This window comes from Thamnophis elegans, unplaced genomic scaffold (genome assembly GCF_009769535.1).
Source record: "Thamnophis elegans isolate rThaEle1 unplaced genomic scaffold, rThaEle1.pri scaffold_126_arrow_ctg1, whole genome shotgun sequence".
NCBI classification, from domain to species: domain Eukaryota; kingdom Metazoa; phylum Chordata; class Lepidosauria; order Squamata; family Colubridae; genus Thamnophis; species Thamnophis elegans.
This window is the reverse complement of record NW_022473596.1, coordinates 13,769-84,303: the sequence shown is the minus strand read 5'-3', so window position 1 is coordinate 84,303 and position 70,535 is coordinate 13,769. Positions and strand designations below refer to the sequence as shown.

Sequence of the window (70,535 nt, the reverse complement as noted above, 5' to 3'; positions counted from 1 at the left end):
TGGTCACATGGGCGGCAAGCCACTCCCATCCGGTCACATGGGCAGCAAGCCATTCCCATCCGGTCACATGGGCAGCAAGCCACTCCCATCCGGTCACATGGGCAGCAAGCCACTCCCATTTTGTCACATGGGCAGCAAGCCACTCCCACAAAGGAGGCCACACCCACAGAGTAGGTTCAAACAATTTTTGAAACCCCACCACTGCCCAACATGCATAAGCTTTGAATCTATGATATACTCCCGAGTTTGCTTACCCAATCACTAAACTGATTCAGCCCCTGCCAATAGGAGTGTTTTCCTTCATCAGCCTCACGGTTGTGCTTCTCAATCATCTGCCGATTCTTCTCCCATATGGCTCTCCGTGCGGGCTCTTCCTCCTAAGGGAGCCAAGAAGAGACGGGCTAAATTCTCTCCTATCTCAAAGCATCGTTTGTGGGTGGAAGAACAGCTTAAAATCTTAGCTTCTCAAAATGGATCTGGTTTATTCGGTTTTTATCCCACCTTTTATTTTTAAAAGTAACTCAAGGCGGTCAACATACACAATACTCCTTTCTCCCAATAGTGGTGAGGTTTTTGTTCAGCAGGAGAGTAGAAGGCCTCCGAGTACCTATCGAGCGTTTTCCCCAGCTCTGATACTCTTCCCCGTGTAAGAGTACCAACGTCTACATATTCTCTAGGTTGGAACATGGATTGAAACAGAATTGTAAGATCCTGAGCAAAGCCCGCAATAATCTAGAAAAAGATGCAGGGAAATAGAAGACAGTCCTTCAGAAAGGAAGTTTGCGCCTTCAAAGATCAAGTTTACACCACATCTCTTTTTTTGTGCCATTGGAACTTTCTTTTAAAAAGCAAAAAAGGAGGAGGAGGAGGAGGAGGAGGAGGAGGAGGAGAGGAGGAGGAGGAGGAGGAGAAAGACGGAGAAGGAGAAGAACCTTAGAAGCATTGAAACTTAGAATTACTGAAAGATAAATTAGACGTTCATTTCTTTGAGAACAAAGCAAACTCACTTCGGTGTATACTCTCTCATGGATCTCCTTCCAATTTCTCCAGGCTTCTTCCACGGCCGGATCCTGCGCTACGCAAAACACTTTCAGGTGAACCATCCAAGTAAGCAACATCACCCAGCTCGAGAGCATTGTTGTCTTCTAGAAAAAGCAAAGAAAGCTCTTTGTTACCTGCTTCAAATCAGCCAAATCCCCCCCCCCCCCCGATATCACCAGGTAAAATCCCTGCCATGAAATTGGCACCTTTCTCGGTGTCTCCTAAGTCCTACAGTCCGTTTCCAAAACCCTTTTCTAATTTCCCGGACAAACAAGTATATTTAGCTTTATCCTTCAGCCCCGTTGCTGTAACAGCATCCACAAAGAGACTTTTTTGAGTTGTGAAATCTGCCCGCTAACCTTGAACTCTTGCTCTGCGTTTGAAAGGGCCCGTCTTAATGAGACTCCCGGAGAGTTTCCCGAGAGCCTTTATGCGCCCTCCTTCAACCTATCTGCCAGGATAAAGCGCATGCAATTTAGGACAGTTGCATGCCCTGTTCGTGGCTGTTTGTTTCACCAACTTTGATCTTCTTCTGAGGATGGGAACATCAGGAGGGCGTGAGAGCAGCCAATTGTTAGTCTCCGCTAGCCAGCTGAAAATCCTCCTCCCCATTACTCCGGGATATTTGTTGGAATTTGGGACGGGGAAGTGAGGGGGAAGGAAAACACAGCTTTCCCTGCTCCCTCCTGGTTCACATCACAAAAAAAAAAATATGAATGGACTGGCCAGGAATCTTGTTTTTCTTCCCCTGCGCCACTCCTGTGAGTTATGCGTTACTCTCAGACAGAAACTGCAGCCAGGAGAATTGGCAGGGAAAAGATACACTAGGAGCGATGGGAAACCGAGATACTCGGTCAGAGGATAGATAGCACGTGTGACAGAAGGGGAGCCTGAATAAATAAACTTCTCGCAGTGAAGAATTCAGAGGAAGTTTGAAGCACTCCTGTTGCTGCTGAGGGACGGGGGGTGGGTGGGGGGGTGGCAGTGCAGATCTTTGGATGAAGCCCCATCCTGGGGGTGGGTGGGAGAAGGAGGGAGGGAATGAGAGAAAGAGGAGGGGGGAAGAGAAACAACAATAACAGTTGGAAGGGATCTTAGAGGTTGTGTAGCCCAATGCCCTGTTCAAACAGGAGACTGCCATTTCAAACAAGTGGCTGTCCAATCTTTGTCTTAAAACCACCCCCAGTGATAGAGCTTCTGGTGGCAGGCTGTCCCACTGGTTAATTATCCTCACTGTCAGGAAGTTTCTCCTTAATTCCAGGTTGCTCGTCTCCTTAGTTAGTTTCCATCCCTTGCTTCTTGTCCTGCCCTCAGGTGCTTTGGAGAATAGTTTGACTCCCTCTTCTTTGGGGAAGTCCCTGAGATACTGGAAGGCTGCTATCATGTCTCCCCTAGTCCTTCTTTTCATTAAACTAGACATACCCAGTTCCTGCAAGCGTTCTTCATATGTTTTAGTCTCCAGTCCCCTAATCATCTTTATTGCTCTTTCAATACAATAGCAGAGTTGGAAGGGACCTTGGAGGTCTTCTAGTCCAACCCCCTGCCTAGGCAGGAAACCCTATACCGTTTCAGACAAATGGCTATGCAACATCTTCTTAAATACTTTCAGTGTTGGGGCATTCACAACTTCTGGAGGCAAATTGTTCCACTGATTAATTGTTCTCACTGTCAGGAAATTTCTCCTCAGTTCTAAGTTGCTTCTCTCCTTGATTAGTTTCCACCCATTGCTTCTTGTTCTGCCTTCAGGTGCTTTGGAGAATAGTTTGATTCCCTCTTCTTTGTGGCAACCCCTGAGATATTGGAAGACTGCTATCGTGTCTTCCCTAGTCCTTCTTTTCATTAAACTAGACACACCCAGTTCCTGCAACCGTTCTTCATAGTTTTTAGCCTCCAGTCCCCTAATCATCTTTGTTGCTCTTCTCTGCTCTTTCTAAAGTCTCAACATCTTCTTTTTTTAATATTGTGGTGACTAAAAGTGGATCCAGTATTCCAAGTATGGTCTTTACCAAAGCATTACAAAGTGGCACTAACACTTTGTGTGATCTTCATTGGATATATGTAGCCCAATAAGTGTCAAAAAATGTCTCGGATGGCTCATCATTAATCAGTGCTGATTTGGGCAGTAAGAGAATGTGGGGGTCTCTATATCCAGGTCTCCAAACCTATTCATATTCAGCAGTGGTGGGTTTCAAAACTTTTTAGAACCTCTTCTGTAGGTGTGGCCTGCTTTGTGGGAGTGGCTTGCCAGCAATGTGACTGGGTGGGCGTGGCCAACTTGTAAAATGTGGTGAAACTCACTTAACAACGCTCTTGCTTAGCAACCAGAATGTTGGCTCAGAAACTCTGGCATTTGAAGCACGCAAGTCTTAAAGCTGTCAAGTTACAAGACCCTTGCACTCCTAACCCTTTAGAAGAAAAAAACCCCCAGGGGTGTTCAAACTTGACAGCTTTAAGACTTGTGGACTTCAAATCCAGAATTCCTCCTCCAGTCATGTTGGCTCAGGAACTCTGGCATTGAAGTGTGCAAGTCTTAAAGCTGTCAAGTTACAAGACCCTCGCACCCCTAACCCTTTAGAAGAAAAAAACCCAGGGGTGTTCAAACTTGACAGCTTTAAAACTTGTGGACTTCAACTCCCAGAATTCCTCCTCCAGTCATGTTGGCTCAGGAACTCTGGCACTGAAGTGTGCAAGTCTTAAAGCTGTCAAGTTACAAGACCCTCACACCCCTAACCCTTTAGGAAAAAAACCCAGGGGTGTTCAAACTTGACAGCTTTAAGACTTGTGGACTTCAAATCCAGAATTCCTCCTCCAGTCATGTTGGCTCAGGAACTCTGGCACTGAAGCACGCAAGTCTTAAAACTGTCAAGTTACAAGACCTTCGCACCCCTGACCCTTTAGAAAAAAAAAAAAACCCAGGGGTGTTCAAACTTGACAGCTTTAAGACTTGTGGACTTCAACTCCCAGAATTCCTCCTCTCGGTCTTCATCTTGATGATGTACAGAAGGGGAGGGTGGAGAGGGAGCTGGAACCGGTTCTAAACGGCACGGTAGATTTGTGGAACCTCTTCTAGAGAAGAGCTTAGAACTGGGAGGAATCCACCCCTGATATTCAGTGACCTAGCTTTGAAAGGCCGGGGAGAGGGGGGCAGTCCAATTACAGCAGCTGCAAGCACTTGAGTGGGGTGGAGTGTAAATTCCTTGGAGAAGTAGGAGAATGCATCATTCTAGCTTCACAGTGCAGTCTTCCCAGTACCAATTAGTTATTAATGAGATTAATTTTAAGCATACACGCCACTTTTTCACAGCTTAAGTTTTTGGTTCACATGGAACAGCTGATTTGTATTTGTGTTTATTTGTATGCCGCCCCTTTCCCTGGGGGGACTCAGGGCGGCTCACAATCCAAATGATGAAATCAAGGCCTGGTGACCTCATGGGAATATCCCTGCCAGATCATTTCCGGGCAGTGTTCTCTCTCACATGGTGGTCAACCAAAATCACCTTGGAAGCCCACAAATAAAAGATTATGGTACATGTTGCCTCCTCCTGTTGCCTTGATGGTACCAGTGGTGGGATTCAGCCGGTTCGCACCTATTTGAGAGAACCAGTTGGTAACTTTCTAAGTAGTTCAGAGAACCGATTGTTGGAAGAAATCTCGTTTTGATTTTTTTCCCACTTTGCAGGGCTAATCCTGTAAGGAAGGCAGGAAGGAAACATTCTGGTGTTGTTTCTAGCCTAATCCTTATTGCCCTGATTACAGAAACTGCCTCTCCGGTTAACCCTTATTACCATTGTAACAACTAAGGCGAAGTGCCCATCGACCTGAGTGACATTGACTTGGCCACGCCCACATGATCACATGATCACTGAGCCCCGCCTACCCAGCAGGTCATTAGGGCAGAACACTGGTTGGTAAATTATTTGAATACCAACACTGGATGGTACCCATTCCTGTTTTCCAAATTTATTGCCATTTGTAGTTCTAGAACTGGTGTACTAAAATAAGGAGTAGCATAGGTGGAAAGGACTCTAGAGGTCTTCTAGTCTAACCCGTTGCTTACACAGTACAGCCTAAATCATTTCAGATAAATGGTTGTAATCTTCTTCTTTAAAACTTCCAGTGTTGGAGCATCTAAAACCTCTGGAGACAAGCTGTTCCACTGATTAATTGTTCTTCATAAATTTCTCCTTAGCTCTAGGTTGCTTCTCTGCTTGATTAGTTTCCACCCATTGCTTCTTGTCCTGCCCTCGGGTGCTTTGGAGAATAGCTTGACTCCCTCTTCTTAGTGGCAACCCCTGAGATATTGGAACACTGCTCTCATATCACTCCTTTTCATTAAACTACTCTTAAAGGCCTTCTCAACTGGTAGTGAACACCACATACTGTGGCATCGTCTTCCACAGATTGATGGCCTGCTTCATGGAGAAATACACTACATTTTCTTTCTGGTTTCTATCTTATTTCTTGTGAAAATTGCCAGTATAGTTTTCCATTAGTAAACAAGGCACCACCCCCTCAGAGGACCTCCTCTGCGATCCTACAGTCACTCAACTCCCTCAAGAAACTTGTATGAAGGTCACCAGAAGCTTTTTGGAAATCCAAGGATACAATTGTCAACAGTCGCTTCCATCCCATAATTTTTTGATTCTGTAGGAAGTTATCACCCAGCCCTCTGCCAGAAAAAAATGAAATATCCTAGGAAATATTGGAAAGGCAGAATATTTCTCTGGATGTGAAAAGGAAGAAACATGTTTTAAAAGACAGAATAGCTCCCTGTAGCTTCCTGCCCATCCCCACTTTGTCAATGGGCCATTAAGAAGGCCAAGCTAGTCCACTTTACATAATAAAGACTTCTCCGCTTCAGCTCCGGAGTGATGGGATTAAGGCATGATAATATTGGCCCTTTACCCAACTCGCCACATGACATCTGAGAACTCAACCAAACCTGGATTCAAAACGCAGCCTAGAGAGTTGCCCCTGCATGGCTCCATGGGAGCATGACAACCAATCAGAATATAAGCTCAAGATCAAAGGCCAGAGAGGGCATAAAACCAGGGACTCAGCTTCTCTTCTCTTCTTCTCCACCAACAATGAAGCATGTGATCACCTTTTCTGTTCAGGGCTCAAGCCATGTGGCCCTGTCCACCATTAAAACCATCTTTCCAAGCAGCCTCCATGTCTCCAGTGTCTTTTTCCCCACTTGGAGCTGAACCCAGAAGGACGTTTCTTCCAACAATACCTTGAAAGAACTCAGATCGATGTGGTTGGATCGATCTTGGTGACTCTTTTTTACTTTTTCCCAACTGGTTAAAGAACTGGCTGCTCATCCTCAACTGCCACTTTTTCCAAACCAGGAGATCAGCTGCCTGAGATGAGAGAGTTGACAACTAAAAGAGAAGACCTGGCTTTTAACTTTGAGTTCAGAGACTTAACATCTTCAAAAGGGTTGGCTCGACCCTTTCAGGAAAAGGAAATTAACCCTGCAGATCTAGCCATCTTCCAAAGCCATTTTCAAGTCCTACTATATTACAACCAATAACTGGTTCTCTTCCTGGCTAGTGAAGTTGACAGATATATTTAGAACACGGAACATAGAATCCTAGAGCTAGAGGGAACCTCGGAGGTCTTCTAGTCCAACCCCCTGCTCAAGGCAGGAGACTTACACTATCTCCACGGCTGTCCAATCTCTTCTTGAAAGCCTCATTTAATGGAGCCCCCACAGCTCCAGGAGGCAAGCCATTCCACTGATTGAACATCTATGGAGATTCTCAGTCATCCAGATCATGGGTGTTGCAAAGGCATTCGGAGACTTCAACTCGTCCAGAATGCAGCCGCGCGAGCGATTGTGGGTGCACCTCGGTACACCCACGTTACACCTATCCTCCGCGAGCTGCACTGGCTACCGATTGGTCTCCGGATACGCTTCAAGGTGCTAGTCGTCACTTATAAAGCCCTTCATAGTATTGGACCTGGGTACTTGAGAGACCGCCTGCTGCCAATTACCTCCCAAAGACCCATTAGATCTCACAGGGTTGGCCTCCTCCGGGTTCTGTCTACCAGCCAATGCCATCTGGCTACTACCCAGGGGAGGGCCTTCTCTGTGGCAGCTCCGGCCCTTTGGAATGAACTCCCTGCAGAGATTCGGACCCTCACCTCTCTCCAGGCCTTCCGAAAAGCCGTTAAAACCTGGCTGTGTCGGCAGGCCTGGGGTTGATGAGTTCCCTTCCCCTCTCGATTGTGTGTCTGTTGGTTATTTTAAAGGTTTGTATTTGTAGTTCTTATGTTTCCCTTCCCCTCTTGGGTTTGTGAGCCGCCCTGAGTCCTGTTGGGAATAGGGCGGCATATAAATAAAACGAAACCTGAAACCTGAAACCTAAAGGTGCTTTTTCAAAAGGCATGTGGGCTTTGTTGAAGGCGTTTCGCTTCTCTGAGAAGCTCCTTCAATTCTGACTGATGATGGGGGGGGGGGGGACGGATGGAAGGATTATTTCTGACTGGATGAACTAATGAACCAATAGGAAGTAATCCATCCCACCATCTAGTCAGAACCCCAAAAAAATTTCTTGGATGAGAAGTAAAATGTCTTCATCAAGAAAAAGCATAGTCCAGTTGCTTTTTTTAAAATAAAATAAAAAAACACCTTTTGAAAATTCCACTTATTAATTGTTCTCATGTATAGCCAAGGCTGTGGTTTTCCCAGTTGCAATGGATGGCTGTGAAGGTTGGACCATAAGGAAGGCTGAGTGCCAAAGAATGGAGGCCTTTGAACTCTGGTGCTGGAGAAGAAGACTCCTGCTCTGAGTCCCTTGGACTGCAAGGCCATCCAACCAGTCAGTCCTAGAGGAGATCAACCCTGATGGCTCTTTAGAAGATCCTAAATCCTGAAGAGGAAACTCAAGGACTTTGGCCACCGAATGAGAAGGAAGGACTCCCTGGAGAAGAGCCTCATGCTGGGAACGATGGAGGGCAAAAGAAGAAGGGGACGACAGAGAATGAGGGGGCTGGATGGAGTCACCGAAGCAGTCGGTGTGAGCTTCAATGGACTCCAGAGGATGGTAGAGGACAGGAAGGCCTGGAGGAACATTGTCCATGGGGTCGCGATGGGTTGGACACGACTTCGCAACTAACAACAACAAAATGGTTCTCATGTCAGGAAATGTCTTCTTTCTTCTAGTTGGATCACTAGAAAAATTCTACCCGTTATTTCTTATCCCGCCCCCACATGCTTTGGAGGAATAAAACAATCCCCTCTTCTCCGTGAGAACTTCTCAAGTCCTGGAAGACAGTTATCATCTCCCTCTAAATCTTCTCTTTGATAAGCTAGACATACCCAGTTCTCTCAGCCCCTCATCATACGATTCCATCTCCAATCTCCTTTTTTATACTGGGAGTGAGACCAAAACTGGATGCATTATTCCATGTATGGTCTCACCAGTGCAGTATAAAGCGGTACTATCACTTCCTGTGACCTTGATGCTATCCCTCTGTTCATGTAGACCAGAATTTTTATTATTTTTTTGGCAACTGGACAGCACATTGGGGCAGGCTTCCACATCTGGAAACAGAACGCCATTCTCCAGCAGCATGTAAAATAGAGGCAATTCAGATTTGCAGAGAGGATAACAAAAGCTGTGCTTGTTTCACTGTCTGCTTTGAGATCTCGGAGGTGCAGCAATCCACTTTAAAATTAATCTCAGATGTGCCTTGTTTTCCTTTGCTGATGATGAAAGAAACGTCCTTCTGGCTTCAGCTCCAAGTGGGGAAAAAGACACTGAAGACATGGAGGCTGCTTGGAAAGATGGTTTAATGGTGGACAGGACCACGTGGCTTGAATCCTGAACAGAAAAGGGGATCACAGGTTTCAATGTTGGTGGAGAAGAAGAGAAGGGCTGAGGGAGGGGCTTGCTAGGCTTTTTATAACCTGTTCAGTCCCACCTCTCTGTTTCCTGTTCCTGTGTAAGAAATGTATTCTGATTGGTTGTCAGACTCCCATGGGGCCATGCAGGGGCAACTCTCTCGGCTGCGTTTTGAATCCAGGTTTGGTTGAGTTCTCAGATGCCATGTGGTCAGTTCAGTAAAGGGCCAATATTATCATCCCTTTACTCCCATCCCACCCCCTGGGGCTGCAGTGGAGAAGTCTTTATTATGTAAAAGGGACTAGCTTGGCCTTCTTAATGGCCCATTAACAGTGGGGATGGGCAGGAAGCTACAGGCAACTATTCTGCCTTTTAAAACATGTTTCTTTCTTTTCATATCCAGAGAAATATTCTGCCTTTTCAATATTTCCTAGGATATTTCATTTTTCTGGGAGAGGGCTGGATGATAACTTCCCACACTGAGAACACAAAGGTGCTCCGGATTGCCAGTATCAAAATGTGGCCTTTTCTTGAAATGGCTGTAATAACAGAATCTTGCAAGTCTGATTGTGCAGTGGGTTGGACTAGAAGACCTCCAAGGTCCCCGCCGACTCTGTTATTCTGCATTCCACTTGTCTTCCTCCCCCTTCTTATATTGCAAAGAGCTGATAACCCAGCATTGCCCCGGTATGTATTTATAAGGGGGGGGGGGGGAATATCCAGACCAAACAATTTCTAACGTTGGATTTTCTATTTTACCAGAAGCAACCCTCTTGTGGAGTATCATGAAGCTGTTATCATGGCAATGCCACTGTGCTGTACAGCAGAAGCCATTTTAAGGCACAACAGGCTGTACCTTAACAAAACACACACCCTGAGGAGCTTTAGGGGTGTCTTACCCCCAGAGTATTTTTTTCCCAGAGAGTAAGTCATCCATGTACCAAGTTTATAGATGAATAAAGCAAGTTTGAGCCACTTCCAAATATTATCTCACTGCTCTGGACTTTAAAAATAAAAATAGCATGGATATGTGTTCTGACCCCCCCCCCCCCCATCCAACCGGTGAGTCATGCCAACACAAGCTTACTGTTAGCCACGCTTTATTCACAGTAATTACTCACAGACAAGACATTGGCAGCAACCCAGACTCCCACAGATAAGAGATACACATGAGCTTATCCAACCTAGTATAACAGTTGTGTCCTGCAAAAGGTCTCCTCCCAAAGTCTCTTCTTATATACTCTCTTGGGAGGAGCCAAATCACAACTACCTGGGCCTGATTATCTCCTATGAGTCTGTCTCCGTAATTGCTGCCTCCGCTTCTCCGCCCTTCTCTGCCGGGCATCCGGGATCAACTCCCTTTGCTCCTCCCCACTGCTCCAGTGCCTGACATCAGGGACAAACTCCCTTTGGCTTTCACCGCTGCTCCATGCCTCAGGCGCCTCCTGGTGGCCAACCAGCCTCTCTGGTCCCTACTCGGAGTCTGAACCCTGCCCAGGGTCCTCCACATCTTCCAGAGCTGACTCATAGGGTCTCTCGCTATCGGAGTCCGTCGGCAGCTCCAACAGCTCCTGCTGAGCCACAACAGATATGTTACTGTGTGTTCTGACCCCCCTCGTCCCACACCAACACACACTCTGAGCCAAAGATGAGTTACGGCATTTAATTAACAGACAGACAGGTCCTTGGCAGCAAACCGGCACAGACAAGCTTGGGCAGCGACATTAGTTCCTGTGTTGACTTCTGCAAGAGAGACGTGTGCACAAGCAGTCCTTTTATAGTCTGGAGAGGAGCCTAATGACCACCAGCTGAGTGCAATTACCTCCTGTAACTGCGCAACTGTTCCTGACGCCTATTAGCTCTTCGATGGCGTGCATCCAGGAACAACTCACTGCTGGCGTCTGGCTCACACTCCCTTGTCTCCTTCCCACTGGTCCAAGGCTCAGGCGCCTCCTGGTGGCCAACCAGCCTCTCTGCGCCCTGCTCTGAGTCAGAACCCTGTCCAGGGTCCTCCACATCTTCCAGAGCCAACTCATAGGGCCCCTCACTGTCGGAGTCTGGTGGCAGCTCCAACGGCTCCTGCTGGGCCACAACACTGTGCTAAGAAGTACTTACGTTGCAGAGCAAATTTGTACTTTACAATCCCCCTTTCTCTTCTACACTGTAGTACAACAATGTTGAACTTAGTCCATCTGTCGACCGAGATAATAAAACCAACATGGGCCTCCAAACGCAGGTAGTCCTCGACTTACAGCCACAATTGAGCCCCAAATTTCTGTGGCTGAGACATTTGTTAAGTGACTTTTGCCCTATTTTATGATCTTTTCTTGCCAAAACTGTTAAATGAATCACTCCAAGGGTTAGGTTAGCCACACAGTTGTTAAGTGAATCTGGCTTCCCGCGTTGACTTTGCTTGTCAGAAAGTCACAAAAAAGAGGATCGCGTGACCCCGGGACACTGTCATAAATAGGAGTCAGTGGCCAAGGTGGCTGAATTTGGATCATCTGACCATGTGGATGTTGCAACGATCACTTTTTTCAGTGCCGTCGTAACTTTGAACCGTCACTAAGTGAACTGTTGTAAATCAAGGACTATACCAGCAATTATTTGTAAGAGTGAGGATACTCGCACAAAGCAACATTCCCAAGCTTAAGGAGCCGCTACCAGCATTAAATACGAACTCCGTCTACAAGAATAGAAAGACTCAGATTACAGATGATTGAATGCCAGATAGGTTTCAAATGACTTTGCAGTTGGATATAGACCGAGCCAAGATAAGGTAAATATTGGTATTGTGTTTCCGGAAAATATGCACATGTGGTTTCTTGTCTCTACTGTATTAATCTGCCTAATGCTGCGTAGCCGTAACTAAGCAAACACAGGCTTATACAAATACTGCTTTTTGACAAGTGTGAGAAATGGCTAGGAGAGTACAATAGAAATAGAATAACAGAGTTGGAAGTAAGTAAGTAAAATCTTTATTACGGTCAAAGACCAGCAACACACATTAGTTTTTGCACCATACTAAAAAAATACTAACATTAAAATATAATTAAAAAGTATTGACATTAAAAGTGGATCATAACATAATGGTCCAAAGATTGTTAGAGGTATGTCCAGATAATTGGTACAGGATGGTGCTATATTTCTGTAGCCAATTTTTTCCTTATGGACATTGCAGCAGCACAGAACTTTGCCACTGCATATGTGGTAACCGGGTTAGTGTCCTGGAGGAGGAAGCATAGATAAAAATGGTCTGCGCTCCCTGGCAATCTCTCTAATAAGGGGAGAATATGTGCAGACCTACAAGCTCTGTATAGCTCACAGTGTAATAGAACATGTGAATTATCTTCCACTTCTCCTTTACCACATATACAAACCCGTTCTGCTATAGGTGTTCTCTTATACCTGCCCTGGAGGAGTGCTGAAGGAAGAATGTTAAATCTGGCTCTGGAGAAAGCTATTCTTTGTTTTGGGGAGATCAGGTCATTTAGATATCTTGCCGATTCCCACTATGGGAAGTTATCATCCAGTCCTCTCCCAGAAAAATGAAATATCCTAGGAAATATTGAAAAGGCAGAATATTTCTCTGGATGTGAAAAGAAAGAAACATGTTTTAAAAGACAGAATAGTTGCCTGTAGCTTTCTGCCCATCCCCACTTTGTCAATGGGCCATTAAGAAGGCCAAGCTAGTCCACTTTACATAATAAAGAGTTCTCCCCTTCAGCTCCGGAGTGATGGGATTAAGGCATGATAATATTGGCCCTTTACCCAACTCGCCACATGGCATCTGAGAACTCAACCAAACCTGGATTCAAAACGCAGCCTAGAGAGTTGCCCCTGCATGGCTCCATAGGAGTCTGACAACCAATCAGAATATAAGCTCAAGATCAAAGGCCAGAGAGGGCATAAAACCAGGGACTCAGCTTCTCTTCTCTTCTTCTCCACCAACATTGAAGCATGTGATCCCCTTTTCTGTTCAGGGCTCAAGCCATGTGGCCCTGTCCACCATTAAACCATCTTTCCAAGCAGCCTCCATGTCTCCCGTGTCTTTTTCCCCACTTGGAGCCGAACCCAGAAGGACGTTTCTTTCTTCACATATACACAATTAGGGTCCACGGTGCCGAAGGAGACACATTTTTTTCCAGGATTCTGCAGTTCTTGGTCTTTTTCACAAAAACCAATCTGTCTTTTGCTTCGTTTAGGATGAAGTAATAAATGGGCCGAAATCAGGAAAAGCACATCTTAGGCAGTGAAGAGGGAAAGAGACTCACCGTGATCACTCTGGCCTTGGGAAACGAATTAGAAGAAAGCTTCGGATTTCAAGCTCTCTTAGCTTGCAAAGTTCCACAGCTGCACCGTTTACTCACCCGGCTCTCTTAACTCCCTCCGACACTCCTTAGAAAACATGGGCTGGCTAAGGCCATGTGGGTTGGCATAGATGGGCAGGCAGGAAGTTGGGTTTGTACACACACATGCGCATGGGAGGAATAGAGTGAGTCATCCGGGAGTCAACATAGACAGCAATTAATGGGGTGGGTGAGTACTGGAAGCGATCTTGGAGGTCTTCCATTCCAGCCCCCTGCACAAGCAGGAGACCCTATACCCGTGATGGCGAACCTATGACACGCGTGCCAGAGGTGGCATACAGACCCCTCTCTGTGGGTACGCCTACCATGGCCAGCTGCTCTTCCAGGTTCCGTCACATCGTGACCCGTCAAAACCGCGCTCGACTAAACCGCGCCCGATTAAACCGCGTCGCTGACGTCATCAACAGGGCGACCACAGCCAGCGCGGAGAAAGAAGGGCGCTTTAAATAGCGCTTTGAAAGCAAGCCGATTCAACTTAAGGTAAGGGTTAGGTTTAGGGTTAGGTTTAGGGTTAGCTTTAGGGTTAGGGTTAGGGTTAGGGTTAGGTTAAGGGTTAGGGTTAGGGTTAGGGTTAGGGTTAGGGTTAGGGTTAGGGTTAGGGTTAGGGTTAGGGTTAGGGTTAGGGTTAGGGTTAGGGTTAGGGTTAGGGTTAGGGTTAGGGTTAGGGTTAGGGTTAGGGTTAGGTTAAGGGTTAGGGTTAGGGTTAGGGTTAGGGTTAGGGTTAGGTTAAGGGTTAGGGTTAGGGTTAGGTTAAGGGTTAGGATTAGGTTTAGGGTTAGGTTAAGGGTTAGGTTAAGGGTCAGGTTTAGGGTTAGGTTAAGGGTTAGGTTTAGGGTTAGGTTTAGGATTAGGATTAGGTTTAGGATTAGGTTTGGGGGGGTTAGGTTTAGGTTTAGAGGTTAATTTTAGGTTTAGGGTTTACAGCGTGCTTCTGTCTCCGCGCTGTTGTCGCCCTGTTGATGACATCAGCGACGCGGTTTAGTCGGGCGTGGTTTAGTCAAGCGCGGTTTTGTGGTGGAACCCCGTCACATGTATTTGCACCGGCCAGCAGCTCTCTTCCGGGTTCTGGAGCATGCATGCGCGCTGACCAGCTGGTCTTTGCAGAACGCGATGGAACCCAGAAATGCCGCTGGCTGCCATGCACACGCACACTGGCCAGCGGCTCTCTTCCGGGTTCTAGTGTGTCTGTGTGTATACTCCAGTTTCAGCACTCAGTGTCCAAAAGATTAACCAACACTACTCTATACTCTACTCTACTCTATAAGATTGGCTAAGTATTCCATCTCTCAGGCTGGGGGGTGAAATTATACGGCCCTCAGAGAGGGTCCGCAATTTGGGAGTCCTGGATCCACAGCTGACATCATTTGTCGGCTATGACCAGGGGGACCTTTGCCCAGGTTCGCCTGGTGCACCAATTGCGACCCTACCTGGATCGGGAGGCCCTTCAGACAGTCACTCACGCCCTTGTGACCTCAAGACTGGATTATTGTAATGCGCTCTACATGGGGCTGCCCTTGAAGAGTGTTCGAAGACTTCAGTTACTCCAGAACGCAGCCGCGCGAGCAATTGTGGGTGCACCCAGGTACACCCACGTTACACCTATCCTCCGCGAGCTGCACTGGCTACCCATTGGTCTCCGGACCCGCTTCAGGGTGCTGGTCGTCACCTATAAAGCCCTACATGGCATCGGACCTGGCTACCTGAGAGACCGCCTCCTGCCGATTACCTCCCATAGACCGATTAGATCTCACAGGTTAGGTCTTCTCCGGATTCCATCTGCCAGCCAATGTCGGCTGGCGACTCCCCAGGGGAGAGCCTTCTCTGTTGCAGCTCCAGCCCTTTGGAACGACCTCCCCATGGAGATCCGGACACTTACTACCTTCCCGGCCTTCTGCAAAGCCACCAAGTCCTGGCTGCTCCAGCAGGCCGGGGGGCTTGTGAAATATCCAGCCCCATGAAAATTGTGAATGTTGTGTTTTTTTTAAGTGTTGTTTTGTTGATTTATCCCCTTCCCTTGTCTATTGTAAGCCACCTGGAGTCCTTCAGGAGTGGGTGGCATACAAGACCAAATAAACTAAACTAAACTAAACTATACCATTCCAGGCAAATGGCTTTAAAATCTCCAGTGTTGGGGCACACACAACTGCTGAAGGCAAGTTGTTCCACTTATTTTGTCTCATGGTCAGGAAATTTCTCCTTGGTTCTGGGTTGCTCCTCTCCTTGATTAGTTTCCACCCATTGCTTCTTTGTTTTCCAGAGAACCAATCCCCTGCGGCTATGTTGATCAAACAGGTTTCTTATTTTTCATTGGAGTCTTTTAGTTTTTCTTTTTTTTGTCTGTTTAATATGTTTAGCAACTATTTTATCCTGTGCTGCAGAAAAAAGGTCACTCTAAAAATAAAGAATATTGAGAAGGGTCCTTGGCACTCTCTGAGCTTGGTTGTTTTCTTGCAGATGTTTCATAACTGAACTGGGTAACATCATTAGTGATGAAACATCTGCAAGGAAACAACCAACCTCAGTGAACACCGACGAACCCTCATTTCAACCCTGAGCTATAAATATTCTTCTCCTATTGATTGAGAAAGGTTTGTGTACTTTGGTGTAACTCAAGAAAAATTCTGGCTGGTCCGAAAGTAGTGGGTTACCAGAAATTATTACTGTTAGTTTCACTAACCCTTCTAAGTTCCACCCCACTGCTAACCTTGACTGGTCTTATACAGCCTAAATGTTGGAGGTGTGGTTCTCTCGATGCTATATATTATCATATATTGTGGACCTGCCAAAAGGTTAAGGCATTCTGGATAAAAATATGATGGGTTATGCAAAATATTTTTAAAAGAAGGATAAAGTTTACTCCTCAGTTATTTTTACTAGGTATATGTACTGACTTTACAGTGGTAGGGACTAACTTGATTCTGCACCTAATAACTGCAGCAAGACTGTTGGTGGCGCAATACTGGAAGAAGGAAGACTTGCCTACAATCCAAGAATGGACATTGAAAGTCACAAACTTAGCCGAGATGGCTAAAATATCGGCATATCTTAAAGATCACTCAAATGAGAGATATAAACGAGACTGGAAAAAATGGATTGACTATATACAAAATAAATATGGGACCAAGAAATTCCAGTTAGCCTATACTTAAGATCAGGAATGATTTAAACTGTTAAAAGTCAGTTCAGTAAAAAGAAGCTAGGGTCAATGTAGAATGTCATTAATTTCTTTATTTCTTTTTTCTCAATAGATTTTAGACTGTGTTAGTTAAAAATCCATACCGTGTACGGGTTCTGGGAAGTCAGGGGGGGGAAGGAGGAGGGGGGTTGGGGGTAGAGGGAGGGAGGGGCATACAAAAAAATTGTACTTCAATGTTTTAATGATTGACGAATGATGAAATATTTGTGTTTTTTAAAAGAAATAAAACCTTATCTAAATGAAGAAAAATTCTGAGCTTTACTTCTGCGGACTAGTATAATAATACAATAGCAGAATTGGAAGGGACCTTGGAGGTCTTCTAGTCCAACCCCCTGCCTAGGCAGGAAACCCTATACCGTTTCAGACAGATGGCTATCCAACATCTTCTTAAAGACTTCCAGTGTTGGGGCGTTCAAAACTTCTGGAAGGAAATTGTTCCACTGATTAATTGTTCTAACTGCCAGGAAATTTCTCCTCAGTTCTAGGTTGCTTCTCTCCTTGATTAGTTTCCACCCGTTGCTTCTTGTTCTACCCGCTTAGAGAGGGCTGGAAGCCCTATGAAGCGGTATATAAGTCTAACTGCTATTGCTACTGCTATTGCTATTCTGCAATTTTCCTCTCACACATTACCCCCTCCAAGTTAAAGGATCCCAAATTATTTTAGCCTTTTCTCCTGGGGAAGATGTTTGAAGCAACCCCCTCCCTTCCCAGTCATTTAGTCTGACATCTCCCAGGCTTTTGCCAGCAATATAATAAGCCCTGTTCAAACCGGGCAGTCAGAACAGGGCAAGAAACGGCACCCTGCATGGAATGGATTGTGGCTTAATCGTGCCTTAAAAGGGTCTTGGGAAACTAAGCCAGCGGGGAAAGAGTGAGAAAATAACAAGGAAATGATTTGGTTTGGATGCTAATTGTCCCCTGCTCCAGGGAAGTGGATTTTAATGAATGTTTCCTTAAACCTTCCCGCTGTGTGAGGCTGCCATGCTGTGGCTTCAAGCAGACAGAAATGCAGGGTTTGTTTTGTGTGTCTTTCTGCCCCAGTCTCCCAACGGGGATCTAGCAGAATAATTGGATGACAAAGTTGGAAGGGATCTTGGAGGTCTTCTAGTCCAGCCCCTTGCTCGGGAAGGAAATCCTCTCCCATTCCAGACAAATGACTGTCCAATCTTTTCTTAAAGACCTCCAATGTTGGAACACCCCACAACTTCTGGAGGCAAGTAGTTCCACTGGTTAATTGTTCTAACTGTCAGGAAATTTCTCCTTATTTCTAGGTTAGATAGCAATAGCAATAGCAATAGCAGTTAGACTTATATACTGCTTCATAGGGCTTTCAGCCCTCTCTAAGCGGTTTACAGAGTCAGCATATTGCCCCCAACAATCTGGGTCCTCATTTAACCCACCTCGGAAGGATGGAAGGCTGAGTCAACCCTGAGCCGGTGAGATTTGAACCGCTGAACTGCAGATAGCAGTCAGCTGAAGTGGCCTGCAGTACTGCACTCTACCCACTGCGCCACCTTGGCGCAGATATCTCCTTGGTTAGTTTCTATCCATTGTGTCTTCTCCTGCCTTCTGGTGCTTTGAAGAATAGGTTGACTTTGATCCCCTCTTCTTTGGGGCAGCCCCTCAAATATTGGATCCCTTTTGTTATGGCATCCTTAGTTCTTCATTAAACTACCCAGTTCCCGTAACCGTTCTTTATATGTTTTAGCCTCCAGTCTCCTAATCATCTTCGTTGCTCTTCTCTGCGTTCTTTCCAGAGTCTCCGCATCTTTTTTATATCATGGTAATCAAAATATTATGGTAATGTATATAATGTGGAGTTGATATGATAAATAATAATTGGATATGAGAAGGGAAGGTTGGAAATATTTTTGGACCATATACAAAGGTTATTAATCACAATAATTATCACTATTAAAAAATAAAATAAAACTATATACAGTTAAATGTTAACTAATATGGGGAAAATGTTACGATATACGATATAATTACATAAAGAAAGGAGAATGATAATAAACTATATATATGGAAGATGGAATTTTTGGTATTAAATGTTATGGATGTTTAGCTGAAACAGGATATGAGGATTTGATGTTAATAGAGGATTTTACAAACAAGTAAATGAAATGCTAGCATGTGGTTATGGATTAAATCTTTGGCATAGTTAAGGATGAAAGATGTTTAAATAACTGTAGTCAACTAAAAGTGGAGGTATGATGATGTCAATATGGTAAACATTTGAGATATTTGAATTCATATGAATGAATGGAAGAGATGCACCAAAACATGTTGTGACCAGCTGATATACTTTTTTATAATATATACCTGAGTTTTTTTTTTCTTTTTCTCTTTTGTTTTTCCTTTTTTTTTCTCCTGCCTTGTTTTTTGTTTTTTTGTCTTTTTTGTGTTTTGATTTTTTCTTTCCCCTCTGGTGTGGGCATGTGCTGTTTATGTAACAAAATAATAATAATAATAAAATTAATTAAAAAAAATATTATGTTATCATGGTAACCAAAACCAGATGCAGCATTTCAAGTGTGGTCTTAGCAAGACATGATAAAGTACGGTAGGATTAACACTTCGTGTGATCTTGATTCTATCCCTCCAGCTGGGACCTCCTTTCTCCCAGTAACAGGGATCAATTCAAGGTTACAGTAGAGTCTCTGTCAGTCAGAGAACTGTCAGAAACAGGCTCATCAACCTGACAGACCTCCCCAAGATTTCGAAAAAGAGTTAAAAACAGAGCGAAGGCAGATGTTTTATTGCTGTGGATTGTGAAAAGAAAAGCAGCAACACAGTGAATTTTTGTACAGATCCTCGGCTTCACCATGCAAGGAAATTATTAACCAAGCTTATTTATTTATGTATTTATTTATTTATTTATTTATTTATTTATTTAGTAGATTTATAGGCCGCCCAATCAAAAGAAAATAAGTGTCAGCACCTCTCCATTAAATAATTAGGAAAGAAAGACCACGAGACTCCATGTGTGGAAATCAAGTGTACTTTTACTAATTAAAAATGATTAAAGGCATAGCGAAGTGAAATCTGAATATTTAGGCGCGAAAGCGATTGATATATAGAATAGCCCATTCCCCACCCCTTGGCATCACAGATACAGTCCAATCATAATTCTCCCAAGTGTCAGGTGCAAGATAACTTCAAAAGGCATCACGAAGATGGAATGTCGGTGCCGTTAGTCCTGGCGGGAAACTCCCACGCATGCGTAGTCCGATCAACCGGTGAACTCCAGAACCTTCCTCCAGCACAATGAGTAACCCCTCCCAAATACCATGCCCTCCCTCCCCGTTTCATGGCAGCCGAAGCAACAGCAAAGCAGAGGCTGACATCCGGCCGTCCCCCGGAAAAAGGTGGTCAGGCCTGGAAAACAAGAAAACACAAACAAACAGATGAACAACAAAACACAGAAGAGAGAAGGGGGGGGGGGGGGGAAGAAAAAAAATCAAGGCTTGTCAGGATAAGCAGAATAAAACTGTCGAAGCAGCCGGGGGGCACGAACATGGGACTTGTCCACCCATTCCGTATGAGAGGGAGGAAAGTGCTTCCAAGCCACTAAGTACTGGACCCAATTACGCAGCCGGCGAGAGTCCAGTATTTCACGAACTTCAAAATGTTGTTCACCGTCAACTAACAGGGGAGCAGGTGGAGGGTCGACAGGCGGACGTAAAGTAGAAACACGAACAGGCTTAATGAGGTTAACGTGGAACACGGGATGAACACGGTGGAGATGCTTGGGCAGTTGCAAGCGAACGGAAACAGGATTGATGATTTTTAGGATGGGAAATGGACCAACATACTTAGGCTCCAATTTCCTCGATTTCTGTGTGGTTTGAAGGAATTTGGTGGACAAGTAAACCAGGTCACCCTCCCTGTACTGATAAGGTTGCGCACACTTCTTATCCGCTTGTTTTTTATGAGCACGATGCGCAGCATCCAAAGTAGCAAGAGTCAAAGGCCAAACATGGCTCAGGCGTTCGCTCCACTCAGCGACGGAAGAAACTTGCGGTTGGTCACGAGGCAGCTCAGGAATAGGAACAAAATCTTGACCAAAAACAACACGAAAAGGGGCGAAACCAGTGCTGCTATGTACAGAATTATTGTAGGCAACCTCAGCGTGCGGGAGCAAGTCCACCCAATCATCTTGCTGATAATTGATGAAACAACGCAAATATTGTTCTAAAACAGAATTAGTCCTCTCACAAGCCCCATTAGTTATGAGTTATGAGTAGTTTATTTATATGCCGCCCTTTTCCCTGGGGGGACTCAGGGCGGCTTACAACTCGAAAGTGAGGGAAAACAAACATTTAACACATGAGACAGTACATCATTAAAAGCGCAACATTCATACTATTCGGGTGGGTTACAGTCTTTAACCCCAGGCCTGACGGGATAGCCAGATTTTAAGGGCTGTGCGGAAGGTCTGGAGGGTGGTGAGGGTACGAATCTTCACGGGGAGATCGTTCCATAGGGTCGGAGCTGCCACCGAGAAGGCTCTCCTCCACGTGGTTGCCAGTCGACATTGACCGGCAGATGGAACTCAGAGGAGGCCTAATCTATGGGATCTAATTGGTCGAGTGGAGGTGATTGGCAGTAGGCGGTCTCTCAAGTACCCAGATCCACTACCATGAAGGGCTTTGTGGGTGACAAGTAGCACCTTGAAGCGTATCCGGAGATCGACAGGTAGCCAGTGCAGCTCGCGGAGGATAGGTGTTATGTGGGTGAAGCGAGGTGCACCCACAATCGCTCGCGCGGCCGCATTCTGAACTAGCTGAAGTCGCCGAATACTCCTCAAGGGCAGCCCCATGTAGAGCACATTGCAGTACTCCAGCCTAGAGGTCACAAGGGCACGAGTGACTGTTGTGAGAGCCTCCCGGTTCAGGTAAGGGCGCAACTGGTGCACCAGGCGAACCTGGGCAAATGCCCCCCTGGTCACAGCTGACAAATGGTGTTCAAAAGTCAGCTGTGGGTCCAGGAGGACTCCCAAGTTGCGGACCCTGTCTGAGGGGCATAGTGTTTGACCCCCCAGCCTGAGAGATGGAATACTTGCCGAATTAGTGGGAGGGAAACACAACAGCCACTCGGTCTTATCTGGGTTGAGCACAAGCTTGTTAGCCCTCATCCAGTCCCTAACAGCTTCAAGGCCCTGGTTCATCACGTCCACCGCTTCATTGAGTTGGCACGGGGCGGACAGATACAACTGAGTATCGTCCACATACTGGTGGTATTTTATCCCGTGCCGCCGAATTATCTCGCCCAGCGATTTCATGTAGATGTTAAAAAGTAGGGGGGACAAGACCGAACCCTGCGGCACCCCACATGTTAGGGGCCTAGGGGTCGATCTCTGCCCTCCGACTAACACCGACTGCGACCTGTCCGAGAGGTAAGAGGAGAACCACCGCAAAACAGTGCCTCCCACCGCCACCACCCGCAGTCGTCGCAGAAGGATACCATGCTCGATGGTATCGAAAGCCGCTGAGAGGTCAAGGAGAACCAGGATGGAGGTGTGGCCTCCGTCCCTGGCTCTCCAGAGGTCATCGGTCAATGCGACCAAAGCGGTTTCTGTGCCGTAGCCAGGCCTGAAGCCAGACTGGAATGGGTCAAGATAACTAGCTTCCTCCAAAGACCGCTGGAGCTGAAAGGCCACCACCTTCTCAACAACCTTCCCCACAAAGGGGAGGTTGGAGACTGGACGATAGTTGTTAAGAACGGCTGGATCCAAAGATGGTTTCTTCAGGAGGGGTCTCACCACCGCCGCTTTAAGTGCGGGGGGAAAGACCCCCTCCCAAAGGGAGGCGGTAACAACCGCCTGGATCCAGCCCCGTGTCACCTCCCTGCTGTTAGCGACCAGCCAGGAGGGGCACGGGTCCAGTACACATGTGGAGGCACTCACAGCTCTCATGGCCTTGTCCACGTCCTCAGGGGCAACATCCTGAAACTCAACCCAGCGATGGCCTACCAGATTATCCCCTTGTGCCTCGGCTGGATCTGCGGAATTGGAGTCCAAGTCCGACCGAAACCGAGCAACTTTGTCCGCTAGAAACTGGACGTAATCCTCAGCCCTACCCTGCAGAGGATCCCCCGTGTCCCTCCTATTTAGGAGGGAACGGGTTATCCTGAACAGGGCGGCTGGGTGCGACTCAGCGGAGGCAATCAAGGTGGCAATATAAGTTCTTTTCGCCGTCCTGATTGCCCTGATGTATTCCTTGATGCAAGATGTTAGAAGTGCTCGGTTCGATTCGGATTTATTGGATCTCCATAAGTGCTCTAGGCGTCTCTTCCGGCGCTTCCTCTCCCGGAGTTTCTCGGTGAACCAAGGGGGCCTCCTGGATCCACTGCCTCGGAGCGGCCGTAGTGGCGCAATCCGGTTAAGAGACTCCGCCGCTGCCGAGTTCCAGGCAGCAACCAGAGTCTCCGCCGGACTGTGGGCGAGGGTATCAGGAATAACCCCAAGCTCTGTCTGGAACCTCAGAGGGTCCATAAGTCGCCTGGGGCGGAACCACCTGGTCGGTTCCTCCTCCCTACAGTGGGGGTTTGGTCTCCAAAAGTCAAGCCTCAGTAGGCAGTGATCTGACCACGCCAGGGGTATGATCTCACTACCCCTTAGACCAAGATCACAAGTCCACTGCTCCGAGAGAAATACGAGGTCAAGCATGTGACCCGCTGAGTGGGTTGGGCCCCGAATTACTTGGGTCAAGCCCATGGCTGTCATGGAAGCCATGAACTCCTGCACCCCATCAGAGTGTTCACTGAGCGAAGGCAGATTGAAATCCCCCAGAACCATAAGCCTGGGGAACTCAATTGCCAGCTCGGCTACCGACTCGAGGAGCGAGGGGAGGGCTGCTGCAACGCTGTTGGGAGGCAGGTACGTTAACAGCAAACCCACTTGACCCTTGAGGTCCAACTTCACCAGCAGGGACTCACACCCGACAAGCTCCGGAGCAGGGATCCTACGAGGTACTAGGGACTCTCGGATAACAATAGCCACACCCCCACCCCTTCTCTGAGCTCTCGGCTGATGGAGCACCTGAAATCTTTCTGGGCACATCTCTAGGAGGGGGACTCCTCCCTCCGGGCCCAGCCAGGTTTCAGTAATACATGCCAGGTCTGCCCTCTCGTCTAAAATTAAGTCACGGACGAGGGGAGCCTTATGAACTACAGACCTGGCATTTAGCGACAACAGCCTGAGACCAGGGTCCTGATTACTCGCGCCATCTGGCCTTGGAGTGGGACTCATAGGGCCGGAAGGAGGGATCTCTGTAACGTAGCGAGCCCTCCTTCCCCGGTAATGGCCAGCCCTAAAGTCCCCGCCATATCTGCCCCTCCCTGTTACGGCCGTGATGCTCCGGCCCACTCCCGTGTCCATAGTCCCCCCGACCACCCCAATGACCCCTGCATTCCCTGGCAGGTCCTCCGAATCAAACGTACTCATTCGCTCACCCAGGCAGTCCCCACGTAATAATTAAAAAACACAGAAATACAACAATAATGGCAATAAAAAGTGGGGTCATTCTCTCAATTACATACATATCGCATGCACATCCCATACAAAAGAAAGAAAAAGGAGGGAGAGAAGAAGAAAGAAAGGATAGATTGCGCAGCTGTTAAGGTGCGAGTTCAGGCAGAGCCAAATGGCTCTCAGCATTCAAGGTGGTTAAGATAACTGGCGTCCAGCTATGGTCCAGGCAAAGTATACAGGGGAGTAACTCGTATCCCCCTCTTCTGCAGATCTGGAAAGGTCCAAAAAGTCCAGAACAATTGAGAGAAGCAGGGGGCCTTCTTGCACAGGCACTGTCCCAGATAGAGCCCCAGAGGCAATGGCGGATGGTGATGATGATAATAGTCAAAGCCGGGTGGGGCTGTGCCAGCGAGCCTAAAAATCCAGAGGCCGCGGTCAAAGGAGGCCAGATGTTAAAGTGCCACAGCAGGGGGGTGCCAGCGGTTAAGTCCATAAAGATGAAACATAATTGAAGGGGCCAGTTAAGATGGATGGTAAAGATGGTGATCATAGCTAAGTCAAAACTCCCAAGCAACGCAGGGGCGATGTCTTCCAAGAAACTTAGCCACAGCAATCTCCCAATTGCAGCGGCACCCAGGTCTAACAAGCCAGCAGTTTGTTATATCAGATGGACGCTGCTTGAAGTAGATGTTCCAGGGGCAATAACAGGTGGTAAGCAGTCAAACGGGTACGGTTGTTACAGGGCCAGTGCAGGTGGTCGCAGGCCAAGGCAACAAGAGTCAGTGCTGGGTAGGAAACAGGCAAAGACTCCACAGCAGCGAGGGCAGGCAGAGAAGAAAATGTCCAAACACAGAAGCATTAGTCTGAGGATGGTGGGCGGAGCTTAGCCCCTGGGCGGAGCCAATGCGTTTAAGAAATTCCTTCCAGAAAACCGAAGTGAACTGGACACCCCTATCGGAAACAATGCGATCAGGCACCCCATGCAAACGGTAAATGTGGGAAATGAAAAGTTTAGCGAGAGCCTTAGCCGAAGGAATCTTGTGGCACGGGACAAAATGAACTTGTTTTGAAAATAAGTCCGTAACCACCCAAATGACGGTGTGCCCCTGGCTCTCAGGAAGCTCGACAATGAAGTCCATCGAAATTTCTTTCCAAGGGGCGACAGGGCGGGCCACAGATTGAAGCAGGCCCTGTGGTTTTCCAGGTGGCCGTTTAGCGGCTGCACAGACCGGACAACTGGCAACATAAAGTTCAATGTCCTTTTTCAAAGAGGGCCACCAAAATTTTCTCTTCACCAGGGGTAATGTTTTCACGAAGCCAAAGTGACCCGCCAACTTAGAATCGTGAGCTCGTTGTAGGACGACGAGACGAAGAGAGGCGGGGACGTAAAGCTTGGCTCCGATCCACGGTAAATCGTCCCTCATCGTACACTCATCCTGATGCTGCTGGAACCAGTCATCCTGGGGAAGGGCCCGTTTGAGGTCAGAAAGAAAATCTTGAGGCACCTCCACTTTCGAGCGTGCCTGCTGGCGAGTGACCACTGGAGCCGCGAGGCTGGATGTGGGAACGACAGGCTGAACAATACTCAGTTTAGAGCAGTTGTATTGAGGGAGCCTGGACAAAGCGTCAGCCATGAAATTTTTTCCCCCAGGGATGTACTTGAGTGTGAAGTTGAAACGGTTGAAATGTTGGGCCCAGCGCATCTGTTTAGGGGATAGGCGGCGTGGGGTCCTCAAAGCCTGCAAATTTTTGTGGTCAGTCCACACCTCAAAAGGGTGTTTAGCGCCCTCAAGAAAATGGCGCCACGTGGCCAGGGCCCATCGCACTGCAAATGCCTCCTTCTCCCAAACGGCCCAACGCCTTTCAGTGTCTGTGAGCTTGCGGGAGGTGTAAGCGCAAGGTTGCAAAGTACCTTGGTCGTTGGCTTGTAGCAAGACGGCCCCAACAGCGACGTCACTGGCATCGGCTTGAATGACGAAAGGCTTGTCCATGTCGGGATGCTTCAGAACCGGTTCCGCAGCAAAGAGGCGCTTCAACTTCTCGAAAGCAGCTTGACACTCCATGGTCCAATCTAGTGGTTTGCTAGGCTTAGGTTTAGGCCCACCTTTGGACTTCAACAAATTAGTGATAGGAAGCGCAATTTTGGCAAAAGAAGGAATGAACTGACGGTAGAAATTAGCAAAACCCAAAAATTTTTGCAATTGCCTGCGTGTTAGGGGCGCCTCCCACTCAGTGACCGCCTTTACTTTCCCAGTGTCCATCTCAATGCCAGCGGGGAAGATACGATACCCTAGGTAGTCAATCTTCGCCTGGTGAAATTCACACTTGGACAACTTGGCATACAGTTCAGCGGCCCTGAGTTTTTTCAAGACAGTGCGGACCAAAGCGACGTGTTCAGCGTAAGTCTGAGTATAGATAAGGATATCGTCCAAATATACGATAACGCCCTTGTAAAGGTGGTCATGCAAGATCTCATTAATTAATTGCATGAAAACTGCAGGCGCCCCCTGCAGGCCAAAAGGCATCACCTGGAACTTGAAACAGCCGAGGGGGCAGTTGAAAGCAGTCGTCCACTCATCCCCCTTCTTTATGCGGACTCTATAGTATGCTTCTCTGAGGTCCAGTTTAGTGAAAATACGGCCCTTCCCTAATTGGGCTAACATGTCCTTCATTAATGGCAATGGGTAGAGGTTTTGGGCCAAGATCCCATTCAGATTTTTGAAGTTAACACATAGTCTCAGGGAGCCATCTTTCTTCTCCCTGAATAACACAGGGGCGGCTACTTTCGGGCGTGCTGGCTCAGTGAAACCTCTTTCTAAATTTTTATCAATGAATTTCCTCATTTCCTCCATCTCCCTAGGGGACATGGAATATATTTGGGGCTTTGGAAGCTTGACCCCGGGCAAAATGTCGATGAAGCAATCAGTAGGCCTGTGGGGCGGAAGTTTATCTGAAGATTCCTCACTAAAAACTCCTCTCAGGTCCCAATACACTTTTGGAATCTTTTCCTCTCCTTCAATCCTCTCCTGCCCTCTGGAGGCCAAAGCAGAACTGCAGCTAACAGGCTCCGGGGAAACGCCCTTCCCCTCAGGAGGCGTGCTCGTGCGAATGCGTAACCATCCCTCCCTCCAATTTATGCGAGGGTTCCATTTTCGAAGCCAAGGGAGGCCTAAAATGAGGGGCCTGTCCATTCCGGGAGCCACAATAAAAGAGATCAATTCGGTGTGGGAGCCCATTTTCATCTCTAGAGGTTCAGCATAGAAATGGGCTGGGCCACCCCCTGCTATGGACCCATCTATCTGGCAAAAGACAATAGGGGTTTTCAAAGTTTTTAACTTGAGGCCCAATTTCTCCACCATAGCAGGATTGATCATACAGCGGGAACAGCCTGAGTCAAGAAGGGCGGGAAGGTTTTCTGGCACCCCATCGGGCGGAATCTTTAACTCTATTGGGATCAGCATGGGGCCTTTGTTTGAACTCACCCAGCGAGGCGAGGCGTCGTCATCGGAATCCTCAGAGGAGTTGGTAGAGGCGTCAGCTTCTCCCTCCATGTCCTGTGTGAAACGCGGGGGGGGGGGGTGGCATCCTCAGCGAAAGCAGCTTCCCTTTTCTTTTTGTCCGGGGCCTTGTTTGATTTCCCTTCCCTCTTGGCAGGGGGTGGGGGGGGTCGCGGGTAGCTTAGCACGGCACTCCGGAGTGCGGTGGCCTCCCCTCCCGCAACGAAAGCATGTGAACGGCTTGACTTTGCCTGTGGGGCCTCCTTTTCCTTCGCTCCTCACTCGGAAAGGGGGCTTGTGTGTTTGGGGGGGAGATCTTGCTGCTCTTTCTCTCTCTTTTTCTCTCTCTTCTTTTGCACGTTGGAGTCTAATTAAATCAAGCTCAATATCTGCTGCATTTTCATACCAAGCAGTAACGCGCTTAGGAAGGTGGCGATTAACACATTGTTGATAAATGACCTCATTCAAGCCCAAAGCGAACTTATCCAAAAGGGCTTCTTCAGACCATCCTCTCATATAATTACAAAGGTGTTGAAACTCCTGAATGTACTGAGTCACAGGCCTATCTCCCTGTGTGAGGGTCATAAATTTCAGTTTTCCCCGTTTCTCAGTTAGGGGGTCATCAAATCGTCTCTTGAATGCAGTCATAAAAGCATCAAAATTCCTCAGGAGGGGGGAATTGCTTTGATGCAGACCCATCATCCAGTCAGCAGCTTCCTCCTCCAAAGCAAGTAACACCATACGAACTTTCATGGCATCCGATTCTAAATCGGGCCCATAAATTTCCATAAAGTTATAAACTTGCATAATGAAGAGGCCCAGCTTCTTGGGATTTCCATCATACCTTACAGTTAAGGGAGGGACTTTAGCCATTCTGCGTCTTCTGGGGGGGGGGGAAACCCCTGCTCTGGCAGCCCCCCTGGCTGGGGGGGGGTGAAGCTGTCTCTGGGTTAGCTTGCTCCCATTCCCCCTCGGCCTCTTCACCCTCCCCGAATCTTTGCCTAGAGTACCTTTGTTCCAAGTCCTCCGGCTGAACTCTTTCTCGGGGCCTTCGTTCGGCCCCCGCTTCAAGCGGCCTCTCCTGATGTTTTCTTCTGGTAACTCCAGCATCCCAGCTTGCACTGTCTTCCTTTTGTCCCACGGACAAGGACCAACGGGGGGGGGGGGTCGCAGGGCCCGCTATTTCCAGCTCAGCCATCCTCTCAGGTAATGATGGATCAGCAGTCTCCTTTTCAATTTCTTCATCGCTTGCGTGCAAAGACATTTTCTCGGTTTCTCCTTGTAGTTTCACCCCCCCCACGGAAGATTGTATTCTCCTGGTGGGGTGTTAGTGAGATTTCGCTTACTGTCAGCACCTCTCCATTAAATAATTAGGAAAGAAAGACCACGAGACTCCATGTGTGGAAATCAAGTGTACTTTTATTAATTAAAAGTGATTAAAGGCATAGCGAAGCGAAATCTGAATATTTAGGTGCGAAAGCGATTGATATATAGAATAGCCCATTCCCCACCCCTTGGCATCACAGATACAGTCCAATCATAATTCTCCCAAGTGTCAGGTGCGAGATAACTTCAAAAGGCATCACGAAGATGGAATGTCGGTGCCGATAGTCCTGGCGGGAAACTCGCACGCATGCGTACTCCGATCAACCGGTGAACTCCAGAATCTTCCTCCAGCACAATGAGTAACCCCTCCCAAATACCATGCCCTCCCTCCCCGTTTCATGGCAGCCGAAGCAACAGCAAAGCAGAGGCTGACAATAAGACCCTGTCTTATTTTGGGGAAAACACAGTATATTATGTCCACAGTATTTCACTGGTCTACTAATTTAGTCACTCTTACTGGCTGGAAACCCCCGGTGGACTTTTTGCTGAAAAAAAGAAAAAAATACCTCTCCTCCCAAGACCTCTGATAGGCTTTGTGGTCTTCCTTCCTTAAGGGAGGTGCTAGAATGTAATTTTGGGAGGGTCCACCTTCCCTCAATGGCCTTGGGCTATGGAAGACTACGGGCCCTCCTCTGCTCCTCCCTTTATGACGGTCCCAGGTTGGATCGCCTGGAATTTTGCAGCTGGACATTATTTTTATGGGATAACCCTGAGATCGGTTTATGCAACACTCTGCTGGCCAAAACCTCCGTGACCCGACAAAAGCGCGCCGACAAAACCGCGGTGCGAAACTCGCGATGTCATCAACGCGCCAACAACAGCGCGCCAACAACAGCACGCCGACAACAGCGCACCCACAGAAGTGTGATTTAAGTTAAGGTAAGGGTTAGGGTTAGGGTCAGGGTCAGGTTTAGGATTAGGGTTAGGGTTAGGGTTAGGGTTAGGTTTACAGTGCGCTTCTGTCGGCACGCTGTTGTCGGCACACTTCAGCGCTCATTTGTCGGCGCGATTTAGAACTCACGGTTTTGTCACCGCGGTTTAGTCGGGCACGCTTTTGTCGGGTGTCCTTTTGTTGGTGAACCAAAACCTCAATCTCCACGGCCTCCTGCAGCACTCTGCCAGCTGAAAACGGTCCATTGGGGGAGGGGATGGGACTCATGAGGCTCCTGCATGGCCCATTTTGGACAGCAGAGGCACTGCAGACCGATCCTTTGATATCTCCAGGCTGGGCCCATTGGGTCAGATTTAAGCCCACTGCAGGCTGGATCTGGCCTACGGGCCTTGAGTTTGACCCCCTCCCCTGGGTTAGAGTGAGCTACCTACCCAAGACTGTTCAAGGACTCACCTGGTCTTTTCTTGAAGTGCCATAAGATCTCTGGTGGCATTTCTTGGGCTTGGGTGCCTGCTAAATGTCTGGCGCATGGCCAAAGCCTTGAGAAGCATTGTCAGGATCCTCCATCTCACAACAAGAACCTCCCGCCATGCGGTTAAATTCTTCATCGGTCTGAGAGAAGAATGAAGTTCCATTACCTTTTGCTTAAAAGGAGGCTTTCTAGGGCTTAAAAGTACCGCTTGATAAAACCTTTGTTGCAGAAAATGCATGACCTGTCAAAACCGCGCTCAACTAAGACACCCCCGATTAAACCGCGTCGCTGACGTCATCAACAGGGCGACAACAGCCAGCGCGGAGAAAGAATGGCGCTTTAAATAGCGCTTTGAAAGCAAGCCGATTCAACTTAAGGTAAGGGTTAGGTTTAGGGTTAGGTTTAGGGTTAGGTTTAGGGTTAGGTTTAGGGTTAGGTTTAGGGTTAGGTTTAGGGTTAGGTTTAGGGTTAGTTTAAGGATTAGGGTTAGGTTTAGGGTTAGGATTAGGTTTAGGGGGGTTAGGTTTAGGGGTTAATTTTAGATTTAGGGTTTACAGCGTGCTTCTGTCTCCGCGCTGTTGTCGCCCTGTTGATGATGTCAGCTATGCGGTTTAGTCGGACGCGGTTTAGTCGAGCGCAGTTTTGTGGTGGAACCCAGAAAATGACAGGCTTTAGACTTCTCGAGATACAGGAAAAGTTTATTTGACAGCCAGGTTCAGAAAGCCAGCCCATGGCTTAGCATTGTAAGTTCTGAACCACCTTCATTATCAAAGCACGCATTCTTATACATTCTCAAAGGCAGCGCAACACGGAAACACTTAGCACATTTCTTAGTGGTTACCTTGAGGAGAGAAGCCTTATAAGGAGATGGGGGTCTTACTTCTCCTTCTGTTATGGAGTACGTGTCATTAACGAACTTTAATTGAACCTAGGACTTTTAACATAGATTTTGACATCTTGTGGTTAGGCACAGGCTTCCTGTTCTTTTGCAAGTTCCAAATCTTGTCTATGTGGCTTTTAATATAGGGGCCCCAAGAGGCTGTCCAGCCAGACCCAGTAGGTTTCACACTTAATGTCCAAATCTCACTTGACGTCCTACTTTACCTTAGTAACATCACACCTGGAATACAGCATCTAGTTTTGGTCACATTACAAAGAAGATGTTGAGGCTTTGTAAAAAGTGGAGAGAAGAACAACTAAGATGATTAAAGGCCTGGAGACTAAAACATGAAGAACGGTTGCAGGAACTGGGTATGTCTAGAGTAGCGAAAAGAACTAGGGGTAACACGAGAGCAAGATTTCAGTATTTGAGGGGCTGCTACAAAGAAAAGGGGGCCAACCTATTTTCCAAAGCACCCGAAGGCAAGACAAGAAACAACGGATGGAAACTAATCAAGGAGAGAAGCAACTTAGAACTGAGAAGAAATTTCCAGACAGCACAATTAATCGGGAACAGCTTGTCTCCAGAAGTTGTGAATGCTCTGATCCCTTCAGATTCCTCCAGTCGTTCTTGTCTCAACTCCTGGAAAAGACATCTGGCAAGCCGAATCCAGGAAATAAGTGAATGTCTCTCTGACCACAAATAACATGATCCCAGGCACTTCAGACCCCATTGTGACTGTTTACATGTCTTCCTCTCCGAGGTCATTACATTTGGCTTTACAAATTGGACAGCGAGAGTGATCAGAATGAGGCTTACTACCTGTTTCAGGCTGATGTGGGCCCGTTCCTCTTCTCTAGTTTGGACAATATTGTATCCTGCCATTTTAATCCACCCCCCCCCCCCAAACTTGTTTGTGAGCAAGAAACGCTTGTCTAGCAGAATAGTGAAATGGCTAGAATGCAGTGACGTGCGGTGAGGTTTATGGCTGGTGAGGCAGCAATTTTTTTTTAGACTTGTGGACTTCAACTCCCAGAATTCCACAGCTGGGCATGCTCAGTTCCGATTTAAAGCGACAGCATTTTTTTTTCTCCTTTGCTAAATAAGTTTCCTTCTTTCTTTTTCTTTTTCTTCTCCCTTCCCCTCCTTCCTCCCTCTCTCCCTCCCTCCCCCCTCTCTCAAACACACACACACACACACACACACACACACACACAAAGTTGCACCAGGAGGATGAAGTTTGAATTCCTCCCCCTCCCTCTGACCCACACGTACCTTTTCCAGTTGTTTCAGAGAGGATTTCAACTCTGCTCTTGCCTGACATCATGAAAGGAAAAAAAAAAATGTAAAAGGAAAAAGGCAAGAGCTGAGGTCAGGCTGGGCTAGTTGCTGCCAGAGTCACCGTGTGGATGACTCTGCTTAACTGTTTAAAAAAGCCTCTTAAAAAGCGCCCTCTACAGGAGGAGGCAGGAGAATGACATGCCTCATCTACGTCAGAAATTTTTTGGCTTTTAACCCTTGCTTAACTCTGCTCGAGTGATCATAAAAAGTCAGACTAGATGAGGCACGTCGTTCCCCTGCCGCCTCCTGTAGAGGGCGCTTTTTAAGAGGCTTTTTTAAACAGTTAAGCACTAATCAGAGTCATCCATGGTGTCTCTGGCAGCAACTAGCTCAGCCTTTTTCTTTTTACATTTTTCTTTTCTTTTCATGATGATAGTGGTGAGGCTCTGCCTCCCCTGACTGCACATCCCTGCTAGAATGATAAGGTGACAGGATGGGAGTTCAAGGCTGAAATAAGCACTGGACACACCGTACATCCCAGTCAGTTGCATCCCCAAAATTGCATAGCGGAATCTGGAAATCAGCACTTTGGTTTGCCTGGATGAACCTGACCTATATCGTGTGATTTTTGTGGGGGGGGGAAAACAGGAAGATGGGGCACTGCAGAAACAGCTTTGAACTCCAGATAAACGACAGGATTTTAATAAGCAAGGAAGGAAAGGAAATCCTAAGTAAAACAGGATTCAGATCCCTCCGTGACTCCTGTCTGTTTATAAAGAAAACAGCTCTGTAAGAGTAAGAGAAGGAACAAAGAGAAGAGCCAGAAGAAGCCGGCAGCCAAAGTTACCCCATTCTCACTGAAATGATGCTGACAGATGTTTTCCTTTCTGGCTGGTGACTAGGAAGCCTAGTCTGTGGGATCTGATAGGTCTTTGGGAGGTGATTGGCAGGAGACAGTCTCTCAAGTAACCAGGTCAAGAAAACCCTATTAAGATTAGGAATAAGTTAAACTGCTTAAAGTTTGGGTAACAGCAAAAAGCTGAGTTCAACGTAGAGATCTTATTGACTTTCTTTCCCTTTTTTAATCTCCTTTGTTTTAATATATTTTAGACTGTGTTTGTTAAAAAGCTACACCGTGTACGGGCTCTGGGAAGTCAGGGGGGGGGGAGGGAGATGGGGTCTTAGGGGGGAGGGGGGAGGGGGGAAATATAGTGTGTGCTAGATTTTAAAGTAATATGATTGCACTTGTATACTGTTGCTCTTTAATTCTAGTGTAAAAATAGGACAAGCTGAATATATTGATAGATAGTAGAAATACACCGAAGGGAGGAGCAGAGGGAAAGAAGAAAGAGGGGTAGAGAGGGTGGGAGAGAGGATTGGAGGGAGGGTGAGATGGAAGGGAGGGAGTGTATTGGGAGAGAGGAGTGATAGAGGGGGAGGGGAAGTAGGGTAGAGGGGAACGTTGGAGGGAAGAACGAAAGTTGGAGGGGGGCGAAAGAAAGGGTGTATGGTGGGTCGAAGTGGTATATTGGGTTTGTATTTTGGGGGGTATTGTTGACAAGAGGGAGGGCTGTGTTTATTGTTCAATGTTATATGCCCCGGTTATGCACAGTATATATGTGACTGTATGAAATGAAATGAAAAAATAAAACATATTTACAGAAAAAAAGAAAACCCTGTTCAGCACAGAACAGTCGAAAGAGGCAGGATGTTAAAGCATTTTGGATAAAAATATGGTGGATTATGCAAAATGTTCTTTAAAAAAGGATAAAGTTTACCCCCTCAGTTATTCTTGTTAGGTATAACTACTGATTGTACTGTTATAGAGACTAACTTGATTTTGCATTTAATAACGGCAGCAAGACTGCTGGTGGCGCAATACTGGAAGAAGGAAGATTTGCCTACTATTCAAGAATGGACATTAAAAGTAACAAACTTAGCAGAGATGGCTAAAATATCAGCATATCTCAAGGATCACTCCAATGAGAGATATAAACTGGAGTGGAGAAGATGGATTGACTATATTCAAAATAAATATGGGACTAAGAAATTCCAGATAGTTTATGACTGAAGAAGCGAGGAACGATATAATCTGTTTAGAGTTAGCCTAACAAAAGAGGAGTTAAGAGCTCAAATGAAAGAGGACTTCCTGGGGGCGTGGCCTGTTGCCGAGGAGGGCTCCACCGAGCTCCTCAGAGATCTGGTCTGTATATCTAAATAAGATCATAGATAGCACCCCTTTTTGGCTAAAAAAGGGGCAGGGAGTAGCTCTGTAGGCCAGGGTCTATTCGTAAGACACAGCCTTTTTCTTTTTTTTGGCTGTGGATAGAGATTAGATCCAGCCGGAGCAGAGCTTTTATCTCCAGCCAGTTCTTCTCAGCTGCCTTTTTTTTTTTGGCAGCCCCAGACAGGCTAGCCCCCCCCAGGACAAAACAAAGTTTTTTCAAGCTAGAATTGATACGGGTGGGTCCCACCCCTGTGAGATTTATGCTTTTATTACTATCTTAAATACCAGCACCATTTGTCTTAGAGACTTCTTTGTCTAAATGGACTTCAAAATGGCGATTTCTCTCCGTGGATGATTGATAGTGGATGTACTTAGCCGGTTTTACCTTCCTGCAGACCGCTCCTTAACAAAATAAACTCTTCTTCTTTGGAAATAGAGGGGAGCAAAGCGCTGCTTACTTGTTTATTTATTATGGCACCCAGGTCAAAGAAGCGTCTTGCTACAAATGTGTCTAAAGAATTTAAAGAATTTTTACTGGAACCACAGCCTTTGTCTCCTATGCCCTCTACTGGAGAATTTCTAACACAGGAATATTTCTTTAAAATGTTTAATGCCTTTAAACAAGAAATTAAGGAATTTGTATTGGAACTATATGATGATTTAAAGTCTAAAGTTAATCAAATGAAGGCGAATACGTTTGCAGCCGTGTCTGCCCTGTCAGATTACTCTGCTGAAATAGAGAACAAATTGGAAAGTTTGGAGAAGGCTAATTTTAATTTGACTACCAATATTCAAATTTTACAACAAAAAATTAGAGACAATGAAGAACAGCTCATGATGATAAATTTTAATAGGAAGGCATTTGCAATAAGAGTCAGAGGATTCCGTGAAAAGGAGCAAGAGAATTTGAAACAGACCTTTGCTGAAGCCTTCAGCTATGCGGTGGGAAGCCCGGGACTTAACTTTGATTGGCAGATTCGGAAAATCTATCGCCAGAACTCATTGATAGCGGAACAGCGACAGCTCCCGAGGGACATAATTATACATTTTTCTACAAAAGAATCTAGAAATGCGATTGTGCAAAAGTTTCATAATAACAGTCTCCGAGTTGATGACCAGGACCTGATTGTCTTCAAAGATATTCCTTTCCAGATGCTGAAAGCAAGAAGGGACTACACCTTTTTAACTAAGGATCTTAGGAGTCAACAGATTCGATACAGATGGGAGGCCCCTGCCGGCATCACGGTTACATTTGAGAATCAAAGATTTCGTCTTAACTCTGTTTCGGAGGCTCAAGATTTCTATTGCAGGATTCTGAAGGCGGGACTTCCTGACTCGCTTGGAAGAGAGGAGAGACAAGCGGAAGGAGAAGGCAAACGGCAGGCCATGTGGTTGCAAGATGGAGGGGGTAGCCCTTCCTCCCTCGGAGAAGCAGAAAAACGGAGATCGAGAATTTAGACATTTCAAAATACTCGCCAAAGTTGAGGACTGAATGGGGGTTTGAGACCTCTCTCCGGTAGAAAAAGCGGACTAATTCTTATTAGAAGGGAAAGCTGGGTGAAACTACTTTGAGCTAGATTTTAAATTAACGTTAGCATAAATTTGATAGTGGTAAACATCAGACAAGCAAGGGATGAGGGTAAAATATATGTGGAATGATTTACGTTGTTTAAGGCTTATTAGAACAGAAAGCCGGTTGGGATTATCTTAAGATAAGTGTAAAAAGAATGCGGAATGATTTATGTTGTTTAAACTTTGTTAGAAGGGACTACTTTAAAACAGAAGATTAACTGACTCTTGCTGAAAGTATTATTTGAATATGTGGAATGATCCATGCTATTTAACTTTTATTAGAAGGGAAAGTTGGTTGAAATTGCTTTGAGTTAGATTTTAAACAAATGCTAGTATAAATTTGATAGTGGTAAATATCAGACAAGTAAGGGATGAGGGTAAAATGCATGTGGAATGAACTACGTTATTTAAATCCTATTAGAAGAGAAAGTCGGTTGGAATTATCTTAAGATAGAAATTGATTTCTGTGTAAAGTAATATTTGATCTACGCTGCTTAATTTTACTAAGAAGGGGAAGCTTGGCTAGATTATTTTGAATTACTGTTTGAAAAGGAGGTTAAGAAAGATCATTTACGCTGTTTAAATTTTACTAGAAGGGAAAGTTTGATTACTCTTCTGTAAAGTCATATTTGAATATGTGGCATGAACCACGTTGCTTAAATCTTATCGGAAGGGATCATGAGGTTTAGGAAGAGGAACGGGAGAGCCTACAGAAGGTTGGGGTAAATAGCAAAGAAGTAAGAGACGAGAATAAAATATAGATAGAATGATTTATACTATTTAAGCATAGATAAAGATGGGGGGCTGAGATCAACGCAAAGAGTGGTTTCTTTTTTTTTTCTTTTTTTTTTCTTTTCTCTTTTCTTTTCTCTCTTCTTTTTTTTTCTGTTTTTCTTTCTTTCGACATATTACTTTTATTTTTTAATCCATATGTATACAAGATATTTTAGACAGAAGGTAGTGCCAGGTGTGGGCCCTGGGAAGTCGGGAGGATTGGGGATGGGGATTTGTGGGGGGGGGGGGGTGTTAACATAGTCTTAATAAGAACAAGAATGTATTTATATACGGTGGTTTTTTTTTTCTTTTATTTTTTTTATTTGTTTTTTTTTCCTTGGTTCATTTTACTTTTATCAGATCAAACAACACTCGAATAAAGGCATACACCAAGGAGGGAGGTAGAGGGAAAGAAGAGGGAGGAGTAAGGAAGGAGTAAGGGGAATGTAAGGAGGGTGTCTGGGGAGTAAGGGGAGAAGGAAGGTTTGAGGGGAAAGGGAAGTAGGAGGGGGTAGATGGGGTGTATGGAGGATGGAAGGGTTAGGTGGGGTTGTGAATGATGAGTTGTGTTTCCTTTTTATTTGTTCGTTTTATTCCCTTTTTCTTTTTTTCTTTTCTTATAGTAAATACCCTGTATATAAGTGATTGCAAATGGAATGTGAAAAATGAATAAAATATATTTAAAAAAAAAAAAAAAAAAGAAGACCTAATTGGACAATGTGACCTGGCCGAGGGAGGGGAGGAACAAATTTATTCTTTAATTAGGCGAAAACTTCAGGAAGTAGCTAGAGTTGGTTTTGTTCCATACATGCTAAAATGATGTTCTCAATAAAGTTATGCTTAAAGAGAAGAGCTCAAATGAAAGATGATACTAACTTTCTTTTAAGTTTATTTTAGAACATCTTTGTGTTAATACCACTTTATAATGCCTTGGGAAGGCCACACTTGGAATACGGCATTCAGTTTTGATCACCACGATGTAGAAAAGATGTAGAGACTCTAGAAAGAGTGCAGAGAAGAGCAACAGAGAGGATTAGGGGACTGGAGGCTAAAACATATGAAGAACAGTTGCAGGAACTGGGTATGTCTAGTTTAATGAAAAGAAGGATTAGGAGAGACATGATAGAAGTCTTCCAATATCTCAGGGGTTGCCACAAAGAAGAGGGAGTCAAGCTATTCTCTAAGGCACCTGAGGGCAGGACGAGAAGCAATGGGTGGAAACCAATCAAGGAGAGAAGCAACTTAGAACTGAGGAGGAATTTCCTGACAGTGAGAACAATGAATCAGTGGAACAGAAGTTGCCTCCAGAAGTTGCGACTGCCCCAACACTGGAAGTCTTTACGAAGATGTTGGAGAGCCATTTGTCTGAAGTGGTGTAGGGTTTCCTGCCTAGGCAGGGGGTTGGACTAGAAGACCTCCAAGGTCCCTTCCAACTCTGCTATTGTATTGTATTTAAAGTATTTTCCTGTGCCTAGCGCGGACCAGAGGGAGACCTTCCAACCGCACCTGTGCATACACAACACCAAAGTCCCTCCCAACTCTGTTATTCTGTTAAGGACCCGCAATCTTTATGCTGCTACTTAATCTGCCAACTCAAGCATTCACTCATGGGGGGTTGGGGGGGCTGCTTCTAAATAGCAGTGTGTGCACACTAACATGAAGTATTAGTACCATTTTCCAAAGCACACTTGGAATATATTGGAAAAAGTGCAAAGAAAAGCAACTAGGATGATTAAAGGCCTTGGAGGCTAAAAAAATGACAAAACGGTTGTATGATTTGGGTTTTGGCTACTCTAGAGAAAAGAAGGATAAGGGAGGATAGGATAACAATATTCCACTATCTGAGAGGCTGCCACAAAGAGGAGGGTCAGCTTATTTTCCAAAGCACCCGAAGGCAGAACAAATAATGGATGGGAAAGTCACCAAGGAGAGACGCAACCTGGAATTCAGAAATTTCGTAACAGTGAGGACAATTAACCAGTGGAACAGCTTGCCACCAGAAGTTGTGGGTACCACAACACTGGAGGTTTTTAAGAAGAGTGTGGAGAGAATGTTTTAGCAGGGGGTTGGACTCGAAGACTTCCAAGATCCCTTCCAGCTCTATTCCGATTTCTATGAAGATTGTCCCCAACATCAGAGGTGGGTTCCTACCAGTTCGCACCTATTCGGTAGAATCGGTTCGTCAAATCTACGGAACTGGTTAGAAGAGGTTCCACCAGTGGACCCGGAAAGCAGGCCACACCTACAGAAGAGCTTCCAAATTTTTTTGAAACCCACCACTGGTCCTTGGATATGATTATTCTACACTATCATCCTCCTGTTTATAAAACTCAGTGCCTGTGTGAAAGGTAAGGATGACTACTGCGTTTGTGGTGCAATCAGAACATTGCGTGTGTTGAAGTTGTTTTAACGCAAACCAAAGATGCCTTTTAAAAAACAAGTTGACATCCTATTCTTATGCATGCCAGTGCTGGGTGTGAGGTAATTTAAGGTGGTTCTGACAAGTGTCGTCGGCATCTTCATATCCCGTCACATGGGCAGCAAGCCACTCCCATCCAGTCACATGGGCAGCAAGCCACTCCCATCCGGTCACATGGGCAGCAAGCCACTCCCATCCAGTCACATGGGCAGAAAGCCACTCCCATCCGGTCACATGGGTGGCAAGCTACTCCCATCCGGTCACATGGGCAGCAAGCCACTCCCACAAAAGAGGCCACACCCACAGAGTAGGTTCGAACAATTTTTGAAACCCCACCACTGCCCAACATGCATAAGCTTTGAATCTGTGATATACTCCCGAGTTTGCTTACCCAATCACTAAAGTCATTCAGCCCCAGCCAATAGGAGTGTTTCCCTTCATCAGCCTCACGGTTGTGCTTCTCAATCATCTGCCGATTCTTCTCCCATATGGCTCTCCGTGCGGGCTCTTCCTCCTAAGGGAGCCAAGAATAGACGGGCTAAATTCTCTCCTATCTCAACGCATCGTTTGTGGGTGGAAGAACAGCTTAAATCTTAGCTTCTCAAAATGGATCTGGTTTATTCGGTTTTTATCCCACCTTTTATTTTTAAAAGTAACTCAAGGCGGTCAACATACACAATACTCCTTTCTCCCAATAGTGGTGAGATTTTTGTTCAGCAGGAGAGTAGAAGGCCTCCGAGTACCTATCGAGCGTTTTCCCCAGCTCTGATACTCTTCCCCGTGTAAGAGTACCAACGTCTACATATTCTCTAGGTTTGAAACAGAATTGTAAGATCCTGAGCAAAGCCCGCAATAATCTAGAAAAAGATGCAGGGAAATAGAAGACAGTCCTTCAGAAAGTAAGTTTGCGCCTTCAAAGATCAAGTTTACACCACATCTCTTTTTTTGTGCCATTGGAACTTTCTTTTAAAAAGCAAAAAGGGGGAGGAGGAGGAGGAGGAGGAGGAGAAAGACGGAGAAGGAGAAGAACCTTAGAAGCATTGAAACTTAGAATTACTGAAAGATAAATTAGACGTTCATTTCTTTGAGAACAAAGCAAACTCACTTCGGTGTATACTCTCTCATGGATCTCCTTCCAATTTCTCCAGGCTTCTTCCGAATCCTGGGCCGAATCCTGCGCTACGCAACACACTTTCAGGTGAACCATCCAAGTAAGCAACATCACCAAGCTCGAGAGCATTGTTGTCTTCAAGAAAAGCAAAGAAAGCTCTTTGTTACCTGCTTCAAATCAGCCAAATCCCCCCGATATCACCAGGTAAAATCCCTGCCATGAAATTGGCACCTTTCTCGGTGTCTCCTAAGTCCTACAGTCCGTTTCCAAAACCCTTTTCTAATTTCCTGGACAAACAAGTATTTAGCTTTATCCTTCAGCCCCGTTGCTGTAACAGCATCCACAAAGAGACTTTTTGAGTTGTGAAATCTGCCCGCTAACCTTGAACTCTTGCTCTGCGTTTGAAAGGGCCCGTCTTAATTAAGGTGACCAGACGTCCCGCTTTTGGTGGGACACACCCGCTTTCCAATGCACTTTCCCGCGTCCCGCCCGCCTTTTTAAAAGGCACGCTTTTTTTGGCGCTCGCAGCTCCCGCCCATCAGCTGCTAGCTTGCTGGGCTGGCTCATCGTTCTGTTCTCTATCCTACCAGATGAGCCAGCCCAGCAAGCTAGCAGCTGATGGGCGGGAGCTGCGAGCGCCAAAAAAAGCGTGCTTTTAGCCTTTTACCTACTACCTACAAATTTAAGCCAGCCCAGCAGAAATCGTGCAGAAATTGCCCGCCCTGGCTGAGTGAATTGGGATCGCCTGCGGCCGCGAGGAATACTCCATTCGTGTAGGAGTCCTCGCGGCCGCAGGCGATCCCAATTGAATTCACTCTGTGCGGGTGGCTCGGCTGCCCCCTCCTCCTCCCTGTCCTTCTGCGGCCGCGAGGAGTAGTCCGTTCGTGCAGAAATTGCCCGCCCCGGCTGAGTGAATTGGGATCGCCTGCGGCCGCGAGGATTCCATTTGTGCAGGGGTCCTCGCGGCCGCAGGCGATCCCAATTAAATTCACTCTGTGCGGGCGGCAGGCGCTGCGCCCACGAGGAGCTGCCTCTTCGTGAATGGGATCGCCGCCTCCGAGAGCATGGGCGCAGCGGCTGCCGCCCGCACAGAACGTCGTGCGGGGGTCCCGCCGCCCGGAAAGTTATGGAAAGTTATCTGCGGGCGGCGTCCGTTCGTGATTGGGATCGATCGCCGGGGCAGCCTCTCGCTTCCGGAACTTCCTCTCTCACTTCCGGGGCTCCCGCCGCCCGGCAGAAGCCCCTGAACCGCCGCGGAATCCGTTCGTGAATCAAAATGGATCCGCGCGGCAGGAGGAGAGGTTGGGGCGCTGCCAGCTGCCCGCAGACAATTTCCTCTCGCTTTCGGGGGTCCCGCCGCCTGGCAAAAGCCCCTGAATCGCGTGGAAGTTATCTGCTGGCGGCGTCCGTTCGTGATTGGGATCCATCGCCGCCTCCGAGAGGGTATACAGAACACTATTTACCTAAATGTGCATATATACAGTTTAGTATTTTAGCATTTATTTTTGAAAAAAATCAAACTCCTAATCATGGTGTATAGCTTATTGCTCCTATCTTGGACATATTTTTTCTGATCAAACATTTGTGTTTACTGGGGTGGTGCATAAAGCTGAAAAGAGTTATTGTTTGTAATTTTTCTACATTATTTTGCTGTTAAAGAAGAGTTTTCTTCTTGGGGATAGATATTGATGGAGATTTCTTGTGCCATTAGGAATTGTTGCAAAGAAAAGATAAAGAATCTTATGGTGTGATATTGGTGAATTTTTTTAAAAAATAGTCTGTGTTGTCTTTCTGTCCCAAATAGTTAAATATAATTTCATTATGAACATCTGCAGGGTTTATGGGATTCCCATAATATGGGAGATTCATGCCTTTGTAGGTCATATTTGCCCATTTGTGGTTTTCTGTCTCATCTGTGAAATTCACAACCTTTTATTTGTTATGTTCTGAATTTTTCTTTTTTTAGAAAGTGATAAGAAATCTACCTGCAATTTAATCTTGACCAGGCATCCTGACTTTTAAGAAGTCACTGACATGCCAGTTTTAAAATTGTTTTTTTTCTTGATAGTTAAGGTCAAAAATTTAAACTTGCTGTCACAACTTTGAGCAGGGTGTGAGATTGTTGATGTCCATTTTACTGTCTTTCAATAACTGTATAATGTTCCAATCAAGCCTCAAATTAAGATGTTACCAACTAGTATGTGAACTACTGGAAAGATTGTGTGCCTATAGAGTTAAGAGTAAGAGTTTCATTTCATGCATCAGAAGGCTGTATAGTGTAGAGAGAAAAATATGTTCAAAACATTACAGTTGTATGTGTTAGCCGCCTGAATCTATATTACTGTCTTTGTTTTAAAAAATTTCTCTCAGGATCCCAAAATGGTATTTGTTTGTATGGGTTATATTTATCAATATGTATTGCATTAAATATTGAAATCTAAGTATTCACTGCTACTGTGGATTCTCACAATTGTTTGATGGGATTTCAACATAGGCTGGCAAATTTGAATTTTGAGTACCCTTGATTGGGTCTGACCCTCTGGACTCCAAGGAGAGATTTTAAGAAACACTGATTTCTTTTGCCAGGTAATATGTAATAGGTTGCCACTGCAAGTGTATTTGAAAAAGATAGCTTACTCTATGGTGTTGTTTTTTTATTTTTATACTGGAATTCTTCATGAAAAAATCCAAAAGGATTTACAAAAGAATAATAAAATATCTCTTCAAGAAAACAATAAAACTAACAGTGTCAGTGAAGATAATATAGAAAAGCAAGGCATAATTCATTTTTAAAAAGCAGTCTAAGAGGGAGGTTGTCCTGAAGCACATGTTACTCTAGAATTGCCTTGGGTGAACAGGCTTGATTTCAGCTGTTCAAACAAACCAATGTGTAGAAAACAGCTACACATTTCCTAATTTATTATTAAATAATTTGTATTCTATCAGGGGCTTTCAGCAGTTTACAGCAACAAAAATGCCAAATAAAATTATATTATTATAAAATCATTGTAACAATTCCACAAAAACTATAAAAAGAAAATCCAGTGATAAAACCATATTAAATCCCAATGGCTCTAGATTCTAGAAGACAGAATAATTTGTACAGCCTTCCTGAATGGACAGCAGGTTAGGGCTCCCTGCTCTGGAGGAGGTTTCCAAAGGATGGGCACCAGCTGAGACCTTCCTCCTGAGAAAGCCCTACCTTTGTCATGAATGGGATTACTAGCAGGGCCTCCCCAGAAGATATTTAAAGCTCTGGTAAGATAGCTTTGAGGGGGGTGGTCTTTAAATATTTGGACTTTAAGCTGATTTTGGAAAAATCTGTAAATTTTAAAGCACAAAACTGCTATTGGCTTGTTTCCAGATGAGTCATTTACTGTAAGGAGTATAGGCTCAATGTATTTTAAAATAATATTTTATTTATTGTGCATATGATTTTTTAAAATAGTGGTATTCTGTGTTGATTCTTTTTTTAAATTGTCTTAGACTATTTAAAAAAAGATTCTATCCAAAATAAATTGAAACAAGCCATTTTAAAAATTTCTATGCACAATACTTTGAAATGGACTCAGGAGTCATGATTGACACTGAGTGAATTTGCACTTTTAATAATCAGGAAGATACAATGGCATTGAAAAAAAGTGACTGATGACCATTTTTCACACTTAGCGACCATTTTCACACTTAGCGACCATTTTCACACTTAGCGACCGTTGTGGCATCCTCATGGTTACGCGATCAAAATGTTGATGTTTGGCAACAGATTCGTATTTCTGATGGTCGCTAAGTGAGGAGTCTCGAGGAGGGGGAAAACATTTAGTGACCAAAGTTACAATGGCATTGAAAAAAGTGACTGATGACCATTTTTCACACTTAGCGACCGTTGCGACCATTTTTCACACTTAGCGACCGTTGCAGCATCCTCATGGTCACGTGATCAAAATTTTGTTTGGCAACAGATTCGTATTTATGCTGGTTTCAGTGTCCTGGGGTGACCTTTTGACAAAAAAAAATGTTTTTTTAATCAAGCCCCCCCCCCCCCCCCCCCCCCCCCCCCCGGTCAAGGGCGTCCCTCTTTTCCAATCTGAAAATCTGGTCACCTTAGTCTTAATGAGACTCCGGAGAGTTCCCGAGAGCCTTTATGCGCCCTCCTTCAACCAATGTTCCCTCTAATTTTTTTTCAGGGTGAGCGGAAAAGTATAGTGTGTGAGCGGCACAGTTTCATGCCTGAGCACCTAAGAGAGCAACAGTTTGAACTTCTGTCTCGTCTGCTGGACATTTGCGCAACCTTCCAAGCGCCAAGCACCAATTGTGAGCGAGGTTTCAGCCTGATGAATGCCAGGCATGAAAATGTGCCACTCAAACACTATACTTTTCCCCTCACCCTGGAAAAAAAAAGGCTCTCTGCTCAGCTTTTAGATTGTTAGACTGGCTAGAGAGAGACATGGCACCAACAGGGTCCTGGCATTTTGCAGGCAACCTGTCCTCTCACATTCCTTTGGAATGCAACCCATCACATTTGAATTAGATTTTGCCAATTATCCTATTAAAAGATAATCCTATTATTCATAATATGACTAACTTGATATTAAAAATGTAAATATTTAATGCTGATAAATAATAGCAGTAATTGTTATTTAGTATGATTAAAATCAGTATTGATATATCAATATAATATCTATCGAAATTGACAATATACACTAAAATAACAATACAAATATATAATGTGGAATATAAATGTAATAAATATAATATATAAATGCAACATAAATGTAATAAAATAATTTATCATGAAACTCTCCCCCTTTAAAGTAGTAAGATCAATTAGTCTAGCAAGTTTGGACAATATGCTATATGTTATGTTACTTAAGAATATATATACCTCAGAATCAGATACAACATCCACATCATTTCCAACTGAGTCAATAAAATCATACGCCATGCCAAAACTATTTTAAATAAAGATATGAAATTAATCAAGTCTTGCATTTATTTTTCAAAATGAATGTACAATTTTTTTTATTATTTAAGTTTTGTACCCTATCTTTTCTAACTAACGTTAACTTTAAAAAGATGTTACATCAGACTACAATACAAGTAATTAAATGAAGACTAAAATAAGTGTTTTGGCATATTGAGCTTTTTATATTTCTTTCTTATATTTCTTCCTTAGTTGAGAACTTGCTCCTCAGCTTACTTACGCATTAACTGTTTGTTGCTTTTATGGTTTATTCATTCACTGCTCCATCTTCAGTTTTTTTCACAGGGGGCAGGGCTTCCTTCCTCCCTCCCTCCCTCCCTTCCTTCCCTCCATCCCTCCCTCCCTCCCTTCCCTCCCTCCCTCCCTCCCTCCCTTCCTTCCTTCCTTCCCTCCCTCCCTCCCTCCACTCCTTTGGCCACCAATTTTGATCCAATTCTCTCTCTCTCTCTCTCTCTCTCTCTCTCTCTCTCTCTCTCTCTCTCTCTCTCTCTCACACACACACACACACACACACACACACACACACACACACACACACACACGTTCTTTGGGGGGGGGGTTGAATTACTCCGCCTCACTGCCAGTATAGTTTTCCATTAGTAAACAAGGCACCACCCCCTCAGAGGACCTCCTCTGCGATCCTACAGTCACTCAACTCCCTCAAGAAACTTGTATGAAGGTCACCAGAAGCTTTTTGGAAATCCAAGGATACAATTGTCAACAGTCGCTTCCATCCCATAATTTTTTGATTCTGTAGGAAGTTATCACCCAGCCCTCTGCCAGAAAAAAATGAAATATCCTAGGATATATTGGAAAGGCAGAATATTTCTCTGGATGTGAAAAGGAAGAAACATGTTTCCAAAGACAGAATAGCTGCACTGCAGCTTCCTGCCCATCCCCACTTTGTCAATGAGCCATTAAAACCTGAGCTAGTCCACTTTACATAATAAAGAGTTCTCCCCTTCAGGTCCGGAGTGATGGGATTGAGGCATGATAATATTGGCCCTTTACCCAACTCCCCACATGGCATCTGAGGACTCAACCAAACCTGGATTCAAAACGCAGCCTAGGGAGTTGCCCCTGCGTGGCTCCGTGGGAGTCTGACAACCAATCAGAACACAAGATCAAGATCAAAGGCCAGAGAGGGCATAAAACCAGGGACTCAGCTTCTCTTCTCTTTTCTCCAACATTGAAGCCTGTGATCCCCTTTTCTGTTCAGGGCTCAAGCCATGTGGCCCTGTCCACCATTAAAACCATCTTTCCAAGCAGCCTCCATGTCTCCAGTGTCTTTTCCCCCACTTGGAGCCGAACCCAGAAGGACGTTTCTTTCTTCACATATACACAATTAGGGTCCACAGTGCTGAAGGAGACACATTTTTTTCCAGGATTCTGCAGTTCTTGGTCTTTTTCACAAAAACCAATCTGTCTTTTGCTTCGTTTAGGATGAAGTAATAAATGGGCCGAAATCAGGAAAAGCACATCTTAGGCAGTGAAGAGGGAAAGAGACTCACCGTGATCACTCTGGCCTTGGGAAACGAATTAGAAGAAAGCTTCGGATTTCAAGCTCTCTTAGATTGCAAAGTTCCACAGCTGCACTGTCTACTCACCCGAATCTCTTAACTCCCTCCGACACGCCTTAGAAAAGCTGGGCTGGCTTAAGGCCATGTGGGTTGGCATAGACGGGCAGGCAGGAAGTTGGGTTTGTACACAGACATGCGCATGGGAGGAACAGAGTGAGTCATCCGGGAGTCAACATAGAAAGCAATTAATGGGATGGGTGAGTACTGGGAGCGATCTTGGAGGTCTTCCATTCCAGCCCCCGCTTTAAATAGCGCTTTGAAAGCAAGCCGATTCAACTTAAGGTAAGGGTTAGCTTTAGGGTTAGCTTTAGGGTTAGGTTAAGGGTTAGGATTAGGTTTAGGGTTAGGTTAAGGGTTAGCTTTAGGGTTAGCTTTAGGGTTAGGTTAAGGGTTAGGATTAGGTTTAGGGTTAGGTTAAGGGTTAGGGTTAGGGTTAGGGTTAGGGTTAGGTTTAGAGTTAGGTTAAGGGTTAGGGTTAGGTTTAGGGTTAGGTGTAGGGTTAGGTTTAGGGTTAGGTTAAGGGTTAGGATTAGGATTAGGTTTAGGGTTAGGTTAAGGGTTAGGGTTAGGTTTAGGTTTAGAGTTAGGTTTGGGGGGTTAGGGTTAGGTTTAGGGTTAGGTGTAGGGTTAGGTTTAGGGTTAGCTTTAGGGTTAGCTTTAGGGTTAGCTTTAGGGTTAGGTTAAGGGTTAGGATTAGGATTAGGTTTAGGGTTAGGTTAAGGGTTAGGGTTAGGTTTAGGTTTAGAGTTAGGTTAAGGGTTAGGTGTAGGGTTAGGTTAAGAGTTAGGGTTAGGTTTAGGTTTAGGTTTAGAGTTAGGTTAAGAGTTAGGGTTAGGTTTAGGTTTAGAGTTAGGTTAAGAGTTAGGTGTAGGGTTAGGTTTAGGGTTAGGTTTATGGTTAGGTTTAGGATTAGGTTTAGGGGGGTTAGGTTTAGGTTTAGGGGTTAATTTTAGGTTTAGGGTTTACAGCGTGCTTCTGTCTCCGCGCTGTTGTCGCCCTGTTGATGACGTCAGCGACACGGTTTAGTTGGGCGCGGTTTTGTGGTGGAACTCCGTCACATGTATTCGCACCGGCCAGCAGCTCTCTTCCGGGTTCCGGAGCATGCATGCGCGCTGACCAGCTGGTCTTTGCAGAACGCTGGTGTGCATTCATGCGACGGAACCCAGAAATGCCGCTGGCTGCCATGCACACGCACACTGGCCAGCGGCTCTCTTCCGGGTTCCAGTGTGTGTGTGTGTATACTCCAGTTTCAGCACTCAGTGTCCAAAAGATTAACCAACACTACTCTATACCATTCCAGGCAAATGGCTTTAAAATCTCCAATGTTGGGGCGCACACAACTGCTGAAGGCAAGTTGTTCCACTTATTTTGTCTCATGGTCAGGAAATTTCTCCTTGGTTCCGTGTTGCTCCTCTCCTTGATTAGTTTCCACCCATTGCTTCTTTGTTTTCCAGAGAACCAATCCCCTGCGGCTATGTTGATCAAACAGGTTTCTTATTTTTCATTGGAGTCCTTTAGTTTTTCTTTTTTTGTCTGTTTAATACGTTTAGCAACTATTTTATCCTGTGCTGCAGAAAAAAAGTCACTCTAAAAATAAAGAATATTGAGAAGGGTCCTTGGCGCTCTCTGAGCTTGGTTGTTTTCTTGCAGATGTTTCATAACTGAACCGGGTAACATCATTAGCGATGAAACATCTGCAAGGAAACAACCAACCTCAGTGAACACCGACGAACCCTCATTTCAACCCTGAGCTACAAATATTCTTCTCCTATCGATTGAGAAAGGTTTGTGTAGTTTGGTGTAACTCAAGAAAAATTCTGAGCTTTACTTCTGCGGACTAGTACAATAATACAATAGCAGAGCTGGAAGGGACCTTGGAGGTCTTCTAGTCCAACCCCCTGCCTAGGCAGGAAACCCTATACTGTTTCAGACAGATGGCTATCCAACATCTTCTTAAAGACTTCCAGTGTTGGGGCATTCACAACTTCTGGAAGGAAATTGTTCCACTGATTAATTGTTCTAACTGTCAGGAAATTCCTCCTCAGTTCTAGGTTGCTTCTCTCCTTGATTAGTTTCCACCCATTGCTTCTTGTTCTACCCGCAGGTGTCTTGAAGAATAGTTTGACTCCCTCTTCTTTGTGGCAGCGTCTGAGATATTGGAAGACTGCTATCATGTCTCCCCTGGTCCTTCTTTCTCTTAAACTAGACAGACCCAGTTCCTGCAACCGTTCTTCATATGTTTTAGTCTCCAGTCCCCTCATCCTCTTTGTTGCTCTTCTCTGCACTCTTTCTAGAGTCTCCACATCTTTTCTACATCGTGGCGACCAAAACTGAATGCAAATATTCCAAGTGTGGCTTTACCAAGGCCTTATAAAGTGGTATTAAGACTTCACGTGTTCTTGATTCTGTCCCTCTGTTGATGCAGCCTAGAACTGTGTTGGCTTTTTTGGCAGCTGCTGCACACGGCTGGCTCCTATTTAAATGGTTGTCCACTAGGACTCCAAGATCCCTTTCACGGTTACTACTGTTGCGCCTGTGGGAAGATGTTTGAAGCAACCCCCTCCCTTCCCAGTCATTTAGTCTGACATCTCCCAGGCTTTTGCCAGCAATATAATAAGCCCTGTTCAAACCGGGCAGTCAGAACAGGGCAAGAGAGGGCACCCTGCATGGAATGGATTGTGGCTTAATCGTGCCTTAAAAGGGTCTTGGGAAACTAAGCCAGCGGGGAAAGAGTGAGAAAATAACAAGGAAATGATTTGGTTTGGATGCTAATTGTCCCCTGCTCCAGGGAAGCGGGTTTTAATGAATGTTTCCTTAAACCTTCCCGCTGTGTGAGGCAGCCATGCTGTGGCTTCAAGCAGACAGAAATGCAGAAATGTTTTTTTGTGTGTCTTTCTGCCCCAGTCTCCCAACGGGGATCTAGCAGAATAATTGAATGACGAAGTTGGAAGGGATCTTGGAGGTCTTCTAGTCCAGCCCCTTGCTCGGGAAGGAAATCCTCTCCCATTCCAGACAAATGACTGTCAAATCTTTTCTTAAAGACCTCCAATGTTGGAATACCCCACAACTTCTGGAGGCAAGTAGTGCCACTGGTTAATTGTTCTAACTGTCAGGAAATTTCTCCTTATTTCTAGGTTCGATAGCAATAGCAATAGCAGTTAGACTTATATACCGCTTCATAGGGCTTTCAGCCCTCTCTAAGCGGTTTACAGAGTCAGCATATCGCCCCCAACAATCCGGGTCCTCATTTCACCCACCTCGGAAGGATGGAAGGCTGAATCAACCCTGAGCCGGTGAGATTAGAACTGCTGAACTGCAGATAACAGTCAGCTGAAGTGGCCTGCAGTATTGCACTCTACCCACTGCGCCACCTCGGCGCAGATATCTCCTTGGTTAGTTTCTATCCATTGTGTCTTCTCCTGCCTTCTGGTGCTTTGAAGAAGAGGTTGACTTTGATCTCCTCTTCTTTGGGGCAGCCCCTCAAATATTGGATCCCTTTTGTTATGGCATCCTTAGTTCTTCATTAAACTACCCAGTTCCCGTAACCGTTCTTTATATGTTTTAGCCTCCGGTCCCCTAATCATCTTCGTTGCTCTTCTCTGCGCTCTTTCCAGAGTCTCCGCATCTTTTTTTATATCATGGTAATCAAAATATTATGGTATCATGGTAACCAAAACTAGATGCAGCATTTCAAGTCTGGTTGCCAGGCCCGCAGTGGTTCCTTTAAGAATCTTTGGCCTCCCACACTCTCATTAAGAGGGGTGGGGGAACAGCAAGGGGTAGAATGTGTTGTTTTAAAAATAAAAAAAATCCTTTCCAGAAGCTCAAGGTCATCTTTTGTCTCCACACCTTTGCACCTGACCGGAAGCAGCTGGGTGGAGACGCCATCGTGGAAGAAGAAGATTGGACCATGTGATGGATTGTGGATGTGGGGACAAGATCATGAACTTTTAACTGGGTGGAATTCTGATGTAATTCCCAGAATTGGGACTTCATAGCACAATGCCAAAATGTCTGATTTATTAAATTGGAATTTTAAGGGTCATTTTTGCCTTGGACTCTGATTTAATTCTACATGATATTTTGGAACGCTGACAGGGGTCTTACCAAGACATGATAAAGTACGGCAGGATTAACACTTCGTGTGATCTTGATTCTATCCCTCCAGCTGGGACCTCCTTTCTCCCAGTAACAGGGATCAATACAAGGTTACAGTCCAGTCTCTGTCCGTTAGAGAACTGTCAGAAACAATGGAAATCAGACAATGACACCTAATCAGCTGGAGCTCAGAAGCTGAGGAAAGGAAGGAGAAATGAGAATTTGGGGCTCAGAAGCCACAGAAACAAAGGGGGAAGCCCAGCCAAGCTGGACTCAACCTTGCTCCAGGGGCCCAACTGATTTTTAAGATTTGGAGAAAGCCACCCAGCCCTCCAGGATCAGTTCCTTACGCAGCCAGCCGGCCTCGTGGCAAACTTCTGCAATATTTTGCAACAGGGTAATGGACCCAACGACACCGTTGCAAAATACTGTAGGAGTCAAATGTTTGTGGTAAAATTTCTGAGTCACCGATTCTCATTCTCATCCGTTCTCCTACAGGAATTGGGTATGCCTAGTTTAATGAAAAGAAAGATGGGGGGGGGCATGATAGCAGTCTTCCAATAGTTGAGGGGCTCCTAGAAAGAGGAAGAGGGGGGGAAGCTATTTTCCAAAGCACCGAAAAGCAAGATGAGGAACGATGGATGGAAACTTAGTTCTTCATTAAACTACCCGGTTCCCGTAACCGTTCTTTATATGTTTTAGCCTCCAGTCCCCTAATCATCTTCGTTGCTCTTCTCTGCGCTCTTTCCAGAGTCTCCACATCTTTTTTTATATCATGGTAATCAAAATATTATGGTAATGTATATAATGTGGAGTTGATATGATAAATAATAATTGGATATGAGAAGGGAAGGTTGGAAATATTTTTGGACCATATACAAAGGTTATTAATCACAATAATTATCACTATTAAAAAATAAAATAAAACTATATACAGTTAAATGTTAACTAATATGGGGAAAATGTTACGATATACGATATAATTACATAAAGAAAGGAGAATGATAATAAACTATATATATGGAAGATGGAATTTTTGGTATTAAATGTTATGGATGTTTAGCTGAAACAGGATATGAGGATTTGATGTTAATAGAGGATTTTACAAACAAGTAAATGAAATGCTAGCATGTGGTTATGGATTAAATCTTTGGCATAGTTAACGATGAAAGATGTTTAAATAACTGTAGTCAACTAAAAGTGGAGATATGATGATGTCAATATGGTAAACATTTGAGATATTTGAATTAATATGAATTAATGGAAGAGATGCACTAAAACATGTTGTAACCAGCTGATATACTTTTTTATAATATATACCTGAGTTTTTTTTTCTTTTTCTCTTTTGTTTTTCCTTTTTTTTCCTCTGCCTTGTTTTTTGTTTTTTTGTCTTTTTTGTGTTTTGATTTTTTCTTTCCCCTCTGGTGTGGGCATGTGCTGTTTATGTAACAAAATAATAATAATAATAAAATTAATTAAAAAAAATATTATGTTATCATGGTAACCAAAACCAGATGCAGCATTTCAAGTGTGGTCTTAGCAAGACATGATAAAGTACGGCAGGATTAACACTTTGTGTGATCTTGATTCTATTTCTCCAGCTGGGACCTCCTTTCTCCCAGTAACAGGGATCAATTCAAGGTTACAGTAGAGTCTCTGTCAGTCAGAGAACTGTCAGAAACAGGCTCATCAACCTGACAGACCTCCCCAAGATTTCGAAAAAGAGTTAAAAACAGAGCGAAGGCAGATGTTTTATTGCTGTGGATTGTGAAAAGAAAAGCAGCAACACAGTGAATTTTCGTACAGATCCTCGGCTTCACCATGCAAGGAAATTATTAACCAAGCTTATTTATTTATTTATTTAGTAGATTTATAGGCCGCCCAATCCTGGAGGATTGCTCCCTTGTTGCTTTATCTTATGATGTCCACACCAGTCCAGAAGCCAAGGAAGAGGTAAAGAATTCCTTCCTGCATCCTGCTTCAAACAGTGGGGTTCCTTCCCCCCCCCATTTTTTAATGTGAGGATGAAAAATGGTAGATTGCCAACATTCCTTCTGTGCCCAACCAGAATTGCTAGAGTTAAAAATTCCATTGTGCCTTAAAGATGCTTAAAAAAAAAAGATGCTTAAGAAAGTCAGTTCCCCCCCTTAAAACTCCAGACTGCCCCTCCAGATATGCCCTTAGTCCCCAGTCGCTGTGGACATCCAGTCTCCCTAGGCTACCCTTGTTAGGAATATAATTCTAACGGTTCGGTTGGCAATATATAAATCATGTGACAATGTTGTGACCGCTGCTTTAAAGCATCCTGTAAAATGTGATTGGTTGCTGTTTTTCCTCAATCAGCCATAAGAGGGAGCCAGAACGACTGTTAGTTCTCTCTGTTCGTTAGATGCTGGGCTGATCTGATCTGAGTGTTTTTGGAAGCTGGCTGTTAGAAAGTGCCGTGAGCTATTGTAAGTTTTGCAACTGTTAGCAAACTTTGAGTACCAGACTGTTTGTATGATTATGGACTATGTTATTTGGATTATCCCTTAACTGAAAGACGTTGATGACTGACTGTCTTATCCGTGGATGACTTGGACTGTTTGATGGACTCTGATACCTCTATTTCCACGAAAGTAAAAGCCTATTTAAACTGCAGTGTCTCTGTATGCTGGTTTGTGTGTTCTCCAACACAACTCTCACAACGCTTCTCTGAACGTACTCGCCCTCCCAACGGGGAGCTGACTTAATAACCCTGACCTAGGTTGGCCCTTCAGACAATACACACAGGCTTAAATGCAAAAACTGACTCACCGTAATATTTCGAGTGGTCTGAGCATTTTGCTTCTAATGAAGGAGATTCTCAGTCATCCAAATCATAGTTGTCCCTAAGGTGCTTTTTTTCCAAAAAGCAACTGGGCTGTCTTTGTTTTTCCTTGAAGATGTTTCGCTTCTCACCCCAGAAGCTTCTTCCGTTCTAAGTGAATGATGGAGAATGGAAGGACTGCAAGGAATATACAATACAATAGCAGAGTTGGAAGGGACCTTGGAGGTCTTCTAGTCCAACCCCCTGCCTAGGCAGGAAACCCTATACCGTTCCAGACAAATGGCTATCCAACTTCTTCTTAAAGACTTCCAGTGTTGGAGCATTCACAACTTCTGGAGGCAACTTCTGTTCCACTGATTAATTGTTCTAACTGTCAGGAAATTTCTCCTCAGTTCTAAGTTGCTTCTCTCCTTGATTAGTTTCCATCCCTTGCTTCTTGTTCTGCCCTCAGGTGCCTTGGAGAATAGCTTGACTCCCTCTTCTATGGGGCAGCCCCTGAGATATTGGAAGAGTGCTACCATCTCTCCCCATGTCCTTCTTTTCATTAAACTAGATCAGTGATGGTGAATCTTTTTGGCACCAGTGCCCAAACCTGAAGGCATGTGTGTGTATGTGAAACCTGAAGACCAGCTGACAAGTGTGCGCACGCCTGTTTTTTGGCCATTTGGGGGGCATTTTTTGGGCCATTTTCCAGGCTGTTTTTAAGCACATGTGTCATAGATTCACCATCACTGAACTAGACATGCCCAGTTCCTGCAACCATTCTTCATATGTTTTAGTCTCCAGTCCCCTCATCCTCTTTGTTGCTCTTCTCTGCACTCTTTCTAGAGTCTCCACATCTTTTCTACATTGTGGCAACCAAAACTGCCATATTCCAAGTATGGCCTTACCAAGGCCTTATAAAGTGGTATTAACCCTTCACGTGATCAATATAAATCCTTCTGTTCTCTGCCATTCAGTTAGAACCAAAGAAGCTTCTGGGATGAGAAGCGAAACCTTGTTCAAGGAAGAACAAAGACAGCCCAATTGCTTTTGGGGAAAAAAGCACCTTTGGGAGAACTATGATTTGGATGGCTGAGAATCTCCATAGAATCTCCATCACTGGGGGCTTTCAAGAAGAGATGGGACAAGAGTGGTATAAAGACTCCTGCTTGAGCAGGGGATTGAACTAGATGGCCTCTAAGGTCCCTTCCAACTCTTATTCCATATTCTGAATACAGGTAGTCATCAACTTATGACGGGTCACTTAGCGACCATTTGAAGTTACAAACGACTCCACAAAAGCTACTTGCAACTCGGTTTCAAAGATACAACGGCCGCAGACATTCACTCTTATGACCAACCGCAGGGATGCTCACCCACCAGCCCACTGGGTACCTTCACCCACACAATGGAAATCAGACAATGACACCTGTTGTGGCCCAGCAGGAGCCATTGGAGCTGCCACCAGACTCCGACAGCGATGGGCCCTATGAGTCGGCTCTGGAGGATGTGGAGGACCCTGGACAGGGTTCCGAGTCCAAGCAGGGCGCAGAGAGGATGGTTGGACACCAGAGGGCGCCTGAGCCTTGGACCAGTGGGGAGGAGACAAGGGAGAGCGAGCCGGATGCCAGCAGTGAGTTGTTCCTGGATGCACGCCATCGAAGAGCTACTAGGAGTCAGGAACAGTTGCGCAAGTACAGGAGGTAATTGGGACTGGCAAATTGGGACAGGGGTTCCTTCAGCATCGAACTAGCTTTTTGGCTGGTAGAGCTTCTCCCGGGTCCAAATTTGTCCCTATAAAGACAGATGGGGAACAATGGTGACCCTTTTATGACTTGAGGACTTCAACTCCCATGCTGGCTCAGGAATTCTGGGAGTTGAGGTCCACAGAGGCCCACATCTGCTCTAATGAAGATAAAAAGCGAAGAAGGTGGAAGGGACATTTGGTCATCCAACGGGGGCTGAGTCCAATCCCTTTTTTTCTCCACGTTTGAGTTCAATCACTTGATCTCAAGCAGAGGTGGGTTCCTACCAGTTCGCACCTGTTCAGTAGAACCGGTTCGTCAAATCTACTGAACCGGTTAGAAGAGGTTCCACCAGTGGACCCGGAAATCAGGCCACACCTACAGAAGAGGTTCCAAAAAATTTTGAAACCCACCACTGCTACACACACACACACACACACACACACACACACACACACACTGACAGAGAGAGAGAGAGAGAGAAAGAGAAAGAAAGGAAGGAAGAAAGAAAGAAAGAAAGAAAGAAAGAAAGAAAGAAAGAAAGAAAGAAAAAAGAAAGAAAAAAGAAAGAAAAAAGAAAGAAAAAAGAAAGAAAAAGAGTGAGTGAGAGATGAAAAAAAGAAAAAAGGGACAGAGAGACAAAAGGAAGGAGAGAGAGAGAGAGAGAGAGGGAGGGAGGGAGGGAGGGAGAACACATGGCCGGCAAGCCACTCCCACCAGGTCACATGGCCGGCAAGCCACTCCCACAAAGGAAGCCACACCCACAGAGTAAGTTCCCAAAAATTTTGAAACCCACCACTGATTTCAAGCAAGGTTGTATGTGCAACATGGCTCTCTATGGTTGTGTTTGTTAACTGTGGCAGCTTTAAGATGGGTGGACTTCAACTCCAAGAATTCCTCAGGCAGAATTCCCACATCTTAAAGTTGCCAAGTAAACAAACCTCTGGAATGAGCTGCGCCCGGAGCTTTGCATAATTCCCGACCTCCGGTCCTTCTGACGCACCCTAAAAAGTTGGCTTTTCCAGGAAGCCTGCCTGGCCTGAACAAAACAAAATAAATGATTGATGTAATTGTTAATTTTAATCTATTTTTTAAAATGTTATTGCTAATATTAATTGGGTTTGTTTTTGGATACTCTTATCTAATTTCTTTTTTAACCTTTGTAATATGTTTGTTTTTTTTAATATTGTACGCCGCCCGGAGTCCTTTGGGAGAAGGGCGGCATATAAATCCAATAAACAAAGAAACAAACACTGCTATACAGTACAGCAAAACTAAACTTAATCTCTAATCTTAATCTAATCTCTCATTGAGGGGATAAAAAACATAGGCTGGACCGTTTCCTTAACAATTCCAACAGTGGTCCACAGAATTTGACAGTTGCCCCCACCAAGTTCACTCATCCCTACAATCAAATCTTGCCTGTCCTAAATTTAAGAGCTTCGCATCTTTGCTTTACAATCTTCACTTCCTTCTGCCCAGATTCCAGATTTTAAGATGCACCTTTAAAAAAAAACTACCTGGAAGAATGTCAATTTGAAGCCTGAATAGAATCAAGGAACCAAGTCAATTGGCCACAGAATCCGGGGGGGGGGGTGTCCATAAGGGGTGAGCTCCCCAAAAGGACAAGATGGCAGCCTTGAAGCATATTTTAATCAAAAGCAGAGCTCCTATCGCACTACGGGGAGTCCCTTAACTTACAGGTGAAACTCGAAAAATTAGAATATCGTGCAAACGTTCATTTATTTCAGTAATGCAACTTAAAAGGTGAAACTAATATATGAGATGAGACTCATTGCATGCAAAGCAAGATAGTTCAAGCCCTGATTTGTCATAATTGTGGAGATTGTGGCTTACAGCTCATGAAAACCCCAAATCCACCATCTCAGAAAATTAGAACATTACATGCAATCAATAACTTTTGCATCTCACTTGGAAACCAAGGACCCAGAGTATGGAGGAAGAATGGAGAGGCCTATCAAGCACAGTAATCCCACGGTCATTGAACCAGGTTTTGGTGCTTTTGGCAAAAGTTGCTCTCATCAGAAAAGAGGACTTTGGACCACTGAGCAACAGGACTTTGGACCACCATTAAGACCAGGGTCAACGCAGCCATCTACCAGATTTTGGAGCACTTCATGGTTCCTTCCGCAGACGAGCTTTATGGGGATACTGATTTCATTTTCCAGCTGCCCACACTGCCAAAAGCACCAAAACCTGGTTCAATGACCGTGGGATTACTGTGTTTGATTGGCCAGCAAACTCGCCTGACCTGAACCCCATAGAGAACCTATGGGGCATTGCCAAGAGAAAGATAAGAGACATGAGACCGAACAATGAAGAAGAGCTGAAGGCCGCTATTGAAGCATCCTGGTCTTCCATAACACCTCAGCAATCCCACAGGCTGATAGCTTCCATGCCACTCCGCATTGAGGCAGTAATTGCTGCAAAAGGGGCCCAAACCAAGTACTGAGTACATATGCAGGCTTATACTTTTCAGAGGTCCGACATTATTCTATGTGCAATCCTTGTTTTATTGATTGCATGTAATATTCTAATTTTCTGAGATGGTGGATTTGGGGTTTTCATGAGCTGTACGCCATAATCATCACAATTATGACAAATCACAGCTGAACTATCTTGCTTTGCATGTAATGAGTCTTATCTCATATATTAGTTTCACCTTTTAAGTTGCATTACTGAAATAAATGAACTTTTGCACGATAGTCTAATTTTTCGAGTTTCACCTGTATAACCACCATTAAGCCCAACATATCTGTTGCTAAGTGAGACAGTTTGTTAGGAATATAAACTAACGGTTGGGTTGGCAATATATAAATCATGTAACAATGCTACGCCTGTTTCTTTAAATCATACTGTAAAATGTGATTGGTTGCTGTTTCCTCAATCGGCCATAAGAGGGAGCCAGAATGACTTTTAGTTCTCTGTCTGTTAAATGCTGGGCTGATCTGATCTGAGTGTTTTGGAAGCTGGCTGTTAGAAAGTGCCATGAGCTATTGTAAGTTTTGCAACTGTTAGCAAACTTAGAGTACCAGACTGATTATATGATACTGGACTATGTTATTTAGATTATCCCTTAACTGAAAGACGTTGATGACTGACTGTCTTATCCATGTATGACTTGGACTGTTTGATGGACTCTGATACCTCTATTTCCATGAAAGTAAAAGCCTATTTAAACTGCAGTGTCTCTGTATGCTGGTTTGTGTGTTCTTCAACACAACCCTCACAACGCTTTGCTGAACGCACTCGCTCTCCCAACGGGGAGCTTATCTAACACAGTTGTTAAATGAGTTTTGTCCCATTTTAAGACCTTTCTTGCCGCTGTTGTTAAGTGAATTGCTGCAATAGTTAAGTTAGTGACACAGCTGTTAAGTGACTTTGCTTGTAAGGTCGCAAAAGAGGATCACGTGATCCCAGGACCCTGAAACTGTCATAAATATAAGTCAGCTGTCAAGCACCCGAATGTAAATCATGTGACCACGGGGGGTGCTGCAACGGTCGTAAGTGTGAAAAAAGTTCGTAAGTTGCTTTTTCAGTACCGTTGTAACTTCAAATGGTCACTCAGCGGACTGTCGTAAGTCGAGGACTGCCGGTACTATGGCTGCCCTCTTGGTTTTTTATGAAAACCAGACATACAGGTAGATCGACAGGAACCCTGGACAATATCCGACTGCTCAGTGCAAGAAGATTTTTTTTTTAATTTTACCTTTTAGCACAGATTACTATAATTCATTGGAAGTCACAGGAAAGGCCAAGGGGTTGCATAATTTCGCTGGAAATCTTATTTGCAACATTATCTTATTTGGGCCCTTATCCGGAAGTTAAGCCGCATGAGAACTCAATCTTAAATGCATGCTAGAATTATGGAAGACTACAATTGCATTTTTTTTTCCTGGCTACTAAACGTTTTCCCAGCTTTGGGCATTTCATCCCAATCAATTCAATTTTAAAAGACAATTAACAGGGATTAAATGTTAAGAATTTAAACTCATTGGCCTAATGTAACATCTTAGCAGGGCTGTTTTTCACACTCCGTAAAATATCAGCAGATCCAGTGAATTGCTTTCAGACTCCCAGACTTCCCATTCAGGTAGTCCTCGACTTACGACCATGATTGAGCCCACAATTTCTGTTACTAAGCGAGACAAACTTTAGGTGAATTTTGCCTCGTTTTATAACTGTTCTCGACACATTTCTTAAGTGAATCACGGTAGTTCTTAAATGAGTAGCATGGCCGTTAAGCGAATCAGGCTTCCCCATTGACGTTTTACTTATGAGATGGTCGCAAGAGGCGATCACATGGTCCTGGAACACTGTGACCGTCGTAAATACAAATCAGTGGCCAAGCATCTGAATTTTGATCAGGTGACCATGGGTGTGTGTGTGTGTGTGTGTGTGTGGCTGCAACGGTCATAAGCGTGAGAAACGGTCATAAGTCATTTTTTCCCCAGTACTGTTGTAACTCTGGTCGTTAAATGAAGGGTTATAAGTCGAGGGCTACCTTCAACTTTGTCCTTTCCCTGTGTTAAAAAAAAAATTACTTTTCTATCCCACTGCTTCTTCGCAGCCGAAATCCTTTTCTGCACGTGTTACAAAACAATTATGCGGAAGTGACCCCCAACCCACCCAACTCAACCATTTAACACACACTCACACACCGACACCCTGGTACAGAACTCCAAGCTACATATTTGCCCCCTCCCCCACTTTACCAAAATGACAACCCTGCAGGTAGTCTGTGATCAGAGAGACGGACTGGCCTGAGATTCCCCAGTAAGGAAGTGTAGTAGGGACCCAATATATGTGTGTGTGCGTGTGCGTGTGTGTATGTATTTAGTGTCACAACCCCTGGTATGCCCAAATATGGGAGGAAGCCTATTACTTCCATCATCTGTCAATCGGCTCGTCACAAGAGACCATCCAGACAGAAACCCAATATTTTTACTGTTGCCTTTGATACATTTGTGTTGTATTTGTGCTGATAAATAAATAAAGGGAGACTAGTATAGATCTATTTCAAGCTGTTTAGCTCTCATCAGCTAGCCATACCCTTACTGGGATTAGAACCTGTGCCGTATCTGCCTAAAATGCAATACAGCACAGGTTCTAATCCCAGTAAGGGTATGGCTAGCTGATGAGAGCTAAACAGCTCGAAATAGAATCCATACTAGTCTCCCTTTATTTATTTATCAGCACAAATACAACACATATATATGTATGTATATATCAGGGGTGGGTTTCAGGCGGTTCGCGGCGGTCCCCGCGAACCGGTTGGTCGGCAAACCCGGAAGTAAGTAACTTCCGGGATCGCCGAAGGATCCACCCGCCCGCCCGCATTTCTTACCCGGTTTTGACGAGTTCTGCGCTTCCACGCATGCGCAGAACGCATACAGCGCCTGCGCGATCCTCCAGGAGCAGCTGGAGCATCGCACAGGCGCTAGTACGCATACATGCACTGCGCGCGTGCACAAGGACGCCGGCGGCCCCGTTCCAACCGAACCGGTTGGAACGGGGCGAGAAACCCACCCCTGGTATATATATTGCCATTAGATGCAGTGGAAATAAACAGCTGACCCCTAGGGGTCACGCCCCCGTCCCACCCTAAATCTTTCATCTCTGTTTCTACTCTACCTCCTTGCAATGACCCTGTAGCCTTCAACATTGTGATCGCAGGCAGAAATTCAGCCGGGAGAGCTTTGGACATTGGCCAAATGAAGGCGCCAAGGATTGTGAAGCAATTCGAAGGCATTTGGGTTCCAGCTGCTCTACCCCGTTCCTGCCTCACCGTTGGACTGGATATAGTTGGCGTGACCTTGACGTCCTCCTTTCCCAAGGGAATGTCCCAGCCTGCCCACCCCACCCCGGGTTCGAGTCTGCCACCCGTTGCCTCGTCTCATCTGCCTTGTTCCTGAAGACTTTGCATCTTCAAAATCTGGAAGAGGATTCTCTGGACGTCTTCATCCATGTGGCCCTGTGAGGAGCAGAAAGGGGAGGGGGGGAGAGAGAGAGAAAAGACGAGAGCATGAACATCTGGAGATGTTCCTCAGCATCTAACCAGCCATTTTGGCTGGGATAGGATGCGGTGGCTCAGTGGCTAAGATGCTACAAAGGTCAGCAGTTTGAATCCCTAGCGCCGGGTGACGGAGTGAGCTCCCGTGAATTGTCCCAGCTTCTGCCAACCTGGCAGTTCGAAAGCACTTAAAAAATGCAAGTAGAAAAATAGGAACCACCTTTGGTGGGAAGGGAACAGAGTTCTGTGCGCCTTCGGCATTTAGTCATGCCGGCCACATGACCACGGAGACGTCTTCGGACAGCGCTGGCTCTTCGGCTTTGAAACGGAGATGAGCACCGCCCCCTAGAGTCGGGAACGACTAGCACATGTGTGCGAGGGGAACCTTTACCTTCTGGCTGGTAGGGAGACTTTGCCTTTTTCCCTAAAGGGGACAGAGATCCAACAAGAGATCTGTAATCTCACTATTCAAGGAGATTGTTTGTGCTCGAGGGAATCCCGACAAGATCAGCGGTCAAGAACATATACAGATACGTGATCATAACGATAGACTAAATGAGGCACGTGGTTCTCCCGCCTCCTCCTGTAGAGGGCGCTTTTTTAAGAGGCTTTTTTAAACAGTTAAGCACTAAGCAGAGTCATCCACTGTGACTCTGGCAGCAACTATCTCAGCCTTTTTCATTTTAATTTTTCTTTTCATGACAGTGATGAGGCTCTGCCTCCCCTGACTGCACGTCACTGGTCCCTGCGGCTAGGCCCACCCAATCGCGGCGGGCGGGCGGCTGCACAGGAGGCAGGTGTGTACACGCACGAGCCCAGCCCATGCCATTCCTGCAGGTACATATCGTGCGCACAGGAGGAAGACACGTGCGCATGCCAGGATGGGGTGGGATGGCCTGCTGGGATGGCATGGGCCGGGATTGCGTGCATGCGCGGCTGATGGGATGAGACGTACTGGGTTGAAGCGACAGGGGCGGGCTCCTTACTGTTTCTACAACGGCCCTGCTTGCCGACATGTCGAGCCGAGGTGGCGCAGTGGTTAAATGCAGCACTGCAGGTGACTTCAGCTGACTGCAGTTCTGCAGTTCGGCTGTTCAAATCTCACCGGCTCAAGGTTGACTCAGCCTTCCATCCTTCCGAGGTGGGTAAAATGAGGACCCGGATTGTTGTTGGGGGCAATATGCTGACTCTGTAAACCGCTTAGAGAGGGCTGAAAGCCCTATGAAGCGGTATATAAGTCTAACTGCAATTGCTATATTGCTATGTCAGCTATGTGTGCGGGGGGGGGGGAGGTGTCCAGCAGCAGGGCCTCCACACCTGGCCCTTCCGGAAGCTTCTATCACGGCAGGCGTGCCAGCACACAGGCCCAGCCCAGATTATCCCGGCAGGCGCACATGGGGTTGCTGGGATGGTGGGCCTTGCACGCACATGTGGCCGACCCCTGTGCCCGCCGACTTCTTTCCCCCACCCCGCCTCCACCAACCCATCGAGGACAACAAGAATGCTGATCTCTAATAAGGGAATAATTAAAAATCGGTATATATATGTAGTGACTATTTAGAATATTTTGTTGAAAAATGAAGGAATAAGATTTCTGTTTGAATGTATGATGTACAAGGACAATAATGAACATAAGCATACCCGATAGTCGATTGGTGGAATTATGCATAATTGAAAATAGTGACATACAAATATAAATGGTAATTTTTTTTTCACATTGGGATTTGTGATTATATAATGGTATACTGCTATCAAATAGACAATCAAGAATGTAAGGGAAACCCACTGGTGTGGGCAGGTATTGTTCAAGATTATTACTTGTATTAATATTTTTAAATAATAATTACAGTCAAATGAAAATGGATATATAATAATGCTTAAGTTAATATGAGTTATGTTTGTTGACCGTGGAGGATCTGTAATCGATTGATACATTTTCTACAGATGTAAAGAAAGATGCTGTACTTGTTTCAATTAAAATTAAAAAAACATTTATTATTAAAAAAAAAAAAGAATGTAAGGGAATTATGATTTATTGGGAAAAAACAATAATACTAATTGTAATTGAACATATACTGTACAATGAAAGTGAGGTGTTTAGTTATACTAGATGAAAAATCTGTGATGGTAAATGCTTATTCGAGAATATGGACGTAAAAACATTTGTAACCAAACGACATGCTGTATGTGATGATGGTTTTTTTTGTCTTTTTTTTTCTGTTTTTTATTGTTGTGTGTGTGTGTGTTGTCTGTTTGATAAAAATAAAAATTTATATATATATTAAAAAAAAGAATGCTGATCTGGCCTGCAAAGAAATCAAGTTGGACACCCCTGGTTTCACTTCTTTTCAATCGTTTTTTGCAATTGTTGTTTTGCGCCGGGCTGAAGAATTCTGGCAGTCGAACTCCGCCAGAATATCTTTAAAGTTGCCAAGGTTGAGAAACGTGGTTCAAAAGGACTGCAGAAAAAAAAACATTTATTTTTTTTCCTTTCCATACATTTAACTCTGGCTGGACAGATAAGAAATTTGGTCCAGGAAAGACTTCAGGACTCAGTGGGGGAATTGAACTAGGAATGCGCTACGTTGCTCAGAGACACGGAGGCTGACCACTTAGACATCGGCCTGCATAGTTTATTCCTAAAGTGGCTCTAGGAAAGAGTCAGCATGAATTGAAGGTAGTCCTCAACTTACGACAGTTCATTTAGTGACAAAACTTGCTATGGCGCTGAAAAAAAAGTGACTTATAGCCAGCTTTCACACTTACGACGGTCGCAGCATCCCAGGGTCACGGGATCTCCTTTTGCGACCTCCTGACAAGCAAAGGCAATGGGGGAAGCCAGATTTGCTTAACAACCGGGTGACTTAACAACTGCAGTGATTCACTTAAGACATGTGGCGAGAAAAATTGTAACATGGGACAAAACTCACTTAACAAACTTCTTACCTACCAGCATAAACGGGTTTGTAACTTAAGGACTATCTACATGCCCCAGCACGAAGGGTAATTCATTCCTGATGCAAAGTTTTATTGCTTAAACAGGACTGTTAAGCTAACTTGGACATGTTTGTTATTAGGGATGGGCAGCTATTCAGCTTCAAAGCCAAAAGCAGCTTTGGAACAAGCGTCTGTGTGTGTGTGTTTGTGTGTGTGTGTGTGTATGCCAGGGGTGGGTTCCTGCCAGTTCTAACCTCTTCTATAGAAGAGGTTCCACAAATCTACCGTGCTGTTTAGAACCGGTTCCAGCTCCCTCTCCCCGCCCGTCCGCACATCATCAAGATGAAGAGCGAGAGGAGGAATTCTGGAAGTTGAAGTCCACAAGTCTTAAAGCTGTCAAGTTTGAACACCCCTGGGGTTTTTTCTAAAGGGTTAGGGGTGCAAGAGTCTTGTAACTGGACAGCTTTAAGACTTGCGTGCTTCAAATGCCAGAGTTCCTGAGCCAACATGACTGGCGGAGGAATTCTGGGAGTTGAAGTCCACAAGTCTTAAAGCTGTCAACTTTGAACACCCCTGGGGTTTTTTCTAAGGGTTAGGGGTGCAAGAGTCTTGTAACTGGACAGCTTTAAGACTTGTGTGCTTCAAATGCCAGAGTTCCTGAGCCAACATGACTGGCGGAGGAATTCTGGGAGTTGAAGTCCACAAGTCTTAAAGCTGTCAACTTTGAACACCCCTGGGGTTTTTTCTAAGGGTTAGGGGTGCAAGGGTCTTGTAACTTGACAGTTTTAAGACTTGCATGCTTCAATGCTAGAGTTCCTGAGCCAACATGACTGGAGGAGGAATTCTGGGAGTTGAAGTCCACAAGTCTTAAAGCTGTCAAGTTTGAACATCCCTGGGTTTTTTTCCTAAAGGGTTAGGGGTGCAAGGGTCCTGTAACTTGACAGCTTTAAGACTTGCGTGCTTCAAATGTCAGAGTTTCTGAGCCAACATTTTGATTGCTAAGCAAGAGCGTTGTTAAGTGAGTTTCACCACACTTTACAAGTTGGCCATGCCCACCCAGTCACATGGCCAGCAAGCCACTCCCACAAAGCAGGCCACACTTACAGAAGAGGTTCTAAAAAATTTTGAAACCCACCACTGGTGTACGAACACACATATCCACGCAAATGCACACAGACCCCTCCCCCCAAATAGAGGACAGGACAACAAACAAACTCTCTTTAAAACTAATCAAAAAGACAAGCAATCTGAAATGAAGGAGAAACTTCCTAACCATGAGGACACTTAACCAGTGGAACAGCTTGCTACCAGACGTTGTGCGTGCTCCATCGCTAGATGTTTTTTAAGAAGAGCCTAGACTGTAGACCAGGGTGTCAAGCTTGATTTCATTGAGGGCTGCATCAGGATTGTGTTTGATCTTGGGAGGGGGGCGGGGGGGCATGGCCAACTTGACGTCACTCGTGTCGGGGGGCCCTGTGGTAGCCCGAGGGCTCTGCCAGTGAAAACAGGCTTCCAAACTCTGTTTATGGCTGCGACCACCTCCTGCAACTCCATGCCAGTGAAAACGGAGCTTGGGAATGCTGTCTGCGACCAGCTTGACGTCACTCGTGTCGGGGGGGGGGCTATGGTGGCCCGAGTGCTCTGCCAGTGAAAACAGGCTCCCGAGCTCTGTTTACGGCTGCGACAGCCTCCTGCAACCGTCTGCCAATGAAAATGGAGCTCAGGAGTGCTGTATGCAGCCCTCCTGAGCTCCGTTTTCTCTGGCAGAGGCATTGCAGGCCGGTCCTTTGTCGTTTCCAGGGCGACCCCGTGGGCCAGATCTAAGCAACCCATGGGCTGGATCCGAGGCCCGGCCCTTGAGTTTCACACACCTGGTCTAGACAGTCACTTTATCTGAAGTGGTATAGGTTCTCCTGCGTGAGCAGGGGGCTGGATTAGAAGACCTCTATTCTAGATGTCCAGGCAACCTCTGTGCGGACGCTCACATTCACTTTCAGACCCACTAACTGGGTCCTTGTGCTATGTCCCAACACTCAAACGGCAGCTCAGTCCTCTACCCCCCCTCCTCTCAACTTTGAGAACTTCAGCAAACATATTCCAGATTCTTCTTCTTTTCCCACCCTCCTATGAAATATTTCTAACTCACCAGTGGTGGGTTTCAAATTTTTTTCGAACCTACTGTGTGGGTGTGGCCTCCTTTGAGGGAATGGCTTGCAGGCCAGGTGACCTGATGGGAGCGGCTTGCCGACGATGTGTTTTTTTTTTCTCTCTCTCTCTCTTTCCTTCCTTTTGTCTCTCTGTCCCTTTTTCCTTTTTTTCTTTCATCTCTCTCTCAGTTTTTCTTTCTTTTTTTCTATTTCTTTCTTCCTTTCTTTCTCCTCCTCCTTCTCTTTCTCTTTCTCCCTAGGGAGTGGGCGGCATACAAATGTCAATAAAACACTCTCTCTCTCTCTCTCTCTCTCTCTCTCTCTCTCTCTCTCTCTCTGTGTGTGTGTGTGTGTGTGTGTGTGTGTGTGTGTGTGTCAATGATGGGTTTCAAAAATCTTTGGAACCTCTTCTGTAGGTGAGACCTGCTTTCTGGTGGAACATCTTCTAACCGGTTCAGAAGATTTGACGAACCGGTTCTACCGAACTGGTGCGAACTGGTAGGAACCCACCTCTGTAACTCACTGTCAGCAACTAAAAAGACCCGGGCCAACTCACCTGTATAGCATAAAGCATAAACTCACCTGTATAGCATAAAGAAGGTGTCCTCTGTACAAAGAGATGATATTATTATGACGTCGCTCGGACTCCTAGTACAGAAAGGGAATTAAAAGGAATTAAATCATTTAAAATAACCGAAATGGCTCAGCTAAGACTATTTCAGGTGGGATTCACTGCAATTGCAAACATCTCCAAAAATTTTTTCCCTTGTCTGAGGAGAGCTTTCCTGCTGAACAGCCCTCACTCTGAATTTACCAGGTGAGTTTATTCGGTTATTAATGGGATTCCCAATTAGCTATTCTCCATCCTATTAAGACTCTAGGGTTTTTAAATTTCCTTACAGGACATTGTTCTTACAGGATACAGTTCTACAGAGGAATCATTGAGTCTGTCATCTGCACCTCTAGAACTGTCTGGTTTGGTTCTGCAACCCAACAGGACAGACACAGACTTCAGAGGATAATTTAGATCTGCCAAAAAAACAATTACTTTCAACCTGCCTTCCATTGAGAACCTGCACACTGCACGAGTCAAGAAGAGGGCCGTGAAAATATGTACAGACCCCTCGCATCCTGCACATAAATTGTTTCGACTCCTACCCTCAAAACGACGCTATAGGGCACTGCACACCAAGACAAGTAGACACAAGAACAATTTTTCCCCAAACGCCATCACTCTGCTAAACAAATAATTCCCTCCCCACTGTCAAACCATTCACTAAGTCTGCACTAGTATTAGTCTTCTTATTGTTCCTATCACTCATCTCCTCCCACTTATGAATGCAGGACTGTTAACTTTGTGGCTTGTATCCTTATGATTTATATTGATATGGATTTTTTTCCTGATTGCTTATTTGTACCCCGTGACTATCATTAAGTGCTGTATGATTCTTGACGAATGCATCTTGTCTTTTTAATGTACAGTGAGAGCATCTGCACCAAAGACAAGTTCCTTGTGTGTCCAATCACACTTGGCCAATAAAGAATTCTATTCTATTCTATTATTATATTATATTCTTCTACTCTACCCTACTCTACTCTACTCTATTATTCTATTCTATTCTTCTACTCTATTCTACTCAACTCTATTCTATTCTACTCTACTCTAAATCTAATCTACTCTTTTACTCTACACTACTCTACTCTTCTATTCTATTCTACTCTACTCTATTATTCTATTCTATTCTATTCTACTCTATTCTACTCTATTCTATTCTACTCTATTCTACTCTTTTACTCTACACTACTCTACTCTTCTCTTCTACTCTATTATTCTACTCTATTCTATTCTACTCTAATCTACTCTTCTACTCTACACTACTATTCTATTCTATTCTATTCTATTCTATTCTATTCTATTGGGTTTTTCAGAGGCGTTTACCTAACCATCACAACTTCAAGAGTTGGTCCTGTCTCATCTAATTGGTTCCATCTCATGCGAACGTCTTCCTTTTATTCAAGCAAGGTATAGTCCTGGCCAAGGGTTTTTGGTTGGTTGATTACTGTACATGCCATCAAGCTGTTAAAAGAGCTAGGCAACTACATGGTTATATCTCCATCTCATCTGGAAGTGTGATTTTGACAGAATAATAGTTGGAAGGGACCTTGGAGGTCTTCTAGTCCCACCCCCTACCCACACAGGAGACCTTACACTATTCGAGAGAAATGGTTGTCAAATATCTTCTTAAAAACCTCCAGTACTGAAGGATTCACAGCATCTGGAGACAAGTCGTTCCACTGATTAATTGTTTCCACTGTCGGGAAATTTCGCCTTAATTCCAGGTTGCTTCTCCCCTTGATTAGTTTCCATCCACTGTTTCTCGTCCTGCCTGCTGGTACTTTGGAGAATAGGCGGGCCCCTCTTCTTTGTGACAACCCCTTAGATATGGGAGCACTGCTCCCATGTCTCTCCTGGCCCTTCTTTTCTCTAGATTAGTCATACCCAATCCCTTCAACTGTTCTTCCTATGTTTTAGTCTCCTCTGCGCTCTTTCTAGAGTGTCAACTTCTTGTTTGTATCACGGCAACCAAAACGGATGTAAGAGCTATGGTAGCTAGAATGCAACATGGCAGGCTGACTCTGCTCACTGCCAGCAGTTCGATCCTGGCCAGTTCAAGGTTGACTTAGCTTTTCCCTCCTTCCAAAGTCAATAAAATGAGGACCCAGAATGTTGTGGGGGGCAAGAGGCTGACTCTGTAAACCACTTAGAGAGGGCTGTAAAAGCATTATGAAGCGGTATACAAGTCTAAGTGCTATTCCAAATGTGGTCTTACCAATACATGACTCCCTTTTTGTCTTCCGAGGAACACCTGACCCATCTGAAGTGGAAGGAATCAAACAGTTGAGCTTGATGGACCTTCCTAAAACAACCCTTCGGGTCTCTACTTAATTCTCCCCTCCTTGCTTCGTAAGATACTCACAATCAACTGCTGCTCCAGATCTTTAATTCTCCTTTGGAAGGTAGCTACCTCCAGCTCGCTCTCTGCCTTGGGTGAGAAGATCCCTTTAAGGGAAGCACCGCTGGACAGCTCCGAAAGATCCTTCAGAGCTTCTTTCAGTTTGAAGACCTCTTTGGAGAGCTCTGTGATCTGCCAAGGAAAGAAGGGAAACAGTGACACCAAGGCAAGCAGCATTTTTCACACCCAGTAAGCCACACACATCTGGATTCTTCTGCTTGATCTCTCTGGCAGTGGGCAGAGATATACAGTGTGTGTGTGTGTGTGTGTGCGCGCGTGTGTATATATGTATGTATGTATGTATATGTGTGTATACACACACACACACACACACACACACACACACACACACACACATATATATATATATATATATTTAGAGTCCCAACCCCCGGTAAGCCCCAACTATGGAAGGAAGCTAACTGCTTCCATCATCTGTCAATCGGCTCGTCACAAGAGTCCATCACAACAGAAACCCAATATTTTTACTGTTGCCTTTGTTATATTTGTGTTTTCTATTTGTGCTGATAAATAAATGAAGGGAGACTAGTATAGATCTATTTCAAGCTATTTAGCTCTCATCAGCTAGCCATACCCTTACTGGGATTTGAACCTGTGCTATATTGCATCTTAGGCAAACGTCTTAATGGCTTAATGGCTAAGACATTTGCCTAAGATGCAATATAGCACAGGTTCGATTCCCAGTAAGGGTATGGCTAGCTGATGAGAGCTAAATAGCTTGAAATAGATCTATACTAGT

At 45.1% G+C, this 70,535-nt stretch overlaps 3 protein-coding genes across 6 annotated transcripts in view; all 3 read right to left on the bottom strand.

The window, feature by feature from the left end:
• Positions 1 to 13,314, bottom strand: part of LOC116523252 (cathepsin L1-like) — an 18,221-nt gene extending 4,907 nt beyond the window's left edge. Inside the window, exons 1-4 of one of the 2 annotated variants that reach the window (XM_032238344.1) lie at positions 13,169 to 13,314; positions 11,224 to 11,230; positions 1,008 to 1,103; positions 255 to 377 (exon numbers count right to left, since the gene is read on the bottom strand). In XM_032238344.1, coding sequence (XP_032094235.1) covers positions 255 to 377; positions 1,008 to 1,103 — 219 coding nt within the window. In that variant the 5' untranslated portion in view covers positions 11,224 to 11,230; positions 13,169 to 13,314. Of the gene's footprint in view, positions 1 to 254; positions 378 to 1,007; positions 1,143 to 11,223; positions 11,231 to 13,168 lie in introns of both variants that reach the window. The other variant, XM_032238343.1, reaches the window with a different exon arrangement.
• Positions 13,315 to 19,800: 6,486 nt separating this feature from the next.
• LOC116523253 (protein CTLA-2-alpha-like) lies at positions 19,801 to 47,122 on the bottom strand. 3 transcript variants are annotated; one of them, XM_032238347.1, is made up of 4 exons: positions 46,941 to 47,076; positions 40,443 to 40,583; positions 39,729 to 39,851; positions 19,801 to 19,841 (listed from the first exon to the last, which is right to left on the bottom strand). In XM_032238347.1, the coding sequence occupies exons 2-4, from the start codon at positions 40,575 to 40,577 to the stop codon at positions 19,836 to 19,838; spliced, it is 264 nt and encodes an 87-aa protein (XP_032094238.1). In that variant the 5' UTR covers positions 40,578 to 40,583; positions 46,941 to 47,076; the 3' UTR covers positions 19,801 to 19,835. The 3 variants fall into 3 exon arrangements, with proteins under 3 accessions (XP_032094238.1, XP_032094237.1, XP_032094236.1); XM_032238346.1 differs by lacking the exon at positions 19,801 to 19,841 and adding an exon at positions 30,191 to 30,324 and having other exon boundaries at positions 47,037 to 47,122; XM_032238345.1 differs by lacking the exon at positions 19,801 to 19,841 and adding an exon at positions 30,191 to 30,324 and having other exon boundaries at positions 46,941 to 47,075.
• A 14,018-nt stretch (positions 47,123 to 61,140) lies between these two features.
• Positions 61,141 to 69,952, bottom strand: LOC116523250 (ankyrin repeat domain-containing protein 24-like). The gene is made up of 3 exons (XM_032238341.1): positions 69,740 to 69,952; positions 67,344 to 67,409; positions 61,141 to 61,638 (listed from the first exon to the last, which is right to left on the bottom strand). Exons 1-3 carry the CDS (start codon positions 69,950 to 69,952, stop codon positions 61,561 to 61,563), a joined length of 357 nt encoding a protein of 118 aa, XP_032094232.1. The 3' UTR covers positions 61,141 to 61,560.
• Between the last annotated feature and the right edge of the window lie 583 nt (positions 69,953 to 70,535).

Bases quoted from the DNA above. Each gene is read 5' to 3' on its own strand.
- LOC116523253 (XM_032238346.1), bottom strand. From the start codon at position 40,577: ATGCTCTCGAGCTTGGTGATGTTGCTTACTTGGATGGTTCACCTGAAA. The intron at 39,852-40,442 runs GTGAGTTTGCTT...TGGCTCCCTTAG, and splicing joins ATGAGAGAGTATACACCGAA to GAGGAAGAGCCCGCACGGAG. The intron at 30,325-39,728 runs GTAAGCAAACTC...TTCTTCTCTCAG, and splicing joins TGAATGACTTTAGTGATTGG to ACCGATGAAGAATTTAACCG.
- LOC116523250 (XM_032238341.1), bottom strand. From the start codon at position 69,952: ATGCTGCTTGCCTTGGTGTCACTGTTTCCCTTCTTTCCTTGGCAGATC. The intron at 67,410-69,739 runs GTGAGTATCTTA...TTTCTGTACTAG, and splicing joins ATCTGGAGCAGCAGTTGATT to GAGTCCGAGCGACGTCATAA. The intron at 61,639-67,343 runs GTGAGTTTATGC...TGCTCCTCACAG, and splicing joins ACCTTCTTTATGCTATACAG to GGCCACATGGATGAAGACGT.